Source organism: Sus scrofa, chromosome 17 (assembly GCF_000003025.6).
Source record: "Sus scrofa isolate TJ Tabasco breed Duroc chromosome 17, Sscrofa11.1, whole genome shotgun sequence".
In the NCBI taxonomy this organism is placed as follows: domain Eukaryota; kingdom Metazoa; phylum Chordata; class Mammalia; order Artiodactyla; family Suidae; genus Sus; species Sus scrofa.
The window spans coordinates 40,573,427-40,644,766 of NC_010459.5; the positions used below are offsets into that span (position 1 = coordinate 40,573,427).

Below are 71,340 nucleotides of genomic sequence, written 5' to 3' on the forward strand. Positions count from 1 at the left end.
GCATCTGTGACCTACACCACAGCTCATGGCAAAGCCGGATCCTTAAGCCAATGATTGAGGCCAGGCATCGAACCTTCATCCTCATGGATACTAGTCAGATTCATTTCCACTCTGCCACAACAGGAACACCTGAAATGAATCCATTTTAAGGTGTTTTGTTTGTTGGTTTGTTTTTTGCCTTGCTTGCAGCATTTGGAAGTTTCCAAGTCAGGGACTGAATCCAAGCCACAGCTGTGACCTGTGCCTCAGCTGTGGCAATGCTGGATCCTTAACCCACTGTACCAGGCCAGGGATGGAACCTGTGCCACCCAGATACAAGGCAGGATTTTCTTTTCTTTTTTCTTTTTTGTCTTTTTAGGGTTGCAGGTATTATGCCATATGGAAATTCCCAGGCTAGGGATGGTATCGGAGCTGCAGCTGCCAGTCTATGCCACAGCCACAGCAATGCCAAATCCCAGCTGAGTGTGCAACCTACACTGCAGCTCACAGCAACACTGGATCCCTAACCTACTGAGCGAGGCCAGAGATTGAACCTGTGTTCTCACGGATACTAGCTGAGTTCGTTACCACTGAGTCACAATGGGAACTCCCAAAGGCAGGATTTTTAACCTTCTGAGACACAATGGGAACTCCTTAAGGGTGTATTTTGATGAGTTCTGACAAATATTATAGTGATTTAACCACTACTATAGTCAGATATAGACTTTTCCATCCCCCAGAAATGCCTCTCCATGGTCCTTGACGGTCTCCCACCACTCAGCACTCTAGTATAAACATAGATATGGTTGTATTTCTGACTCTGTATCATGTTGCATTTATCTATAGGCCACTCCCATATTATCTTGCTTACTCTAGGTTTATAGTAAGTCTTGAAATTAGGTAGCACAAGTCCTCCTACTTTGTGTTTGTTTTTGTTTTCAAAATTGTTTAGACTATTCTAGCTTCTTTGCATTTCTCTATCTATTTAAGAATCATTTTGTCAGCTTCTACACAAAGGCTACTAGAATTTTGATTGCAATCATGTTGAATCTATACACCACATTGGCGAGAATTGATAAAAATGTGGACGCACATGCTGTATGACCCTGGACCCAACACATACCTCTGTTTCCTCCTGGCCCCTGGCAGAGAGGTTTTAGTGAGCACGCAAAGCTGAGCTGAGCAGTTCCGGGCACACAAGGGGTGAGCCCTGTGAGTGTCTGGGTTTGGAGGCAGGGAGTTGCATGCGATTGGAAGGTAGCAGGGCCAGGGGTCTGCCCCAAGCTGGGGGGTCCAGGTCCCTGGGCTGGGCCCTAACTTCCTTTCTTGTTGTAACACTTGTTGCACCTTAGTTTTCCCGTCTGTAAATGAGAGGCGGCCAGGGTTGCCGGCTTTAGACGGTGGATGAGCAGGAGCGAAGGAAACCATCTGTTTTCTCCATTCCACCTCTGGGCTGCCAAGTACGGCAGGCGAAAATCACATCACCACACTGATTGGCGCCAGCACAGATTAATTTTCTCCAACCTCAGCTGGGTCTTAAATGCAGCTCAGCAGCCCCTCAAGTGGTCCCCAAACTCCTTCCTTTCCACTCTTGCAACAGCTGTTCTGCCCGAGCCCCCGGTGCCCCTTGTTCCCCCAGGCTCGCCAGACAACCTGGGCTCCTGCTCAGGGGAGACCGTGGAGGCTTTGGGGGGGCACCGGCTCCCACCACTCCCCTCCCGATTGTCTCTGGAGCGACCAGCCAGCACCTTTGTGCGTCTCAGGCCAGCTGCCCCTTGGCCATCTCCTCTAGGGCCTCATGCCCCCTTTTCTTCTTCTTCCTCCCATTTCTCCCTCCCTGCTGGCTCCTTTCTCTCTGCTCATAAAAATTCTCAACGGCTCCCATCCCACCGCCTCTGCCTCCCCCAGCTCCCTCTCCTCTCCTTTGCAGGCAGGTCTCTCCATCCAGCTGCCTCCATCCCTGTCCCCACTCCCGCCCCCGTCACTGTTCCGAAGGGCTCGCAGGGGCCCACTTGCCCACTGGCCCTCTTGGGGGCTTTCAATGTTGGCCACAGTGAATAGGACCACGCCTGGGGGCCCCAGGCAGGATGCCACCCGCCCTCCCCGGGAGCATTCGGGACCCCAAGAGGTTCACCCAGGACACGGGGATAAAGTTACCCGCTGAGGACTTAATTAATTCACCTCAGGCAGCTCAGCCCAACACTGAGGTATTGTCTAAAACTAATCCTGCCACCTGGCCCGGATCCTGTCAACATGGGGCCCCTCGGCCCCTTTCGTCCCTCTTCCCACAGCCTTCCTCTCCCCGCCCCCCTTCTGCCCTCCGCCCCCTCACTCTCAGGCCTGTCTCCCCTGCCCCTGCCGGGCTTCTCCAGGTCTTCCGGGCCATCGCAATCTTCCTGGCCAGTTTCATTAGCCTGTCCCGCGGGATCACAGCCCGCGGCTTTAGCTCGGCTGGCACCGAGCTGGCCGACCACCTTTTCTTCCTCAAACATGTGGCCCTGGGTTTCCTCAGTGTCACCATCTCTCCCTGTCTCCTCCCCCTCATCTCTGGCCACTTGCTCCTCACCCTCTGCAGCTCCTCTTCCCGGAGGCCCCGCAAGCCTCTAGGTCTTCCTCCCCCCCTCCCCTCTCTCCACGCCCACCTCCCAGGCGGGCCCAGCTCTGCGCACCAGACCCTTAGAACGGCCCATTACCCATCGTCAGCTCAGGGTCATCAGGCCACACACCAAACCCCTCGTCTTTCCTCCGGAACCAGCTCTCCTTCCTGAGCAATCCGCCTCAGCCGCTTCTGTCACTCAGTCAGCCAACAGGATTTATTGAGCATCTGCTAGGTGCCCGCCCTGTTCCAGGTGCCGTGGTTCAACGCTGGGAGTGGATTGCGTGGATGCTCTCCACATCCTTTCAGATGCCTTTTGACCAGTTTTTGTGCCTCCCTCTCCCCATCTTTGGGGTATTTGGTTTCCCACAACTACAGCTCTTCTTGGGCATCGGGAGCATTTTTCCCACAGGTATTAAGAACCAGGAGTGCATCCTTCCTCCAACCCCACTATGCACCCCCAATGCCCTTGCTGATGCCTGACTCGTGTGGGAGTGTGCAAGCCTGGCTTCCTTCCTTCCATGAGGGACAGCTCGGGCGTGCGCCAGACCCTCTGGAGACCCCGTGGGATCAGGTCGGGTCCACCCACTGCACGACCTGTCTGAGATGCAGCCTCGCCAGGCCTCCTCCCCTTTCCTGTCCCACATCCCCATTTCCTGACCTGTTTGACTTAGGATCACTTCCTTTAAAAGCCACTTGTCCCTAAATTCTTGTCCTATGTTCTGCTTCTGGGGACCCTGACCTAGGTCAACGGTGACCACAATAGCCAAGGAGTGCCAGTTCCTCCCAAACACCCTTGGAACCCCACTCAGATCTCTCACTCCCTGAATCCTCATGGTCACCCCACACCAGTGTGGCCTCATCACCCAGACAATGCACCAACTCCTCCCAGACCCCAGGGTAAAGTTTTATCCATTCTTTTGGATGAACCTCCAGCCAGCCCTTGAGCACATATCTGACCTCTGATCATGCCCTTTCTCCACTCAAAACCCTCCCAGTCAACCCAACAAAAACACAGGCAAGAAACATGAACCACTACGAACCCAAAGGCATGGCTAAAATGAAAACAACACAGAATAGAGCAAACCCCAACAATATAAAGTGCTGCAGGGATGAGGAGCAGCTGGAACTCTCATCCATTCCTGGGTGAATGCAAAATAGCACAGCCTTTGAAAACTGTTGGACAGTTTCTTGTAAGTTACACATACATTTTACCATATAACACAGCAATCCCCTCCCAGGCATCTACCTGAGAGAAATGAAAACCTTTGTTTACACAAACACCTCTACATAGATGTTCATAGCAATTCTATCCCCAATTGTCCCAAACTGGAAACAACCCCAATGTCCATCAACTGCTAAAAAGATTTAAATACAACAAAAACAAAAAGCTGTGGTACATCCATCCAAATGCAACAGTTCCCAGCAATGAAAAGGAACAAACACCAAAACACACATGGATGAATTTTCCAATGCATTGTAAGTGAAAGAAGCCAGACCCCTGCGATTCCATTTATATGACATTCTGGAAAAAGACAAAAGAATAGAGACAGAGAACAGATCAGGGGTGGCTAGGGGCTGGTAGTGCTTGAGGGAATTTGGGAGGGGAATGAAATATTTTATATCTCAATTATGGTGGGGGTCGTACAACTGCATGCATTTGTTAAAACTATACACACTAGAGTGAATGGTCATGTGACGTTTAAGAACAAGCAAAACCCTTGGGTGATAGAATTCAGGAGAGGAGATCCCATCATGGCTCAGTGGTAATGAACCCGACTAGGATCCACAAGGACGCAGGTTCAATCCCTGGCCTCAACTCAGTGAGTTAAGGATCTGGTGTTGCCATGAGCTGAGGTGTAGGATGCAGACTTGGCTGAGTTGTAGGATGCAGACTTGGCTTAGAGCTGGAGTTGTTGTGGCTGTGGTGTAGGCTGGCAGCTGCAGCTCTGATTCGACCCCTAGCCTGGGAACTTCCATATGCCTCAGGTGTGGCCCTAAAAAGACAAAAAAAAAAAAAAAAAGCAAGAACAATTTCATCCCTTAGAAGTCTCCTAGTTGGTACCCACCATCCAGAAGGAATTACTCTCCTGATTTCTTTCTGTCTCTGTCTCTGTCTCTCTCTCTCTTTTTTTTTTTTTTTTGTCTTTTGAGGGCCATGCCCGAGGCATATGGAAGTTTCCCAGGTTAGGGGCTGAATTGCAACTGCAGCTGCCAACCTACCCCACAGCCACAGCAATGACAGATCTGAGCCACGTCTGTGGCTTAAACACCACAGCTCACGGCAATGCTGGATTCTTAACCCACTGAGTGAGGCCAGGGAGGAACCCGCATCCTCATGGTTACTTGTCAGGTTCGTTACTGCTGAGCCACAGTGGGAACTCCGAAATTGTTCTCGTCTTGATCTAAGTAGTGGTTACATGGATGTGTTCATAATTTCAAAATCATGGAGCCGCGCAATCCAGACTTGCCTGCTGTACTTGTGTACTAGGCTTTAATACAAAACCAAATGCATTTAGCACTCATCGGTGCTACTGACCGTCGCAAGTGGACAAGGGTGATAGAGGGTGGGGAACGCGTGCCCCAGCCATGATGCAGATGGAAATGGTACCTACGTGGGGCCCCGTTGCCATGGAGAGCAGCACAGGAGAGATCAGCCTTTCCAGGAAGAGAGGCAGTTTAATTAGGTCCTGTGCACGTAACACATGTCTGATGATAATCCCCCCGACCTACACCCTTGGCTCCATCTGGTCCCTAGTTGTCACATCCTTACTTGCTCCATATTCCTGACCTGTCTTCTCAAAAAACTGCTATATCAAATGTCACTTTCCAGAGAACAGGTCCCCACTGGCCCCTGCCTCCCCACCTCTCCCTTTCCCGCCTTTCCCTTCCCGGGGCGCCTGCAGGGCAGGGCAGGGTATGGTTCCCAACCAGTTGTCCCCCCAAACCCCTCTCCCGACCAGCTCCTCTGCCTGAGGTCACCCAGAGCTTCCCAGCTGCCGATCCCGGGGGCGCCATTCTCTCCTGGTCTCCCCATCCCAACGTTTCTGCTCCCAGCCCTCGGGGCAGAGCTTCCACCTTCCAGAAATGCCCTCCTCCCTCCCTTGGTAAACCACCTTCTCTGGTCCCCCTGGCCACCATCTAGACCTTCCCCTAGTGGCCTTGCTGGGCTTCTCTTCTCTTCTCAAGGCCCTGGACCCCTCCCTTCAGTGTGTCCTCAGCCCCGTGGACTGTCTCCTCCCTCCCCGCCCGAGTCCCGGGCTAGACCTGGTCTCTGAGCTGTAGATCAGGCCACTGAAGTGCCCCTGGATACCAACCATGCCAGATGCGTCTCTGTCCCCTCCCGGCTTGGGTGCACACAGATGACTCAGATCTCCTTGCCCCTCTCGTCCTTGGTCCCCAGAGCCACTGACTCCAGCAGTTCTATTGGCCTTCGGGCTCCTCCCGCTTCCGTGTGGCACCCGCCCTTGCTGGAAATTTGTCTTGTCTTCCACTGCACCCTCATTAGGGCTCATCAGCACCCCTCTGGAGGAAAGGACGCCCACATCCAGACCCAGTGCAGAGCCAGTCACTCTCCACGGGGCAGCCAGAAGGATCTATACAAACGGGTGTGGTCTCCCAGACCACAGTGCCCCCCACTGCACTTGGAATCGAGGCCATCAACTGCGAGGTGCAGCCCGTCCCTCCCCCGTCCTTGCTCTGTTGCAGCTTTCTGGTGTCTTTGCCATCGTGGGAACACACTAGGCTTGTCCTACTGCAGGCCCTGCTCCAGAGCCTCTCTGTGGTGGGCTGAATTTTGTGTCCCCTAAATCCACCTACTCAAGTGATAACCCCAGCATCTCTGAATATGGAAATAGGGTCACTGCAGATTAAGTCATTAAGAAAAGTTCATACTGGTGGAGAGTGGGGCCCCTAAAGCAGTAGAACTGACGTCCTAGAAAGAAATGTGGACACAGGTATGCAGACAGGAAGAAAACCACGTGCAGAGGAAAGTGGAGACAGAGGTGAAGCGTCTGGACAAGCCAAGGAACACCAAAGCCCACCAGCAAGCCTCCAGAAACCAGGATGAAGGTGTGGGCCAGATCCTCCCTCACAGCCCTCGGAAGGAACCAAGCCTGCCTATGCCTTGATCTGGACTTCTAGCCCCAGAACTGTGAGCCAGTACAGTCCTGTTGTTTAAATTTGTGGTACTTGTTACGGCGGCCCTAGCAAACGGAACACACTCCCTCTGCCTGGCGCCTCCTTCCCCCGATGCCACATGATTACTCCCTTGGGTCATTTAGTCTCTGACTGAAGGCCGCCTCCTCAGAGAGGCTTCCCTGCTTATCCCATCTAAATAGTCTGACCCTTCCGCCACCCCATCAGCCAGGAAAAGGCTCTGGCCACTCTCAGCCTCTTGCCCTCATCCTGCATTTCATCATCACATTTATGATCTCTGAGGGCCAAGGATGTAGTTACCCATGCATCTGCTTCGTGTCTATCTGCTCTTCTTGCTATGAGCTTCACTTGGTCAAGGGCTTTGGGCATCTTCTCCTGTATTTCCTGCATTTCCGCCTGGCACGTTAATATCTCCACGTGGATGAATTTAGCCAACCATTAAATACTACTGAGAATCTCTGTTGGGGAACAGAACAGCCCCAGTCCTGGTCCTCACATCTCATCTGCAGTGAAAACACCCATATTAACAAGAGACCTTTGGAGCTCCCTGGTGGGTTCGTGGATTAAGGACCTGGCATTGTCACTGCTGTGGCTCTGGTTCCTGCTGAGGCTTGGGTTTAATCGCTGGCCCAGGAAATTAAGTATGATGCAGGCACGGCCAAAGGCATGCTCCAGGAGCTGGAGCAGTGTGGGGTCCCAGGAGTGTCTACTGGAGCAGGATGGGGCTGGGGTTCTTTGCTAAGGGAGCAAGGCCTTGGAGGGCCAGGAGGGAGAGGAGACCTGGGGATGGCTGGCTGACAGTGGGTGGAGGGGCAACTCTCCCCGCTTTGGAGGGCAGGGGTTCAGAGGTGAGGTTCCCCCCTGGAGCAGGGGCAGGACCACGTGATGGGAAGGGGGCAGCATTTTGTGGAAAGGGGAGAGTGTATGGAATGGGTGCTGGTTGCTGGGAACATGGAGGGGAAGCTTCTAGAGGGACAGGCAAGGACGATCCATTTGTTCCTGGTGAGACGGGGCCAGTCTGCTGTGCCAGGTGATTTCCTCCATCTGGATTTCATGTCCCTCAGGCCCCCTGAAGCCCAAGATGTCCTACATCAAACCCATCACCTTCCACCAGACTGCTCTTTAGAGATTGCTCTGCAGGGAACATGGCAAACACCCACCAGGTCCCCCAGGCGGGCACCTGAGCACAAGCACCCAGCTGCTCTCCCTCCTGCACCCCTGCATCTGATGGGTCAGCTGGCCCTGTGTACCTCCAGCCCCTCCCCTCCACCCTAACATTAGGCCATGAGGGCCTCAAGGACTCCTAACAGCCAGGTGACAGAGGTGGCCTCTAGGGAGGGAAATGGGGGCCTGACCCCACAGATGTATTAATTTTCAATTCAAAATACTAAAACAGGAATTCCCCTTGTGGCTCAGCAATAATGACCCCGACTAGTATCCACAAGGACACGAGTTCAATCATTGGCCTTGCTCAGTAGGCTGAGGATCTGGTGTTGCTGCGGCTGTGGGGTAGGCCGGTGGTGGCAGCTCTGATTCAACCCCTAGCTTGGGAACTTCCATATGCTGCGGGTGCAGCTCTAAAAAAAAAAGAGAGAGAAAATAAAACAAAACAAAACAGAGTTCCCATTGTGGCTCAGTGTGTTAAGAACCTGACTAGAATCCATAAGGATTCAGGTTCAATCCCTGGCCTCAGTCAGTGGGTTAAGGATCCAGTGTTGTCACAAGCTGCAGCATAGTTCGTGGATATAGCTCAGATCTGGTGCTGCTGTGGCTGTGGTGCAGGCCCGCAGCTGCAGCTCCAATTGGACCCCTAGCCTGGGAACTTCCATGTGCCGTGGGTGTGGCCCTAAAAAGAAAACAAACAAACAAAAACTAAAATGGACATAAAAAATGATTGTTCCTTATAATGGTTTCCCAAGTTCCACCTCAGAGGTCATAGCACTTACTGAGGCTCTCAAAAGTCACCTTCCAAGGCAGCAGGAACGGGGGCTGAGGTCTCATGGGGTGGCAGGGACTGTGCTGGCTGAGCTCCCGTCACGCAGTGAAGCTGTGTAAAGCCCACCTGTGAACTCCTGGCAGGTGGACTCTGCCTGCTCCCCGAGGATGCATCAGGAGGACCCAAGGCCCAGCCCCTATCCCCCAACCTACCAGAAGCCTGTCTTTGGGGTGCCCGCTGACCCCCTGAGCTTCCTGGGTCTGGTTCCATGATATTTGTGTGTACTGGACAGTGGGGTCCCGTGACTTGGGTCCTGAGTGGTCACCCAGGCATCACTCTCCAACAGGAAGGCGGCCCATGGCTCTAAAAGTCTGACATGGTCAGGGCCCCAAACGGTGGCAGGAGGGAGTGGTCACCCAGGGCAAACTCTCCCCAAACCCCACCCACCCTTTCTACAGCCAGAGGGACTGAGCCCAGAGTTGGGGGCCATCTGCCTGGAGTCACAGAATGAGGGGAGGGGAAGGCACTGGGGGCACAGGGACCCCTGCCCAGAGCTCACCTCATAATCCCTTGGGCCTCTTCTCCGTCCAGCCCCTGCATCCCCCAGAGCTGGGGCTGCTGAGGTGAGGGGACAAACGCCACCCCCACGCCAACCACGAGAGGGGCCCGACAGCCGTGGGAGGGATGGCCCTGCTGTTGCAGCTTCCCTTTCTGAGGCTGCAGGCAGGCAGAGATACGGGAACCTTCCTGGTGGGCAGCCTGGCCTCTGCTCTGCCCCCCGCCCCCGCTCCACTGCCTCTGCCTCCCCTCAGCCCTAGAGGTTCCAGTCACGTCCCCTTGACACTCCACTTGGTTCCAGTAATTAAAAAAGTAGATTGAGCTGCATTTCAGACATTTCATTTCATGTCAGAAAACGTTCTTGGAGCAGCTGGCGGGATTAATTCGGCGGCCAGGTGTGGAGAGTTTCAAAGGCAGGGCGGGAGCTCCAGCTGTGGGGCAGGACCGATGCCTGGGAGCGGGAGCTGCCGCCAGGCCCGGACGCCCAGAGGGCCCAGAAGAAGGCCGAGCTCACAGAACTTGGCAGCAGGAGAACGATTTAATTTTGTTCCATTCAATGAAACATGCGTTCTTGTCCAAAACTAATTTCCCTCTGCCCCACGGGACCCCCAGCTCCTGTGTCCCTCTGTTCCATCACTCACTCTGCAAGGCGTCCTGCCCCTAAGAGCTTCAACACTCTGAATTTTCTTTTTTCTGTGTATTTACAGAATTCCAGAATTCTATATGGTGACTTTTAATTTTCTGTCTCTGGAAAGATATGCTGGTTGCCTTTATGGAGGGGACCCTGGGGCAGAGGGGCACAGGGGCCCCAGGGAGACTTTTGACCTGGCATTCTTTTGTAGGTTTTGAATTTTGAACCATATGAGTGCATTTTCTAATTAAAATTTTGAAATTAAAAAACCCGGTTTCCATTGAAAAACAATACTTTTCTGGACTCCGCGTGTCTTCTAGTGCTCCTCGTCCCTCTTTCCCTCATAGCCCGACCTTTGATGGCTTCCTTTTTGGGGTTCCTATGCCTTCCCCTGAGGCTGCCTGGCAAAGGTCCCCAAAGGCCTCCCTACGGCCAAGTCACCTCCCCTCACCTCTGGGGACACGGCCCACTGTCGGCCACTCCACTTTCAGGAGTGACCCTCTTCTTCGCATCCGTCCCCTGGCCCTGCCTTTTCTTTTCTTTTTTTAATGGCTGCACCTGCAGTATATGGAAGTTGCCAGGCTAGGGGTCAAATCGGAGCTGCAGCCTACACCACAACTCACAACAGCACTGGATCCGTAACCCACTGAGCGAGGCCAGGGATCCAACCTGCCTCCTCATGGAGACTAGTCCACTGAGTCACAACGGAACTCCTGACCCTGCCTTTTCAATCTCCCTGGTGGCCCCTCTAAATGGGGGTGTAGTCTGGGCCAGTGTCGCCCATCCCTAAAAGCCCTGACCCCCGTCTGGACCCAGTGACCCCCAGTGTGCATCCCCCACTGGCTTGGGCTTGAGGCAAGTCAGGGCCCTTCCCCACATGTGGCTGCTCTGAGGCCTCCAGCCCCAGCCCCCCCAGCCCCCAAACCTAGAACCACCTGCCTCCTTGATCCCCATTTGTTTAGCTCGGGGTCTCACAACAACTTGTCCAGGTCGCCTGGCTTCAAATCCAGACTCGGTCTCTCCTTGCCATGGGCAACGTTTCAACCTCTTGTGTCAGTTTCTTCAGGTGTAAATGGTGATTAATGAGCTAGTACCTACCTTATAGGATAGTTATAAGCATAAATGAATTAATGCAAGCGAAGCACTGAGAACAGGGTTCGGCACATTGTCAAAGCCCCAATGTGTCTGTGAGATAAAAATGTCCTGATCTGCCTCTAACAGCCTTCCCCACTGCTGTCCCTTCTGAAAGCCAGCATCCTGGGGGTCTTGCTTGACACTGCTGCCCCTGCCCCCACCTCCAGTGAGCCCATCACCACCTCTGGTCCACTTTCCCTCCTAAATCGCTTTCCATCGCCACCCGCTCACTGGCCCACGATCCCCTGAAATTGTTCTTATTAAGCTCATCAATGTCCTACTAATTGCCAAATCAAAAGAAAATTTTCAGCCTTCATCGGTTTGGAATTTTCTGCTACATTTGGTCCTGCTGATCCCTCTCTCCTAGAAATGCTTCACTAGCTCAGTTTCCATGACAACCTGCTCTCGGCTCTGCTCACGTGGCCACGTGGCTCTGACATTTCCTTCTCTCCACTGCTTTTGTAGGCGCCCTGGGCTCTGCCAGCCCCCGAAATGTCGGGTTGGAGGTTCTCAGATCCCGGTGGGCTCTCCTGAGCCCTCAGTCTTCCCAGGTTACAGCCATTGACATGGTGACAGCCTTAGCTCGGTGCCTGCAGGTGAGATGTTCACCTGAGAACCAGACTTCTAGACCTGACCCCTGTTGCTCATCTCCCCCAGGCATCCACAGGTTCCTCAAGGTCAGCTCTGAGCTGTGGCAATGACCCTCCTGGGCCCACCTGCTTTTCCACGTCCCAGTGAGATCTCCACACAACACAAGTCTGTCCATGATACAAGCTGCTCTCAGCTGAATTTTCCAGTTTCCCACCAATCCCCCTCCCATCCCAAACTCCAGAGACACCCAACTGCCTCCAAGCACACACTTCACAGTTCCTGGCTGCTCCCTCTGCCTAGGAAGTTTTGCAGTTGCTTCTCCTCGGGTCCCAGCTCCTTAAGAAATCAACTGAAATGTCACCTTCCCTAGGTATCTTTTTCCTGACCCCTCCACCAATTCTGAGTTCCCCAAGATGAGAATATAGTCCCCTTCTTGTGTTCTCATAACAGTCTAGGCATCATCTCCATGCTATCCAGAACACTTTGGTCGTAAACAACAGAAACCAAGCTTAAAACAGCTTAGGCAAAAGGGGAATTTTATTGACTCAGGAAGGGCAGGGGTGTATCTGGGTTCTAGGGAAACTGAATGTCGAGATGAGAGACTGGGAAAAGACTCTGATACCAAGTTGCACCAATGCAAGTCCCATATTCTTATTTATTTACTTCTGTATTTATTTATTTCATAGCTTTTTTGAGGTATAATTGACATACAAACACCGCACCTATTTAAAGTGTACCGTTCGGAAAGTTTTTACATATGTATATATCCTTGAGACCACCACCAGTCAAGATAATACACATACCCCATCATCACAAAACATTTCTTTTTTTTTTTTTGTCTTCTTTTGTCTTTTGTTGTTGTTGTTGTTGTTATTGTTGCTATTTCTTGGGCCGCTCCCGCGGCATATGGGGTTCCCAGGCTAGGGGTTGAATCGGAGCTGTAGCCACCGGCCTACGCCAGAGCCACAGCAACGCGGGATCCGAGCCGCGTCTGCAACCTACAACACAGCTCACGGCAACGCCGGATCGTTAACACACTGAGCAAGGGCAGGGATCGAACCCGCAACCTCATGGTTCCTAGTCGGATTCGTTAACCACTGCGCCACGACGGGAACTCCACAAAACATTTCTCATGTCACTTTGCAATCTCCTCTTCTCTTCCTACTGAACCCCTTCCCTCCATTCCACAGGCAACCACCGATCAGCTTTCTGTCACCTTATACTAATTTGCAATACCCAGAATCTTCTATAAATGGAAACATATACACTCTTGTTGTCTGGCTTATTTCGCCCAGCATAATTATTTTGAGATTCATCTAATTTGTTGTGTATTGATACTTTATTCCTTTTTACTACTAAAGTGTATTACACTGTGTGGATGTACCACAGCTTGTTTATCCATTCACCTGTCGATGGGTGTTCAGAGTGTTTCCAGTTTGGGGTCTTACAAATAAAACAGCTGTGAACATTCATGTACCAGTGTTTGAATACATGCTTTCATTACTTTGGGTTAAATATCAAGGAGAAGAATGGCTGGATCATATGACAGGTGTGTGTTTAACTTTTTAAGAAACTGCCAAATTATCTTTCAGAGTGGTTGTACAATTTTTACATCCCCACCCACCATGGATGAGACTTCCAGTTGTTCCACATCCTCGCCAGCACTTGGTATGTTTGTCTTTTGACTTTTAGACATTCTAATAGGTATGTGAGTGGCATGCCTTGTGGTTTTAACTTGCATTTTCCCCTAATGGCGGATCATGTTGAGCATCTCTTCGTGTATTTTATTTGTCACCTGTAAATCGTCTTTGGTGAAGTGTCTGTTCAAATCGTTTGCTCATTTTTAATTTTTTAAAATTGATTTTGAGACTTCTTCATATATACAAGACCTTTGTCAGATATGACTTGCAAATATGTTCTTCAGTCTGTGGCTGGTTATTTCATTCTTTTACTGGTGTCTTTCAAAGAACATACGTTTGTAATCTTGATGAAGTCCAACTTATCAGTTTATTCTTTCATGATAATGCTTTTGGCATCATATCTAAGAAAACTTTGCCTAACCTGAGGTCACAAAGGTTTTCTCAGATGTTTTATTCTAAAATTTTTATAGTTTTAGATTTTGCTCTTTTGTTAGTCTTTATTTTTATGCCTGAGATAGGTTTTTTTTTTTTTTTTTGGTCTTTTTAGGGCTGCACCTGGGCCATATGGAGGTTCCCAGGCTAGGGGTCACATAGAGCTGCAGCTGCTGACCTATACCACAGCCACAGCAATGACAGATCTGAGCCGTGTCTGCAACCTACACCACAGCTCACGGCAATGCCAGATCCTTAACCCACTAAAGGCCAGGGATTGAACCTGTGTCCTCATGGTTGCTAGTCAGATTCGTTTCTGTTGAGCCATGACAGGAACACCTGCCTGAGCTAGTTTGAGTTGGGTTTTTGGTATTGCAAAGAAGAGAGTCCCTGAAGACGTAATTTGTCTAGAAGGGAAAGCTTAAAAATCTTCCATGGCTCCATTGTCTTAAGGTAATATCTCCATGCCCTGGTATGGCTCAATGGTGACTTCCCTTTGTCCTTTGCTTTGGATATACTGAACAATGCCAATTTCTTAAGCTCATGACCAATGCAATCCTTTCTTTGAGCTTTAGGGCAGGCTGGACCACAGAACCATGCTGAAGCGAGATTCCAGTCTTCCTCTTCTCCAGATACAAAGTTCTTTGAATTTGAGAAGACAACCAGGATGCTACTCTGGCCTGTTCCAGAGCTTGACAATTTATTTCCCTGTCCTCCATCAAAAGTGTCCCAGTCCTCTGCCCTTGGGCTCAGAGTCCCAGTACTTTTCCGTTTGTTTGTTTGTTTGGTTTTTTTTTTTTTTTGGCCACACTTGTGGCATGCAGAACCTCTGGGACCAGGGATCGAACCTGAGCCACAGCATTGACAATGCCGGATCCTTAACCTGCTAAGCCACCAGGGAATTCCCCTAGCTGTGTTTTTCTGTTTGTTTCCATAGCTGAGATAATATCTGGCACATGTTTTGCACTCTGGTTTCTCATTTGCTGCTCCACTTTGATATCGTAAAGAATTTTCCAGCTCTTTTGGTAAAAACCATGATTAATTGAATAATAGTCCATTTGAGTGGATATTAAATAATTTAACATTTTCCCAATAGTTGATTATTTCAGTTGTTTCAACTTTTTGTTTGTTATAAACAAGGCCACGCTACCTCTCTTTGTACATAAATCTTTGTCAATTTGAGATTATCTTCTTCTGATGGAGCGCCATAAGTGTAATTACTGGGTCAAAGGCTGTAGTAATTTACATTCCCATCAGCAGTATTGTCGGTTTCATCACACCCTAGCCAGCATGGGGTATTCTCATTAAAAATGTTTTTCCCCACTCTGTGATGGGCAAAAAGTGTTATCTCACTGTTGTTTTAATTTACTTTTTAAAAAATAATTAGATATTGGAAAATAGGTTCAACCTATGAGCCATAAAAAATTAATCTTCTGTTAATTGAGTGTTCCTCTCCCTTCACATTTATCCAGCAGTGATGTGAATTTTTAAAACTCAATTTGTATGGATTCTTAAACACCAAGGATATTAACCCACGGCGTGACATCTTAAGAAGTTATTTTCCATGTTCATACAGTTAAGTCTAAAATTTCAAATCTGTTTTCCTTTCTTTTCTTTGTGAATGCTTCCCTTGCTTTTAGGCTTAGAAGGCAGCATTTATCCAGAGTTTTGGAGGAATATTCACTTCGACTTTATTCAAGTGTGATTTTTAATTGAAATCTTTAATCCATCTGAACTTGATGTTGGTGTATAACATGAAGTGAAGAATAAGGTGGATTTGCTTTTCCAAATGGCTTAGCGATCATTCTAGCACCTTTTATTGACTAAGCCCTTCTTTCCTCACTGCTCCAGGGTGCCCTTTTTTTAACTGTCTCATGTATGGTAATAGTTTTCTCTTACACTGTGTACGAGTGGAATTCCTTTTGCCTCACTCTCCATGCCACTGCCCAAGCTTCCCGGGTGCACTGTTCTTGGGGGTCCTGGGTGACATTATATGGGGGGAGTGTGGATGAAATGGTTGGCATTCTTGCCACACTCCCCTTTGGAAAGCTCTCCTAACTCCTCATTCACTCTCCCATGTAGAACTCAGCCGGTGCATGTGTGTGCACACGTTTTTCTGATCGTCCTATTGATCGCAAACTCTTTTTGGCTAAAAGGTTTTTTTGTTTGGTTGGTTGGTTTTGGTCTTTTTAGGGCTGCATATGGACGTTCCCAGGCTAGGGGATGAATTGGCGCTGCAGCTGCGGCCTATGCCACAGCCACGGCAACACAGATCTGAGCCACATCTGCGACCTACACCACAGCTCATGGAAATGCAGAATTCTTAATCCACTGAATGAGGCCAGGGATTGAGCCTGTGTCTTCATGGATACTAGTCAAGTTTGTTTCCAAAGAGCCACCATGGGAACTACAGCCTCCCCTCTTTTAGGGCTGCGCCTACAGCATATGGATATTCCCAGGCCAGGGGTCGAATCAGAGCTGCAGCTGCCAGTCTATACCACAGCCACAGCAACATGAGATCTGAGCTGCATCTGCGAGCTACACCACAGCTCACAACAATGCTGTGTGGGATCCTTAATCCACTGATGGAGGCCAGGGACCGAACCCGCATCCTCATGGACACCGGTGGGTTTGTAACCTGTCGAGCCATAACAGGAACTCCCTTGGCTATAAGATTTTGATCCTCTATTGCAGATTTTTATTTCAAGTCAGACAATAATGTATTCAGCAGCCCCCAGTGGGGATGGTTCTTGAATGAATGCGACAGAGTCCTGGCCATGGTCAGGATGAAATTCCTGCTAATGTGAGACACGGCTAAGTCACAAAAGGTCACATACAAATTCCCTGAAAGAAAGTGGGACATAGGTTACTCGGTAAAAGGCCAAGTATTGACTTGTCTCCCGGGAGCTGGATGCACATCATTGCCTGGGATGGATCCCTCTCGTCCACGTGACCTCATTTCCTTGGAGGCTTCATTTAGCTAATTGCCCCTGCTCTGCAATGGCTCACATCCCACAGGTGCCTTCTGGGAAAATTAACATGCCCAGATATTGCTCTTCTATTAAAACCAAAGCCAAATGAAATACGCTGCACCTTTATCCACCCTCCTCCCCTCACAGGTAGACCATAGATCTTCACCTTTATCTCCCCCCAAAACTGGCAAAGGGCCCCAAAGGCCAAGTCCAGAGTAGCCAATCAGGCTTCACCTCCCCTCCTGCCCATGGCCCCTCTGCAGCCACCTCTGTCCTTTGGGAAACTCTCCTCCCTGGGCTTCTGGAGACTCTCTCCCATCTTGCTTGCCCCTCTGTCCCTCCTTCTCAGTCTCTTTTTTCCGTATCTAGCCCCCTTAATGCTGGTGCCCGTCTGGGCTTAGCCTCTGTCCTCTGTTCATTCCCTCCATACTCTACTCCTTAATTTCACCCACCGCCCGAGTTGCTTCAATACCCCCTACACCCCCACCTGTGCTTGAACCCCCCCCAATCCTCATCTTCAGCCTGAGTTCTTCAAAAATGCCCCTCATACTCAACACATTCGGCAGACAGCTAGCTCTGTCCAAAATCTGGGGCTGCACCAGAGTCCCACATCTCATGGAAAGATACCACCAAACAGACATGGGGGGGGGTCTTTCTCCCCTGCTCACTCGCACCCATCCCCCACCCACAGGCCAGCCTCATGCCTTGGAGTCTTGACCTCCCAGTGGCTCCTGAATCCTCCTGGCTCTCTTCACCTCCACTGCCAACAAGCTAGTCCAAGCCCCCAGCCCTAGTATGGATTGCCCTTGGAGAGTTGCCATCTCCCTGCAGCCCTGCCTGCACCCCTGCATCCTTTTTTCCTCACTAGAAGCCAGAGGGATACCTTCAACCTGCAAGTAGGAACATGTCATCGCTATTTTATTTTTTATTTTATTTTATTTTAATCTTACTTTTAGGGCTGCACCTGTGGCATACGGAAGTTCCCTGGCTAGGGATGGAATTAAAGCTGCAGCTGCCAGCCTATGCCACAGCCACAGCCACATCCGCCAGATCCGAGCCGCATCTATGACCTACACCGCAGCTCACGGCCATGCCGGATCCTTAACCCACTGAGCGAGGCCAGGGATCGAACCTGCATCTTTATGGATACTAGTCGGGTGTGTTACAGCTGCGCCACCACAGGAACTCCCTCATTGCTGTTTTAAGGTTCCTCCAAAGAACCCCCTCCGACTCCTGCTGTCGCCATCATTCTTAGGATCAAGCCCCAAACCTCCCCAGCCTGCTGAATCCTCCAGCTGACTTCTCACCCTGCTCCCCTATCACGGGCCAGCCTTCCTTCCCTTCCCCTCCCGCTGCAGGGCCTTCATTTGGAATGCTCATTCGGATTCCTCTGAGTGGTGGATGACGGCTCATCTTTCAGATTTCTTCTGGGAAACATCAGCAGACCCCCTCCTCCCTGACTTCCGGCCCCGTTGCTGCTCTGGGCACCATACACCTCTCCTTCCATCAGCTCGTGGGGGCAGGCTGTGTCTGTCCTGTTCACAGGTCCCCCTGCGAGAGCTAGCCAGCACGTAGGAAGGAGAGGCTCAAGAACTCTTTGTTGACTTGAGTAGAAAACTTTCTCCCGACTCCACACTTCACTTTCTTAGCTTCCAAACAATCCTTCTTGAAACTTTTCTAATTATCTAAACTTAATTATCTAAACTTCGGCAAAAGGGGAGTCTTTGCTGACTATCTATTATCCTCAGGCGCTGCAGTCAGGGTTCTGCTCCATCTCACCCCTGAAACCGCTCTTGCTGAGGGCTCCGATAACCTCCTAATTACCAACTTCAGTGGGTGTTTTTCCATCCCTGTCTTATTGGAATTCTCTGCAGGGTCTGATATTGTTGATCACCCTCGCCTTCTTGAAACGCTCGGCTCTCTTGGTTTCCATGACAACACCCTCTCCTTGTTTTTAACCCGTCTCTATGACGCCTTTTCCTTCCCAGTCTCATTAATCAGAGCCTCTGACTCAACCACCCTTGAAATGTTAGGGTCCTGAAGACTCGATATTGTGAAGATGTCAATTTTCTCCAAATTAATGTACAAATTCAATGCCTTCCTAATCAAAATCCCACCAGGGTTTTCTAATGGGAACTTAATAAGCTGATTCTAAAGGTCATAAGGGAGAGGAGATGGGCAAGAATAGCCAAGATAATTTGGAGAAAGAAAAACAAGTGGTGGGAGCACAGTAGGAGGAAAAGGATTGAATTTGTCCTACTAGGTCACAAAGGATAAAGCAGAAATGATGAAACAGCATGGCCAGGAAGAGACACACTGATCTATAGAACAGACGAGGTCTTACCATATTCTAGGATGGGCATTTCAAACGAGGGGCATGGGCTGCCAGGAGCACAAAGCTCCCCACTCCTCGGCTCTTTGAAAGGAACCCACCCAGGCAGCCTCCCTCACGCTGGACCATTTTCTTTCCTTTTCTGATCGTCCCTCCTCCTCACCTTCAAAACTTGCCTGATGCAGGTACCATCCCCTTCAGACCTGATGCTCTCTTTTTTCCCTTGATTTTTGTTTTCTTTTTTCTTGGTTCGCCTAGTATAAAAGTAGTATATGATCTTGGATGGCGAGTATATTGTATATTGTGTTCAATACACCATTCTCGTTCTCATCCGTCTTTTTGAAAACTATATTCATAAAACAGTGACACCTGATCATGGCTGAAAATGTGTGCAGTAACGAAAGCATGAAGAAGAACAGAAAAATCTGGAATCCCAGCACCCACAGTTGGGTTCTGTGCAAATGCATCTGAAGAGCAATCTCCTCTTGGTCTTTTTATGCATTTGTTTACAATAAATACTTTTATTATATATATAATTTTGCACCATCCTCTTACACTGATTATATGCTAAGCATTTCTCCGTGTTAGTCAACATTCTTTGTAATTATTATGTTTAATGGCTGCCTAATAATCTATTTAATGAATGAAACATAATTTGGTTAACCATTCCCCAGGGACTGGAGATTTTGATAGCTTCCTTTTTTTCCCTCCCTGTTCCCCCCCCCCCATTTTTTTGGCTTTTATAAATAAAGCCACAGTGCACATCTATCTGCACCCATCTTTCTTTCCTTTAGATCATTTTCTTGGGATGAGCTTCCTGTGAATGGAATTCCTGAGCCAAACAGTATGAACCTTTTTGAGGCTCTTTACACATCTTAAGCAAATTGTCTTCTAGAAAGGTTTTGCCACTTCACAGTCCTGCCAGCTGTGCACAAGAGGTCCTGTACCACTGGGATCGAGCCAGCACTGCCAGCCTCTTGTTTTGTAGTGCGCTTTTGATGGGGTCCCCCAAAAGTAGGTATCTGCTATCTCCTCCCCAATTCCCTAATTTACTACATGGTATTTTACTAATGTATGGACCTAAGTTTCCACGAACATTTTTTTAACTGAATTTGCCTTTTGAACTTCATCTTTCATAAATGGACTCTTACTGCCTTTTATTGCCCCAACAATTCATTACGAAAACTCTTACTGCTCGGTGAATGTTTTATTTATGAGAATTTTCAACACAGAGAAACTTACATTTCCTATAGGCAATTATATTTGTATTTTCCATCATAATTCTCTCTATGGCTCTGAGGGCTGCAATGGCCTCCCTCAATCACAGTTTAGTTAATGAATCATTTCCACTTTTCTTCTAGTTAGTAGTATAATTTTTTTTTTCTTTTTTGCAGTAAACTCTTTAAATCACCTGACACTGATTTTGATGATTAGTCCAAGGGGAGGTGAAACTTGCTTTTGGTTTCCTAAATAGATAAAAATCATTTCCCAGCCCCACTTCATGACAAATCCTTCCACTCGCCATTACTTTGTGTGGTGCCTCTGCTCTTCTCATAAGCTGCAGTGATATTCTGGAGAATCTCCATCTGGGTTTTCTCCTCTATTCCATTGAGACATTCCCCCTCCCTTTTTTTTAGGGCCACACCCAAGGCATATGGAAGTTCCCAGGCTAGGAGTCGAGTCGGAGCTGCAGCTGCCAGCCTACAACACAGCTCATGGCAACGTTGGATCCTTAACCCACTGAGTGGGGCCAAGGATTGAACCTGCATCCTCATGGATGCTAGTCAGGCTTGTTACTACTGAGCCACAACAGGAACTCCTGGTCTTCCCCCTTTTTTTTTGCCAAGAAAAATATCATTCTGTTTTATGTTGTACTGTAGTATCTGTTAGGGCTAGAATCCTGGAAATCTCTACTTCTGATCAGATTGGTTGACCAAACATCCAGCACCCACATTCAACATCCTTTTGGGTATCTCATCATGGGCTTCCCACAGGACCACTTTCCCACACATATGCACGTTTTTTCTTTGTTTGCTTTTTTTTTAGGGCCACACCTGCAGCATATGGAGGTTTGCAGGCTAGGGGTAAAATCAGAGCTATAGCTGCTGGTGTACGCCACAGCCAGAGCAACGCCAGATCCTAAACCCACTGATCGAGGCCAAGGATTGAACTCGCATCTTCATGGATCCTGTTTGGGTTTGTTAACTGCTGAGCCAGGAAGGGAACTCCTATACACATTTTTCTAGCTATTTCTTCTCCCTGGATATCAAATTGCATCACTGCGCTCCGCAGGGGCTCGCTATGGCCCTGAAATCTGGAGACGAGGTCGAGAGATCTGGGCTCAGCACTGCCCCTGCCAGCCACACACTGTCTCTGGAGACCTCAGCTTCCTTTTCTGTAAAATGGGCTTGCCCCCACCAAGTGAGGTGGAGAACATCGGCCAGATTTACTCTCCACGCAGCAACTGTGTGTGTGTGGGGGGGGGCGGGAACACCAGAGTGGGTGGGGGAAATGGTCTCTAAGAAATGGCCTGTGGGGAGCTTTTCTTAGAAGAAGTCAGAGGATGTGCGGGAAACCAACAGAATGTTCAGGAAGGAAGTGGGGCAGGGACCCTGCTCTGGACAGGGGGCCAGGGAGGGCTTTCTCTGAGGGGATGTTTAAGCTGGAAAGGCTGAGAGGAAGAGGTGGGGGAGAGGTTTCCTGGGACGAGGGACAATGTGAGCAAAGGCTGTCGGAGAGGACTTGCCTGGGTGCAATTGAGGAACTGAAAGAATACGCTGGTGGCCAATGGACAGTGAGCGGGGATCGAAGAAACGGGCAGGTCCAGTGAGCCTGGCAGGCCTTGAAACCAGGACAGGAGTTTGTTCTAAGAGCAATGGGAAGTCCCTGAAGGCTGATTATATGGAGGAAAATGATGTGATCATTTTTATTTTATTATTTTATTTCATTGCTTTTTAGGGCCGCACCCGTGACATATGGAAGTTCCCAGGCTAGGGGTTGAACTGGAGCTGTAGCCACTGGCCTATACCACTGGCCAGAATTAATGAATTAAAAAATATAAACAGGAGTTCCCGTCATGGCACAGTGGTTAACGAATCTGACTAGGAACCATGAGGTTACAGGTTCGATCCCTGGCCTTGCTCAGTGGGTTAAGGATCTGGCATTGCTGTGAGCTGTGGTGTAGGTCGCAGACGCGGCTCGGATCCCGAGCTGCTGTGGCTCTGGTGTAGGCTGGCGGCTACAGCTCCAATTCGACCCCTAGCCTGGGAACCTCCATATGCCTTGAGAGCAGCCCTAGAAAAGGCAAAAAGGCCAAAATATATGTGTGTGTGTGTATATATATATATATATATATATTTGTGTGTGTGTATATATATATAAACAGGGAGTTCCCATTGTGGCTCAGCTGAAACGAATCCAACTAGTATCCTTGAGGGCTCAGGTTTGATCCTTGACCTCAGTCAGTGGATCAGGGATCCAGCGTTGCAGTGAGCTGTGGTTTAGGTCGCAGGTGCACCTTGGATCCCACACTGTCACCTGTGAAAAGCTGGGTCCAGCTTGGGAGGAGGAGTCCCAGCCCTTCCTCCTGTGCACATCCTCTGAGCACGCCTCCCAGTGCCCAGCCACGGAACTAAACTGGTGACATTTCCAACCCCCAACCCTCCCATCCCTACCTCTCCCAAAGCTTCTTTTGCCGCCAATCTCCCAGCTTGAGAAGTTCTCACAAGGTCTTTTTGATAAAAAAGAAAAAATTCTGAACCTCCATTTCAGACATTTGATTTCAAGCAGAAAATCATTATTCTACCTCTACCTCACTCACTGCCTGTTGCTAGGTACTGAAAGGTACCAAAAACAAACAAACAAACAAACAAACAAAAAACCCCCAAAACCCCAAAAAACCAAAAAAAGGAATAAAGACATGGCCCCAGACAAGAGGCAGGATGAAATCGCTGCTGATCAGAGCTGTAGTCAGTACTCAGAGGGTAGAGAAACAACCTCCAGAAAAACACGGAGATCAGGTTACTTGGTAAAATGTACATGATTTAATTTGCCCCTTTCCATGAACACAACTAATCCCTTCACCTATACACTTAATCCCCCATTCTGGGGCCCCTTCCGCTACCTGTCCCTGCTTTTCAAACTCACATAGCCCTTCTCCCTCCAAACAACAGCTTGAAAGAAAGAGTACTTTCCAGAACCTTCTGTCCTCCCCTCCCAGGTCCCCCTTTTCCCTCCTGCTTTCTCAATCAGTCTCCACATCATCCTCCACCCAGTTAGCTTTGCCCCCTCCCCTAAAATTGCAGTGGCAGGGGTCCCCAAAGACCAGGTCCAGGGCATGCCCTCACCTCCCTGGATGTCTGCGCACCTGGCTGGCCAGTGGCCACTCTGTCCTGGAAACTCTCCTTCACGGGCTTCTGTGTTCTGTCTTTCCTTATCTTCTCTTTCTCACATGCCACCTCCCTATCTAGACCAGCCCCATTCAGTGTCAGGGTTGTCTGGGGCTTGGTCTTCTCTTTCACTGAGTACCTTTTCCCTCAATCTTATGCATCCCTAGTGCTTTGCCTACCTCCTGGGTGCTGATTCTCCAAACTGATTGTCCAGTCCCAGCCTCCTCTGAGCTTTAGACCAACACATCCATCTTTCTCTTGAATGACCGCCCTTCCAGAGCTCTACCCTGTGCTCCAGAACTGATAGCCAACCATTGGCCAATGTCTCAGACATCTCAGTCTTGTGACTGAAATGAAATTCCTGATCTGCTTTTCTTTTTCATCACTTGATTATCCTTTTTTAGTGCAAATTCCTAATCCTTCTTCCTCTAAATTATCCTCATCTACTGTTTCCTGTTTTGGAGAATGATGCCATTGCTATGGTAGGAGACACTTGGCAGTCACCCTAGAGTCTTCTCCTACTGCACCTGTGACATCCCATCATAAGGCAAGTTGGTCGTACCTCCTAACTCTTTCCATCATCACCACCAATAACTTAGTCCAAGCCATCATCTCTCACTTGCTCCACTGCAGTTACCTGCTAATTGTTCTCCTCAAATTACTCTTCCTTCCAATGATCCAAGCTTCCCAGAATAGCCAGGGTGGTCTTTTAAGTATATACTTCTTTTTAATACCCATCTCCTACTTGAAATCATTCAATGGCTTTTAGAGAAAGATCAACTGATTTCTCCAGCCTCATCATACACCGTGACCACCCCCTCTCCCCACTCTCTACATGGTTCCTACCCCAACAGTCATTTCTATTTGGTTCTTGCTAACAGAAAACACTCCAGGTGACAAAGACTGATCTACGAGAGTCACAATGGGAAGGCCTATTTCTCTTGTCAGTGACTGGTTTCTGAGTGGGCATTTGGGGCAAATCTGATCAATGAGAGTTGGTAGTGGTAGAGGCGTGGGAAAGATCCTCAAAGAGAGGTATAAGGAACAACCACTCTCACCCATCTCTGGACTTTGGTATGGGGAATACAATGCCTGGAGTGCCTGCAGCCATCTTGTGACCATGGGGACAGGAGCTGATATTCAGAGGATGGGAGAACTGAAAGATGGACAGAAACTGGGTCCTTGATGACATTAGAGCTGCCTCCCTTGGAACTCATTATGTGTGATAATAAAGCTCTTATTGTTTAACTGTTTTTGAGTTGGGTTTTCTGTCACTTGGGTCAAAATCATTCTTACTGATAAGTGCCGCAGTTATGAAGTTATGAAGTCCTTCTGGTTTCTGGAATGTACCACCCTCCTACCACAGAGCTCCCCACATGCCATAACCTCATGTGCCATGCTCTTCCCATTTTTGGTTAACTTCCACTCCTCTGATCAAATGTCGCTTCTCTGATCTAGGAAGATTTCTCCATGGCACCTATTAGAGCTTAAAATTAGGGATTTCTTGATTTACTTGATGGCAATCTGGCTCCCTCCCTGGACTGGCAGCCCTAGGCGGGGAGAGATGAGGTCTGTCTTTGCTCAATGTCACATACCTTCCCACGCACCTGTCCCAGTGCTTAGATGAACCAAGTTCACTGATTCCATCAGAATCCTGGCAGGGTGGCGCACTCTAAAGGACTCGACCGAAGTTATTTTAATAAACAGACTACTCACAGAGTGTGGGAGGGCCAAGGGTTCCAGAGATAACAAAGGACCCAGGAATGAGAAACAACTGGAAGTCATCAGTAAGTCTACTCTTAAAGAGATGAGAGGAGGGCATGGGTTTTCAGAACCTGGAGAGAAAGCTGTGGCTTTAAGAAAGGGACCCCACCTGTATCCACGAACAAGGGATTATGGTCAGTGCCAACCTACAGCCCATAGGAAGACAGGCAAGAGAACCTTACTCTCCTTTCCCCTTGACTTTCCCACTGGTTCTTCCATTGGTCAAACTCAGCTAGAAGCCAGAGGGCAGGGAGCATGGGTGGTGGTCAGCCATCCAGGGCACAGAGCAGGATGCAAACAAAGGGAGGATGGCTCTGGAGGGGCCAGTGAAGAATATCCAGCACGGTCACCAAAGGACCTTCTGCTCCTCCACTCAATGCACCTTTACCCTTTCTTACTGGTCCTAAGCACCCTGTGGAATTTGACAGCGGACAAGGACTTGCCTCTAAGCTTTTCAGAATCAGAAAGGGAGTCTTCTCCACCGCTCGCTCTCGAGACATCTGCTCTCGAGACATCTGCCACCCTGTTTCCTTTCAGCCAGGTTCAGAAAATGGATCCAAGCTCACAAATCATTCCTCTTTTCATCCCCTACCTCTCTGCTAATGGCCTTTTTCAAGACGAGAAGATTCTAGGGTCTCTCATTTTCAAAAATCCTCCATTGATCACTCACATTTTTCTCGCTGCCACCCAGCACCTCCCCTAGTCATCCAAACTTTCTCAGGAGAGGCCTGCATCTCCTCTACCCATTTATTCCATTGCCCCTGTTAACTAGCTTTTACCCCTTCGCCCTCCCAAACAGTACTTGCTAAGGTTCATAACAGCCCTCTGATTGCTAAATTCAAAGGACTTTGCTTCTTATTTTTCTGAGATTCGGGCCACATCAGAGTGTTGATTACTTTCTCCTTGGAACTCGTCACTACCTTGGTTGCCTTAGCAACCCCCCCTCCTAGTTGTTTGTCTCTCCCTCTCCTTTGTTGACCTCCCATACCTCAATCAGCCCCTCAAATGTCACTGTAAATCACGATTCTGCCCTGGGGTCCTCTCCCACTCTGGTCATCTCACTCATTCCTGGGGTTCCTGAGCCTGGGGTTGGCCTCTCCAGTCCAATCACTTCCTGGATTGGGATCCAGCTGCCTGCTGAGATCCACCTGGATGTGCCCCCAGCTTCAGAAAGCTCTGTCTGGGACCGAGCCCATTATTGCTCCACTCGAACTGGCCCCATGCTGTGCTTCCCATCCCTAGCACCTCCCCATCACCCCCTGAGGGCCCCACCCAAGACACATGGGAATCACCCTTGGCTCTACAACAATAGAGCCATGCATTTCTGACTTTATTTTCTAAAACTTTCCAGGTTCTGTCCATCCCTCTTGCCACTGCTCTAGGCCAGGCCTCATCCTATCTAACCTGGACCATGATGATGGGCTTTTAATTGAATTCCCTACCTAGTGACCATCACTTTCCACATCTAGTCTTTACACTGGTCACAGAGATTTTCCCATGCCACCAATCTGAATGTGTCACTGGTGTAAAAATAGCACTGATTGCACGATGGTCAAAACGCCCGGAAGGCTCTCATCTCTGTCCACTTCTTCAGTCTACTCTTCATTCCCTCTTCATTCTCTCATATTCCGGGAACTCTAAATGCCCCCAAGCTCACATTTGCTAATTCTCACTTCTGTGCTGCTTCCTTTGCTTGAAATGTCCTTCCAGTCTCTTCTACCTTTCTCATTCCTACTCATCTTTAAGAAGTCAGACCTGTGGTCACCTCCTCTGCAAAGTTCCATGTGTATCTATGCTCCATTTTTTTTTTTTCACTGAATGTTTTTTTTATTAGAGTTGATTTACAGTGTTGTGCCAATTTCTGTTGTACTGCATAGTGACCCCATCATGCATATGTATACACATTTTTTTTTTCATACTGTCTTCCATCATGTTCTATCCCAAGAGAGGACTGGACATAGTCTCTTGGAAATAGTCCAATAGATTGGAAATAGTTCCCTGTGCTGTATAATAGGACCTCATCATTTAGGGGTAGGGTGGTGGAAAGAGTGAACTTGAGTCATGGAGAAATAAAGAAGCTGTATTTTGGGAGTTCCCGTTTTTGGCACAGTGGAAACAAATCCGACTAGTACCCACGAGGATGCGGGTTTGATCTCTGGCCTCGATCAGTGGGTCAGGGATCTGGTGTTGCCGTGAGCTGTGGTGTAGGTCGTAGACACGGATCGGATCCTGCCTTGCTGTGGCTGTGATGTAGGCCGGCAGCTGTAGCTCTGACTCAACTCCTAGCCTGGGAAATTCCGTATGCTGCGGGTATGGCCCTAAAAAGCAAACAAAACAAAACAAAACCAAAAAACAAAAAAAATCACTCCAAAACAAAAAACCAAAAAACAGAGAAGCTGTATTTTTGGCATCACCTCTCACCTGGACAATGGTGATGGCCTCTTAGGTATTCTCCCTTCCTCCAGGCTTGTGGGGTCCCTGGAAACCCTTTCTTGCAGGCAGCCAGAGGGGTGACAGGACACATTGTTTTCTTTACCTAGACTGGTGCCAACTCCAGGGAATCATTCTGCACACTGACGTGATTTGAAGTTAGCTTTCTTATAATACAACCCACCTTATTGGCCATCACTGATTGGCCTCTTTTTTTTTTTTTTTAAATAAATAGTACTATGTTGTGTTAGTTGCAGGCACACAGCAAAGTGAATCAGCTATATATATTCACAGCAAAATATATCAGCAAAGTGAATCTCCATTCTTTTTCAGATTCTTTCCCCATATAGGCTATCACAGGGTATCGAATAGATTTCCCTGAGCTATATAGTAGGCCCTTGTTAAAGATTTGATTTTGTATACAATAGTGTGTATATACCATGTCTCCCTGCAATACTTCCCCTTTGATAACCATAAGTTTGCTTTTGAAATCTGTGGGTCTGTTTCTGTTTTGCGAATAAGTTCTTTTGTATCATTTTTATTAGATTCCACTATTAGTGATCTCATATGGTATCTGTCTTTGTCTTACTTCACTTAGTATGATCATCTATCTCTAGGTTCATCCATGTTGCTACTACCAATGCCATTATTTCATTCTTTTTATGGCTGAGTAATATTCCATTGTATATATGTACCACATCTTCTTCATCCATCCTCTGTCAATGGATGTTTAGGTTGCTTCCATGTCTTGGCTATTGCCAGTAATGCTGCAATGAATGTTGGGATGCAAGGATCCTTTCAAATTATTGTTTTCTTTGGATATATGACCAGGAGTGTGACTGCTGGATTACATGGTAGTTCTTTAGTTTTTTTTTTTAAGGAATCTCCACATGGCTCTCCACTGTGGTTGCACCAACCTGCATTCCCACCAGCAGTGTAGGAGGGTTCCCTTTTCTCCGCACCCTCTCCAGCATTGTTTGTAGACTTTTTGATGATGGCCGTTCTGACGGGTGTGAAGTGATAGCTCATTGTAGTTTTGATTTACATTTCTCTAACAATTAGTGATGTTGAGTATCTTTTCATGTGTTTTTTGGCCATCTAAACAACTGATTGGCCTCTTAATCAAACTCCTGCATTCCCACCTCAGGTTCTTTTGGGTCAGGAACCTGAGGGCTGTGAAACGTTGCTAACTCTGAGAGCCAGTACGTGGAAGCAGCAAGCCTGGGAGAGTGGGGCTGGCATGTGCAAGACGTGGAGATGAGAGGGAGGGGACCTGGATGCCCAATGAGCCTGGCCTATACAGGAACTAATTAAGTTCTCTTTCTGCCTCAGTTGGTTTGAGCTTCTTTCACTGGTAAAGAAACCTGCCTAAATGAAAATGTGATCACCACTGCCTCTCTGCTGAGCACATTCACTGTTCCTCATTACCCTTAGATAAAAGCCAAAACTCCTTGGCATGACATGCAGGTTACTGCTCTCCTGCCTGTTGCATCCACGCCCCAAACCTGTGTGCCCCACACACGCAGGATTCATGGCTGTCCTCGGTGTATCCCGTGAAGGTGGCTGGCCTCATGGGGAGGAGCCAAGAGATGAGATCCAGGGCCACTCCGCTGCTCCAGCAGTGCCCCGCCCCCCATCTCCCATGGCCAAGGCTTTATCTATCTAGGATTTTCACTGGGCAGACTCTTCTAGGCTTTGGGCCCTTCCTTTTTCTATCGTCAAAATTCATCTCTTTTGTGCATCATCTTCTAAGAACTTGGGTCTTTGAATTTTAATTGCAAAAATAATTTGTGGACATCTTAGAAAATTGCTAAGTACCCAAAGTACCCAGAGGCAACCACTGTTCACTTCTTGACATATTGCTTACCAGAAATGGTTTAAAACCAGTCTTCTATTTCTTTCCATGTCATATATACATATAATTAAAAAAAAAATCCGGGAGTTCCCGTCGTGGCGCAGTGGTTAACGAATCCGACTAGGAACCATGAGGTTGCGGGTTCGGTCCCTGCCCTTGCTCAGTGGGTTAACGATCCGGCGTTGCCGTGAGCTGTGGTGTAGGTCGCAGACGCGGCTCGGATCCCGCGTTGCTGTGCCTCTGGTGTAGGCCGGTGGCTGCAGCTCTGATTCAACCCCTAGCCTGGGAACCTCCATATGCCGCGGGAGCGGCCCAAGAAATAGCAACAACAACAACAAAAAGACAAAAGACAAAAAAAAAAAAAAAAAAAAAAAAAAAAAAAAAAAAAAAAAAATCCAAGAGTATAGAAGAGTAGCCTTCTCCCTATCCCCAGAGTATGTGATCTGTTCCTTGAGATCACTTCCTAGCTCTAAGAAACTCTTAGATCCTTCCTTGAAGCTGCCTATTCCCCAACAAGCTCCTAGTCAAAACTGGGTCATGAGCGTTTTCTGAACAGCACCTACTACACCCTATTTCTAGTTCATAAGGACCCACTGATGTCCCATGGCAGATTAGGCCTTGGGTCACTTAGAAACTACTCTCCTCCATCCCTGCTTCCCCCAACACAGTTTAAGAGTACCGCTGTTATCTGTTCAATTTCAAGAAACCTATTTGCCCCTTCACTCCTGGCTCCACTGTGTCCGCAGATGCTCCTGGGCTTCCCACTATCAGCCCTATCGGTCCTTGCCCTCTTCCTGCCACTGCTGCCTCCCACCTTCTGCACCTTTACCTTCACAATGTGATGGGTGGTTAATACTGACTTTCTGTTCTGTAACCATAATAAGATCCAGGTTAATACAAAACTCGAATACCAATGAACAGTGGAAAGGAAAAAACAAAATTCTCATTATTTGAGACTATACCATATCACTTCCCATGGGTACCTATCTACGCATTTACAAGTTTTTAGAAAGTCTAGAAAAGTGTACACTGAGCCCATTTCAGTGGCAACCTCTGGGGAAGAAGGAAATGTGATGGCAGTGGGTGGCCAAGAGGGACTTCAGCGTCATCTGCCATGTTCTATTTTTCAAAAAGAAGAATGTATTCATGTTGTGCTTGTGTCATTAAACTTTAATTTGAAAAAATTCCCATTCATTTTCAGCCAATTATGTCAGCTCTGTGTGTTTGGCAGTGCTCCGTGTTTGTGTCCAGGGAGGAAGAACGTTTACTTTGTGTGTGTCTATGAATGAAGTACAGTGATTAGTAGATTTAGGAAAAAAACAATGTAGCAAGCAAAAGAAAAACAAAATGGGGTGCAGAGGGAATTCAATCACAACAACAATAAAAACTACAGGAATAAACCCACTGAGGAAATGGGTGGGTTCTTTAGGGAGAAAACCATAATGTGGGGCTGAAGGCAGACAAGATGATCAGAGTTTGTACAGGGCTCTACACGTCCATGGAAAGACTCAGTATTGTACTGATGTCAATTTTCCCCAAAATAATCTCTCCCTTTTTCTTTTCTTTTCTTTTTAGGGCCGCACTTGTAGCATATGGAAGTTCCCAGGCTAGGGGCCTAATTGGAGCTACAGCTGCTGGCCTACGCCACAGCCACAGCAACATGGGATCCGAGCCGCATCTGTGACCTACGCCACAGCTCATGGCAACTCTGGATCTTTAACCCACTGACCGAAGCCAGGGATCAAACCCGTAACCTCATGGTTACTAGTCAGATTTGTTTCTGCTGTGCCACGACGGGAACCCTCCAAAACAATTTTTAAATTCACAGAACTTGACAAGCAGGTGGAGGAGTTGATGTACACTAATAGTTAGCTTAGATAATTGAAAAGGAAGCACAATGAACTGGAGCATTTTACTTACTAGATATCAAAAGATGGCATAAAGCAATAGCCGGTAAAATAGTCTGACACAGAGAGAAATACGCAGATTGGTAAAACAGAACAAGGGCCTCAGACCCACCTAGACACTGTAATTCATTATATGAGGGAGTCTGATTTCAGATCAGCAGAGAAAGAACAAATTCGTGTTGCAATTATCAGTGATACATGTTTGGAGAAATGTTAGATAATATCTCATTTCAATCATAAACATACATTCCAGCTGCATAAAGACCCATATAAAAACAAAACTACTAGAAAGGAATTCAGAATGTATTTAAACCTTAGTAGTAAGAAAAGCCTAAACATGATGTATAAATAAAAAGAACAAAGGAACAGATAAATTTGATTATGTCAAAATTGATAACTTCTGTCTAACAAAAGCTCCTACAAAATTTGAAGGCAATAGACCAGCTGGAAGAAAACATTTGCCACACACACACACACACACACACACACACACACACACACACACACACACACACACACGATTGATATCTAGGTTATATTAGGAAACTCATAAATCATTAAGATAGACAAACAACCTAATTTTTAAATGAGCAAAAATAAACAGATTATTCAGAAAATAAAAAACACAAATGCCTAATACACATATGAAAATCTCACTAGCAAACAAGTATGCATAAATTTTTTTAAACGATTCAATTTTTCATCCATCAGATTGGCAAACATTTAAAATAACTGCTTATGGTGTGGGGACTGCAGTCCCCGCACACCCTCTGGCTAGAAGTTTAAATGGTACAGAAATCATGGAGAACACTTTGGTAATGTCTAAAACCAAAAATGTGGAACTTGTGAGAGCCAAAATTCTACTTATCGATGCAGGGGAGGGCACACTCTCGGCATGTGGAAGTTCCTGGAAGCAGCAACTTGAGCCACTACAATGATAATGCCAGATCCTTAACCTGCTCAGCCACATGGGAACTCCCCCAATTCCACTTTTTAAACACTATTCTAAAGAAACATTACAGAGGAGGCATGTATAAGGCTTTTCTGCAGCCTGCTTATGAGGGAGGAAAGAAAAGGATGCAACAAACTATCTATGGATCTTAGGGAAGAAAAAAATGTGGCACATGCATGGGAGTGATTATAACACAGCTATTAAAAGGAACTGGTGAGAACTATTGTATCAATATGAGTATATCTTAGCAATCGAAGACAGTGAAAAAAAAAAACACAGCTTACAGTAAAATCTCTATAAGACGGGAGGAGTCATTCAAAGTATCTACATCGATACATTTCTATGGAAGGAGACACATAAAACTGTGGGGAGGGGAGGCGAGCTAGAACTTCAGAGGATGGCCAAAGGAAACTTTAGTTACATTCATATTGTTCTACTTTTAAAAGGAAAATGTATTCATGCTTTACTTGTTTAATTAAAGTATAATCTGAAAAGATTCTAATTTGTTTTCAGCCAATTATGCCAGCTCTGAGTGTTTGGCTGTGCTCACGTGCGTGAGCCCAGGGAGGAAGAACGTTTACTTTGCGTGTGTGTCCGCAAGTCAAGCTGATCAGTGAACAGGTTGAAACGAAGGATGGAAAAACAAAGGGCACGATATTTGGTGATAATCTATAGGAGAAAAGAATCTGAAAAAGAATGGATGTGTGTATATGTATAACTGAATCACTCTGTCGTACTGCAGAAATTATCACAACATTGTGAATCAACTATACTTCAATGAAACTTAAAAAACAAAACAAACAAAAGCCCCAAGGGTCAAATAAACAAATAAGGGGAGAGGAGATCCTATTCACAACTGGCAACAAAACCTGTAATAAAACGAGGAATAAATTTATCAAGAAATATGCAAGACTTTTAACGAGAGAAAACCACACACCTTCCCTGAAAGACGTGAAAGATGACCGCAACTGAGAGATACAGCAAAGAGCACTGGTTGGCAGATGCAAACATGATAAAGGGGCCAATTTTCCTCAGACTTATCCATAAACTCAATGTGACCCCAATTAAAATCCTAGCAGAATTTTTCTTGAAAGTTGACTGGCTATTTTAAAATTCATGTGGTGGGACAAATATGCAAGGATGACCAAGGCAATTTTACAAAAACAACAAAGAGGGTGGGATTTGTCCCGGCAGTTAGCAAAGCATATTATCCAGCTCAGGAGTAGACAAATAGATCAGTGGACCAGAAAGAGCTCTGACATAGACCCACATTGGAATTTAGTGTCAGGCAGAGGCAGCGATTTTAAATCAGTGGAGAAAGGACAGATTACCCAATAAATGGTACTGAAAATATTGGTTATCAATTTTGAAGTTTACTAAAATTAAGCATCCATAACACACTAAAAATTAGCTTCATATGCAGTAAAGGCTTAAATGTGAGAATAGTAAAATAACATAAAATACATATGCAAGAAAGAAAATCATGAAAGCTTCAGGAAAAATACAGGAAAAATGGTTGTGATCTTAACATAAGCAGGGCCTTCTTATGGCAAGATAATTCTAAATTTGACATAAAAATTAAGAGCTCTGTAATAAAAAGATAATACAGTTAAATGACAAGGGTCAGAATGGTAGATTACATGCAATGCATAGAGTAGACAGGGAATTCATATGAAAAATACGTAAATAAATCCTATAAGTCAAAAAGAAAAAGACAACACAGAAGAGAGGGGGACAAAGGAGATGCATGGATGATTCCAATGGGAGGAAATATAAATGGCCAGGAGACCCAGGAGGAGACCACAATGTGACCGGGAAAACACAAACGAAATCAAGAAACCACTTTTTTCATTCATCAGATCCATAAACTTTAAAAGCTGGCAATGGTTTGGAAAAAGGAAGATTTACAGTTCCTTGTGAAAGGAGTTTAAATTGCACAGCAACTTCAGAAGCCAACTTGGACTGCGACTACTAAAACTGGAACGGTGGACACCACAGGGGCCAGAGTTCCACTCTCACTGCCAACCCTATAGAAACATTTCCAGAGCAGGTGCCAAGATGTCCCTGGCAGCATTCTTCATTACAAGGGGTTAAGGGGAGGAACCCCTCAGACTATGGATGTTAGAGAAGGGGAATCTTGGTACAGTCAGGTGAAGAAGTACTACCCTATACAGCTGCTAAAAAGCATGAACAAGAGCTGCTATATCACTAACATGAGTGTAACTCAAAAGCAAAGATTAAGTGAAAAAATGCAGGATATAGTATAATACCTATGACATGGTGACATTTATTCAAAATACTTCCATCCATACTATCTATATATTTACTATGGAAGGCAATATATCAAATTCTTTTTTTTTTTTTTTTTTTTTTTTTATGGCTGCACCTGTGGCATATGGAAATTCCTGGACGAGGGATTGAACCTGAGTCTCCAAAGTGACCTGAGCCACTGCAGTCAGATTGTTAACTTACTGCACCACAGCAGGAACTCTTAATACATCAAACTCTGAACAGTGGCCACCTCTGCGGAGGGTTGAGGAACCAGGACCTCAAGTGACCAAAGGAAACTTTAATTTCATACTGCTCTCCTTTTAAAAGGAAAATGTATTCGTGCTTTACTTGTTTAATTAAAGTATAATCTGAAAAGATTCTAATTTGTTTTCAGCCAATTATGCCAGCTCTGAGTGTTTGGCTGTGCTCACGTGCGTGAGCCCAGGGAGGAAGAACGTTTACTTTGCGTGTGTGTCCGCAAGTCAAGCTGATCAGTGAACAGGTTGAAACGAAGGATGGAAAAACAAGGGCCAAACATAAGGGGAGAGGAGATCCTATTCACAACTGGCAACAAAACCTGTAATAAAACGAGGAATAAATTTATCAAGAAATATGCAAGACTTTTAACGAGAGAAAACCACACACCTTCCCTGAAAGACGTGAAAGATGACCGCAACTGAGAGATACAGCAAAGAGCACTGGTTGGCAGATGCAAACATGATAAAGGGGCCAATTTTCCTCAGACTTATCCATAAACTCAATGTGACCCCAATTAAAATCCTAGCAGAATTTTTCTTGAAAGTTGACTGGCTATTTTAAAATTCATGTGGTGGGACAAATACGCAAGGATGACCAAGGCAATTTTACAAAAACAACAAAGAGGGTGGGATTTGTCCCGGCAGTTAGCAAAGCATATTATCCAGCTCAGGAGTAGACAAATAGATCAGTGGACCAGAAAGAGCTCTGACATAGACCCACATTGGAATTTAGTGTCAGGCAGAGGCAGCGATTTTAAATCAGTGGAGAAATGATATATTATTCCATAAGTGGTATTGGGACAATTACCTACCCATTTGTGGGAAACAGAGAGGGATTAAAGTTAGTTCCTAAGATTCAGGCATTTGGAATTTGTTCTTTGTATATAGTATAAAGGCTTAAATATGTATTTATACAGAAACTATAAATTTTAGAGAAGGAAATATAGAAAATACTTATGATCTTGATCTAGAAAAGACTTTTTTTTTTTTTTTTTTGCTATTTCTTGGGCCACTCCCTCGGCATATGGAGGTTCCCAGGCTAGGGGTTGAATCGGAGCTGCAGCCACCAGCCTACACCAGAGCCACAGCAACGCTGGATCCGAGCCGAGCTCATGGCAACGCCGGATCGTTAACCCACTGAGCAAGGGCAGGGACCGAACCCGCAACCTCAGGTTCCTCGTCGGATTCGTTAACCACTGCGCCACGACGGGAACTCCTAGAAAAGACTTTTTAAAATAAGACTATAAAAATAGCATAAAAGTGAGATTGACAAATTTGTATCAAAATTAAAATTTCTCTAAGACAAACCCCCCCAAATTAAATGACACAAATCACAGTGTAGAAAACATTAATATACATGACAAAGTATTTATAGTCAAATACATGAAGAAATCCTAAAAATCAATAACAAAAAGACAAAAAAATCACCTTAAAAAAAAAAAAAGAAAAGAAACAGGCAAAGGATATGCACAAGCAATCCAAAGGAGGACATAAAAATGGACAGTAAACACATGAAGACTTCAGTTGTGTAAGCAATTCAGAAAAATGTGAAATGAAGCAACATACTATTTTTCACTCATCAGACTGGTTAAGAATGGAAAACTTGGACGTGGTCTGGGGAAATGGATGCTCTCACACACTGCTGGCAGGTGATTCATCAGATGGGAATTTGGAGAACATTTTAGAAGTTTCTATTAGAATTAAAGCTAGGTATACCCTATGACCCACAAATTGGATATCTGTCCCAAAGAAATACTTGAACACATGCAAAAAGGGCAATTTTAGGAAGCTCTTACAGGTTTGTCTTAATGGAATGACACTGGAAACATTTTAATAGTCAATCAATAGGAAACATGCAAAAGCAGCTACAGCCGCCAGTCGCCAGCTGCAAGGAACACTGTGGCAGGGCACGTCGGCTACACCAGGAGTCCCGTAGGGCGTACTAAACTGAGAGCAACACCTCCAGCGGGTACACACCATGTCTGTGCAAACAAATACACAAAAAGAGAACAGAAGACGTGTTTCAATAGGCACTGGAAAACATTTTGGATAAACAGCAAAAGCCTAAGAGCAGCTACCTCTGCAGGGGGAGAGGGATCGAAGGTGGAGGAGGGGGAGTTCAGTAGAGACTTCTTTATCTGTAACAGCCTAATTTTATTTAAAGGAAAATACATCCATGTATTACTTGTATAATTAAATTTTAATTCAAAAATTCAAATTCATTTCCAGCCAATTAGTTTTACTTTATATGTGTGCTGTGTTCTCATCTGTGTGCCCAGGGACAAAGCACATTTACTCCGAGTGTGTGTCTGTGAATGAAGCATTGTGATTAGTAAACTGATTAAAATTTGGGAAGCAAAAAGAAACAAAGGAAAACCTTTCTCACTCACAAAAGGAACAAAACCGATAAGGTACTCAGGAACAAACCTAATAAGAAATATGAAAAACCTTTATGACAAAAGCGACCAACCTTTATTAAAAGGCATTAAAAATCAAACCAAACAAATAAGACTTCGATTAAACGGAGACAGATACCATGTCTCACAGATGGGAAGAACTGATATCCTAAGGATGTTATTTCTCTCTTCAATGAAATCCCACTCAAAATTCCCACAGGATTTTTTTCATGGAACTTTGACAAGCTGATTGTAAAATATATGTGAAAAAGTAAACATGCAATAGGACGAAGGCAATTTAAAAAAAAAAAAAGAATAAAGCCTCAGGAAGGGAGGGGTGCTTACCTTACTGGAAAGTAAGATAAAGCTTTTTGCTCATTAAAATCTGGTATTGGCCCAGAAGTAGACAAATAGACCAATAGACCTGAACAGAGTGAACGGGGAGAAAAGATGGTGTTGGGACAATACACGGTGCTTCGCAAACTGGTTATCCATTTGGAAAATGATCAAATTAGATCTCTGTGTCACATCATATATTTCAGATATATATGTTAAAGAAAACGGTTTTTAAAAATACCAAAGTCTTCGATGTAAATACAGAATGTACATATCACTCCTGTGGTGGGGAGGTTTCTTAAGAGCGCTACCTGCTGTAGTGCTGGCACTGCAGACGTTGTCACTGCAGTCTGATGTGACGCTTAAATATCCGGTCTGGTCTCCGGTCGGACCTCGGACCGCACCGCCAGCCTCCCGCACGTGCCATGGAGCTTCTCCACCTGCATCTCACACATCTCTCATCCTCTTCCTCGCAGATCAACTTGGTCCTGGGAAGGACTTTGATCCTGGATGGACTGAGGTCTGAATCCAGCTCCTGCCATTCGTGCTCTATATCAGCAAGGCACCTCTCTGTTTTCTGTTGCCTCCTCCATGACACGGGGTGATGCTCTGTGGCTTGGGACTGGAGGGGGTGGGGAGGTGAAGTTCACATGAGATAATGAATGTGAACACGCATAAATGGCACAGAGCTGAAAAGGACAAGGGGCCAACTCCTCTACTTTTTCTCCACCCACTCAAACCCCCGCCACCATGACTTGATGCCCCAATTCCTTCCTGCATCGTACTTGTGGAGAATTGTCAGATTCTTTCTGGTCAGAAAGTTTGAAATGCTGACTTTAGATTTTTCATTCTGAGGCAGGTAATATTGATTCGGCACCCAAAGAACTTGCTGCCTGTTGCTAGGTGCTGAGAAACACAAAAAATAGTAAGACTCGATCCTAGACATGAGACGGGATAAACACAGTGCTAATTAGAACCACGGTTGGTACACAGGTCAGATAAAAGGTCCCCAAAGAACATGGAGATCAAGTTACTCTCTAAAAGGTAAATAATTAAATTTTGCCCCATTCAGTCAAATATACCTTATTGCCCCAAACTAATTTATCCACCACCACTTGATCCCAAACCCTGTGGGAACTCATTCCACTAATTGTCTCCATCCTTAATCACTCCATTACTCAGGCTCCCTTCCCGCAGAACAGTCATAGGGCGGCATTGCTCTTTCCTTGAAGACTAAGATTTAATTTAAAGGCCCTAGACTTTGCTCCCTCTCTCCTTAATCACTTGCCACACAAGCTGCCTCTGTTAAGGTCCCCAGAGGGTCCCCCATGGGCCCTGGGGAGTGTCAGTCGGCAGGAACACCAGGCTGCCCAATTCCAGGGGCTATGGTGATTGCGCAGTTGCACACTGGAGGGGCTTATGCACCTGCCCTTGGCCCCCAACCTTTCTGCACATACCTACTGCTGACCACTTCATCGTCCTACTGAAAGACCTCTCTGGCCCTTTCTTTTTTGGCTCTCCCAGTATCCTATGAGGATTCTTCTTTCTTTTCACGGGCTTCAAAAGGTGGTGCCTGCCCTCTTCTTCCTCAGCCTCCCTCATACTCTCGGAATGCTCCACTCCAGAAACCTGATACCACTTCAATTCATATTTCCACTCAGGCTCCCTCAGGAGTTCTGAATGGGTCTCTAATTTCTCACAGGTCCATACATTCAACCATCTCCTCCCTATCTCCCAGCTTGGATGTCTCAGCCATCTCCCGCCAGACTTGGGGTCGGCCTCACAGAACCTAGTTTCTTTCTAGGGCTCCCCAGTTCTGAGAACAGCACTGCTGTGCCACCAATAAGGCAAGAAAGAACTGGGGGGGTCATCTTGACTACCCCCTCTTCCCCCTGCCCTTCCTCATTCCATTCAGCACCGAAATGGACCTTAATGTATCGTGTCCAAATCCTGGCTGCCATGACAGCAGGGGCTCCCTAGCTGGGCCCCCTAAGTCTACCCGTGCTTCCTCTAGTGATTTCTCCATATACAGCCAGAGTCTCAGATCACAGGAAATACCAGGGCAGTCTCATGCACACTTTCCTTGCTCTCAGCATGCACACAGGAGCCCAGCCCTGACTTCCAAAGCTCTGCCCAGCCAGCACAGGCTGCCTCTCTGGTCTCCCCTCCCCTCCCTCTGCACAGGCTGTCTCCCCCACTACCCCCGGCACAGAAGGCTTTGTTCCAATTTGTTTTGTCTAGTTAACTCTGTCCCCTTCTTAACCACTTGGTTCCAGTGTCACCTCCTGAGGGAAGCTTCCCGGAGCTGGCCTATGGCAGGTTCCCTATTGTACACCCTCTAGCACTTGGTACCTTTCGTTCAGGCTGCCTATCAGTGTTGGAAATTACACATTACGTGTGTGACTATCTGATTCATGTCTTTCTCCCCTACTGCCATACAAGCTCCATATGGAACAGGAAACCTGCCTATTTTAACTCATTCACCCCAGAATCCACAGTGCTAGGCACACTGCCAGGCACAAAATAGGACCTAAACTAGAATATGAAGAATGAATAAACTTTTGTCACTAAACAACACTTACCACATTTGGGAGCTGATGTCTGCTTATGAACTTGCTCCTGTCTTTCCTACGCTCAGCCCTCCACCCCTGTCCTTCAGATGTCCAAGCCTTCCTTCCAGACTCCTCAAAGGACTCTTAGTGATGGATTCGCCTCCCCCTCACATCTCAACATTATTCAAGCTTATGCCCCATCACTCCTCCAAAATGCTCTTATTAAGGTCATCAAAAGCTTACTAATCATCAAATCAAAAAAAAAATCCTGTTTTTATCTTATCGGAATTCTCTGCTGCGTTTGACAGTGTTGATTACTTTCTCCTTGAAACTCTTCACCACCTTGGTTGCCATGGCAACCCACTCTTCTGGTTGTTTGTGGAAAGTCTCAGACCTTTCCTCCTTTGTCGCCTTCCCACACCTTGATTGTTCCTCAGATGTCACTGTGACTCACGATTCTGCCCTGGGCCCTGTCCTGTTCTCCCTTGGTGATCTCACTAACTCTTGGGGCTCCCATTACTTGCATGGCCATAGCCCTGCACCAGTACTTCCAGTCGACTCTCTCCCTGAGCCCCAGACCCTTGATCCCAGTGCCTGTTGGGCTGCACGTGGCAATAACCCGAAGCCTTGCCTGTATCCGAGACCACTGTCTTGCCCCTCAAACTGGCTCCCCATGTGGTGCTGCCCATCCCAGGGACCTCCCCAAAGGCTACCCAAGCAGCCTCTGTCTTCGCCCTCTCTCTTCTGCAAGAGGTCATCATTCACCATTTCTGGTTTTTCTCTCCTACAAGTTTTGGATCGACCTCTCTCCATTTCCACCAGTCTAGCACAGGCCTCTGCCTCTCTATTCTGGACCATGGCCTCCCAACAGGTCTCCCTGCCTCTGCCTGGTTAGTTCTTATAATGGTGGTCTGGGCTCCCTAGCATCCCTTCTTCCTCCCTAACACCCCACATTACTTTAGGGACGTTTCCTGTGTCCTATATCATGTGGCTGCAATGGAACATGGATGCGCTCTCAAAGAGAAGCCACAGAGGCCCCTCTGTCAGGTGCCACCACTCACTATCAGGTCCTGTCAGGGGGCCATCAGGCCATCTAACTGGCTGAGCTAGGGCCCCATGTCATGAGGCCCTAGCTCAGCCAGTCAGACCTGCTCCCTCTTGACTCTGACTTCTATCTAAATACAGAAGAAACAGAATTTCTCAACGTCTAGGAGACACCACCCGGTAGTGGTGGTAAGGACCCTGAATGCAGCATTCTGGACTGTGCTAGTCCCCCTTGACTTTCTTTCCCATCATTCTTCTCCTCTATCCTGCCTCTCTAGGTCTCAGTTTCCTAACCTGTGAAATGGGGCTAACAGTAGCTGTCTGCCTCACTCGGGGCAGCAGGGTGGGTCTGTGATGACCAGATGAGACAGCAGTCGTGACCTCACCATACAAACTCTAAAGAAGAGCTATGCCTGCTCTGGAGGGCAGAGTGCATTTCCTGAGACCCTAGGCAACCTCACATGCAGACAGCTTCAACTTTGACTTTTATTTCCTTGTTTGGTGATTTCTTGGGAATTGCCACAAAATCTACTTGGTATAAAAAGAAAAAAATTCTGAACCTTCATTTCAGACATTCAATTTCAAGCAGAAAATCATTATTCTGCCTCTACCTCGCTTGCTGCCTGTTGCTAGGTACCGAAAGGTACAAAAATGAATAAGACACAGCCCCAGACACGAGGCAGGATGAAACCACTGCTAATTAGGGCTGTAGTCAGTACTCAGAGGGCAGAGAAACAACTTCCAGAAAAACACGGAGATCAGGTTACTTGGTAAAATGTACATGATTTAATTTGCCCCTTTCCATGAACACAACTAATCCCTTCACCTATACACTTAATCCCACCACTCTGGGGCCCCTTCCGCTACCTGTCCCTGCTCTTCTGTCCTCACATAGCCCTCCTCTCTCCAAATGTCAATGTGTAAGAAACAGCACCTTCTAGAAACTTCTGTCCCCCCCAGGTCCCCCTTTTCCCTCCTGCTTTCTCAACCACATCCTCATCCACCCAGTTGGGCTCTGTCCCCCTGCCAGTTGCTATGGCAGGGGTCCTCCAGGAGGCTCTGTGCACCTCCCCTGACTTCTGTGCACCTGGCTCATTAATGGCCACTGACTTCTGGAAACTCTCCTCCTGGGATTCTAGGACCCCTGCTTTCCCAGTCCTCTCCTCTGGCTCCTCCTGCCGTCTCCTCAGTAGGACCCCCTTCCTGCAGCCACCGCTAGCGTGTCGGTCACGGCTCAGTGTCTGACCCTGCTTCATGAGGCATGTGTACCCTCCTCTAGTTCTCCATCTCTCCCCCTTGGGAGACGCCCACAGTTCCTCTGTCAGCTCCAAACTGACATGTATACTTGTGCTTGACAACAGCTCCAGTCAAGGTCATCAATGGCCATTTTTCCTTCTGACCACATATGCCCTTTGGTCTTGCCTCTGATTTATACAGACAAGACCACTTTAGGGGACGCCCTTTCAACCTCTTTTCTATCGTGTCTATACTCATTTCCTCTCAGCCCAGCTCAGAAATTCTCCCTGACCCAAATCATAATGCTAACAGCTTCTCCCCCACATTCCAACTCCCCAGGACAGGTGCCACATTGCCTGCTTTTCTTTCCCCTTTCATTGTGCTCTGCCCACTTTGTGAGGGCTTCTGTCCCATCTCTCACAGTAAGTGCTCCGGTGAGGACCTAGGAAGTCCCTAATTGCTCCATCCAGTGGGCGCTCAATCCCTAACTGGCTTTTCTCTTCTGTCTGCTGATTATTCTCTCTTGAAAATGCTCCACATTTTCATGCCAACACAGGCTCCAGGTGCTCATTCCATCTCTTTTGCCTTGGTGGGCTCTTCCTTCTCTCTGCCCACCCTTAAATGGGGGAGAGGTTCTCTGTCCTAGACCCCCTTTCCCTTCTCAGCTGCCACATTTTCCTAGGGACAGCTCACCAAAGCCTTTAGCTACAATCGCCCTCAGTCACAATCCAAATCTTGTTCAAATCTCTGCTGGAATCCAAGCTCTCTCCTAGCTCTTCACAGGCCATTTCCACCTGGCTGCCTACCTTTCATTTAACTTGTCCAAGACTGAGCTCCACGATCCTCTTCTAGCCCCCAAGCCTGCTCTCCCTCCAGGGTATTCTCCTATCTACCCCGTCACCGAGACAAACACGGAGGCTTCCTTGACTCTGACCCCAGTAACCACTCAGTCAGCGGCTTCTCCTAATTTCACACTCTCTCCATCCTCCTGGCCCCCACCCTAATTCAGGCCTTGCCCTCTCCACCTGGACCAAGGCAATCATCTCCTCACTGGCCCTTGCACCTCCGAACATCTGCAATTAATTGGAGTCACCACCTTGCAACAAAATTCTCACCATGTACCTGCCTTCTCAAAATGCTTCCGTGACTCCCTGTTGAGAAGAAAAAGACCAAATTCTTCAATTAGACAGTCATGGCACTGGGAGATCTGGGCCTACTCTCCATGCCCTGCCTCTTACTTCATACTTTGGCAAACTGTCTCTGGATTCATCTGTGATGCTTCTCACTTCTGTCTCTGCCCTCTCCCTGAATAACTCCTGCTCATCCGGGCACCTCTTCTGGAACCTCCATGGATACTCCCATAAAGCTTCACACTTGTACCACACACCCCAGCTGCTCCATGCTTTATCTGTGTCCCTAACATCTCTGGCCTTCTTCTTACTACCTATCACTTTAGAATCAGTGTCTTTCTACCCCTTTGACTGTATGCCCAAGAGCAGACAATATATCTCATTTATCTTCACATTTTAACACCTAGCACCACGCCTGACACAAAGGAGACATTCCATAAATGTATAAATATATAGGCCATTTGCCCTTTCTTAAAACTTTCATCTCTCTCCTTCTCTTCGACTATCATGCTGCCTTCCAAAAGTTTACACCAATTCACATGCCCCTGAGCACTGAACGGTAGTGCCTATTCCACTGCAGCCTCTTTAACACTGAGTATTCTTTAACTTATCTTTTCTTTCCTAATTTGTGGTGAACAGTAGAGTTTCTTTGTTTTTTTATTAATGATGTTCTGTTATTAGTGAAATTGAATATTTCTTTCAAAAAAATTTTAGTCAATTCTATTTTTTCTTCTGTAAACTGTTTAGGTGAACTGTATACCTATCTGTTACATTTTTACTTTTAAAATTATGTGTGTGATCTTTTACACATTATGATCTGCCAACTGTTTACCTACTCTGCTTTTTGGTTCTGTTTGTGATATTATTTGACTTTGGAAATACTTCGTTTGGATGTAGTCAGATTGGTTGGCCTTTGTCTTCCTGATGCTATTTTGTCGCTTTTTAGCTTAGAGCGGCCTCCCCCTTTCAGGCACTTGTTAAATATTCGCCCTGGTTTTTAATGGATTTTATGTCTCCTTTCTTTCTTTCTTTCTCTTTTCAGGGTTGCACATGCAGCATATGGGAGTTCCCAGAGCTGAACTGGATCTGCAGCTGCAGGCCTACACTACAGCCACGGCACAACCAGACACGCCTTTTCCTTTGTAGCTCTGGCTGATTATGGCATTAGGACCACAACATCTGCAGAGAACATGCTACCTGGACAGGGAACCAAAAGGCTATGGCAAGGAATGATTCCAGGCACAGTGACAATGAAACACAGGGAAGCAAAAAGCCTTTCTGGAAGCCCTGCCAGCACAGTGTGCAGAAAGATGGTCCACCTACTTTGTCAATGTGAATGGCTGATTCTAGCTGGCACCCAACAAAAACAGTCCTGGAAGCTTCTGATTCTACAAGGAAACACTGCTTGGGGACCACAAGGGAGAGCCCAACCCCTCACCTACCTCAACCTACCTGTATAAATTGCCAGGACGTTTCACCATCAGCAGAAAAATCTCTCGGCCAGTTCCTGCCATGTTCATCTTCCAGGGGGCCACAACCATCATCACGACTCTTTCAAGCTCCAAGACGTGGACTTGACCCAGATCCCGGAGTCATCATGCCCCCTGTCCCGTTACTGCTGTAGGTACCAGGACATCTGAGGGCGATGCTAGAGCTAGAAATGAACTCAAGGATTATCTAATCCAACTGCCTCATTTTACGAATGGGGAAACTGAGGGCCAGTAAGGGGCGGTGTCTCATAGCCACCTGTTGCCACGGTTAGGATGCTTGCCTGAAGTGCCTCTTAGGAGGTTCTTCTCATATATCTTTTCTGACATATTAGTGTCTGTGATATCTGTGTGTAAAATATTGGTCTGGAGGCTGGAAAATATTGTCATTTCAGAGTTGTCAAGAGGAGACTTGAGAGGCAAACTGAATTCCTTACTTCTAGGCAAGACTGGGCCACATAATTCCTTAGGGAGTCTTGAGATTGACTGATTGAGCCACCCATCCTTACATCCACCCCCCTGGTCAGCCAACCAGTAGCTTCTATGCCAGGCCTGATCGGGCAGGAACTGTGCCTGGTCAAGGGACAAAGATCAAGCCCCCACGCTCAAGGACTGTGCAGGTCCTCGATGGCCAATCTAAGGAGTTAGGGCCACAGGGAACCACTGAAGGGCTGAGTTTGTCTTTCTCCTCCAGAGACCCTTCCAAGACCGCTTTGACTCTTAAGCTAAGAGTCTTAACATTTCTGCACCCAAGAGATGTAATGTCTATTCTTTCATACAAAAAAATCCTTTAATTAAATGCTTGCTTCACACACTCTGTTTCAACCAACATCTCTGAGACTGAAGTAACAAGGATAAAGTTCACTGATATTTCACAGAAGATGGCTTTGAAAATGTTAAAGACTGCTTGGTCCAGCCCCTCCTTGGTATATAGATGGGGAAAGGGGCCCGGAGAAGAGTGAGCAGAGAGCAAGGTCACATGGGAAGTGGGTGGAGATCAGCCCTAGAGGGCGGTCACTACCAGTGTGTGGTGGGGATTGGCAGTTTAGCTTTGGAAGAAGTGGTGAGGTGTCCAAGGGTAGACTCTCCACAAACTGCCAGGAAAAGAGGTGAGAGGCCAGAACCACCCAGAGGCTTAGTCTTTGGAGAAGGTTCATGTTCACCCGAGTCTGACCAAGCACTCTCAAACCCATGCCCACACTGGCTCTACACGAGGCGGTGGCTTGAACAGGCAGTGCCTTCTCTCTGATGGTGAAAGATCCATGGATGGTTCTGGGCAAGCTGGTGGCCAAGCAGGGAAGCAAAGCCAGGACCCTGGCCCCTCAGGAAAGAGCTACATCTTAGTGTTCCTCTCCTTTTTAGGGGATTGTCATTTCAGGGCTTGTAAGAAATAATTAAGGGAATTCATGCTGAGGTGCTGACATATGGCCTCCCAAATGATGCTCCCTAACTCAGTGCAGCCCTGAAAACATAGCCCTGTAATTACCTGCCTGCAGGACTGCCTCGCTGCCTTCCCTCCTGCCCCGCGGAGCTACACAAGGAGGGCATGGTCTTACCCTGCATCAGGTTCTTGGGGCTTGGCACAGGGCCCGGCCAAGGCTCCTCACAGGAATGAGTGGGAGAGCTGGATGATCAGATGGCCCCTAAGAGGCCTGAGCCCATTAAGGTGGGCACAGAAGAGAAGACGAACATTTGAGAAAACTTGGCCTTAAGCCAGGCTCCAGTGGGTGTTATGATTTCCATTTTACCGGTGAGGAAACTGAGGCTCGGGGAGGTGTGATCAAAGGTGGGAGCACAGAGCTAAGGCTCCCTGAAACCTTGCCTCTCAAGGTTTGTGGATCCTAAACTGTTCCTGAAGTCCACTCCCACCACCGAGTCCTGACACCTCAAAGGGAGACCCTTCTTCAGCTGCTGCTCCTCCTCCCCTTGAGCCGCTCGAGTATCAAAGTTTCCCTCAGGAAATGCAATGCCCTCCTGGAAGCCTGGCAGACCCAACTCTGCCCCCCTCCCAGCTTTCAGTCAGGATCCCTTCCCTCGTGTGTGGAGGAGGGCACTTCTTAGTTCTGGGTGAGGTCCAGACCCTTTCACCCAGTATTGGGGAGTGAGGGCATTGGGGATGAGGGGTGAGCTCCACACTAGATGCCAGGAGACTGGGTTCCCGCTGGGGCAGCCAAATGAACACAAGGAGTGACCCTTCCCCGCCCTGACTTCCTACAGCTATTCCAGGGGAGTTGGCTGGCCGTGTCTCCCCTTTCTCTGTCCTCCCTCCCCAGCCTTTCTCCTGCCTTCTCCTCCTCAGCCACCACGGCTCCTTGGATTTACGCTTCTCCATGCTGATGACCTAGGCAGGGCGATGACCTTCTCGACAGCCATGCTCTTTCTCTGCTCACATGCTCCTGTTCCGAACTGAAAATATCCCACCTTAAATTAAGCGCTCTTTGGATTGTGTCACTCCTTAGTCCCATCAGGCTCTTGTTTGCAATGGTTCCAGTCAGCTGGAAACTGAAGATTTCTCACTCTGGACTGAGTTTGGGGGCCTGCCACCAAGATGTCAACCTTAGATTCCCTCACTATCACCAGATACTGGTGGTCCTTTATTTCTTCCAGCCCAGTCTCTTTAGCTGTAAGCAGAGAGATGCTTGAGTAGATGGTGAGAAATAACATCCCATTTACTATTTCACTGCTCACACAGTTATACTTGTCCTCAGGTCTCAGCCTGAACATCAATCCTCCCTGGCCCACACCAGCTCCCCTCCTAGACTCCTTTAGGGCATGTGCCACAGCCCAGAGTCCTGTGTATCTGTGGGATTATCTGCCCAATCTCATCCCTTTTCCCATGAGCTTGGATGTCAGAGACTGTCCACCCTGTCCATCGTGTCGCCCCAATCCTGAGCAGGATTCTGACAAGTACCTTTGATTTAAATGACAATGCAGGCCCCCTAGGGAGGTGAGGGGTAGCCCAGTCACAGCGGAAGAGGAAATCTGCACTAGCGCTAGCACTCAATAGAGGGCGGAGTGCAGTGATCTAGGCAAGTGGATCTTCAGGGAGAAGGAAGAAATCTGGGAAGGCTTCCTGACAGAGGCCTATCTGGGGTACAATGACTAAAGCATAAAGCATGTGCAGGCTGTCCTGCCAGGGCACTGCCACCTCCCCAGTGCTCAGTCACCTTCCTCAAGTGCATCAAGGAGGACCTGAAGATCCTAGGAGAAAGGAGTCCCAGTATAGTAAGGATAGGAAGACTACGTTTGCTCCAAGGACCACGTTTTACCTGTAAGGAAACTGAGGCCCAGAGCAGGCTGCAGACCCAGGCCTCACGGGATCTTGTGGTTACCAGGTACCATGTGAGCAACCACATCACACTAGGAGCCACAGCGACTGGCAGAATTACAGGATGTGGTTTGCTAAGGCTTAGTGTCCCGCTCTTTTCCAGAAGAGGTACCTACTTCTCATTTTCCTGAAAGGTGATTTAGGAAGAGGGGGCAGAGTGCAGCCAGTGCTGCCCTGGGGAGGAGAAAAGTAGTGTTGGGCAGGCAGAATGCTGATCTGGCAGTCACCTTGGGAGGGGGTGGGCTGTGGGCTCCCTGCTGGAAAGGGTCACAAATCTTTCAGAGGGAGGCCTGTTTGTGACTCCTTAGCGAGCTTGAACTACAACAGAAAGCTGCTTTCTGGGGGAGAACAAAATAAGCAATAATCTTGGCTTCATTTATCATCCAGGTGCCTCCACAGGAGAGCGTGGCCACAAAAACCTTTTTTGTTTGTTTGTTTTGTTTTTGGAATTTGAGGTTGTCTATTTTCTTAAGTCTTCCCACTAGGCTAGAATCATGTGTGCCTGGAGAGTCAGGCCTGTGTCTTGCCCCTGAAATCCCCAGCAGGCCCAGTGCAGGGGCTCAGTGTTTGCCGAGCAAACCACTGTTTCCATGTGTAAGGACTCCTCAGTTTGTCAAGACTTTGCTGAACCACAAAATATATCCTGAAACCCAGAAAAAAAGAAAAAAAATGCAGGATAAAAACAAGAAAGCACCAGACAGGAAACATATCCAGCAGATGTAATCAATAGAGGTTTGGTTCTCTGAAAATACCTTTAAAATGAACAGATCTTTAGCAAGTTTTGACCAAGGAAAGGGAAAGCATTGAGAGGCAAGGGTAGGAGTGAAAAAAGGGATAAACTGACAACGCGGAGACTGAAAGGGCGAGAGAAAACGACATAAAACCGAGAGCAATAAATTAGCAACCGAGCTAAAACAGATAAGCTTCTATGAAGTGACCAAAGCCCTTATAGACTGTTATCTCAATAAACCCTCACAACAGCCCTGGGCCTTGAACAAGGCAAGGTTCCTGTTACGTTTTCTAGAAGAGGTGGAGAGGTGGACACCCAGCACAGGGTCCTGACAAGCCACCGGCTTTGTCTCAAAGGTCACTGCCACAGGAAGCACGTGCACATCGACGGCACAGAACCGCGCACCACTCTCGCACTTCCAGCCATCGCCCGGAGCCCCCTGTGCGGACGGCCAGCATTATTTATTTTTCCACTTGAAATGCCATAAGGGGTTTCACTTTATTTTTACTTCAAAAGCAGCATCATAAAAATCCTTGATGATTAGAGCTCCAGCTGTCTTAAGTTGTTTGTCAAGGGATCGGTTTCTCAAATCTCCTATGGAGGGAAACAGTTTCAGGCGAGAAGCCATGGGAGCTGAGAAACGCAAATGTCTCATCTCTGAAAACTTTCAGACTCCCTCCTGTTCACCGCCTGGCCTGCCCCCTGCTCCCCCCCCCCACCCCCAATCCCACCATCTGCTCTCCAGAGAGCAGATCAAATTTTTGGACTAAGGTACTCTGGCGCCAAGGACTCAGTCCCTCCATGCTGCCCCCTGCCCCCCACCAACTCAGAAATCCAACACCACGACCCAAATGGACTGCAGCCACATAAAACCACAGAGTAAAGTTTATAAAGCTTTATTAAACATTTCAAACAGCTGTGCAACGAACACACCAGATATAAAAGCTCCAGAATAGCAATCCAAATGTTCCACGAGTGTGGCCTCACGGGCCCATTCCCTAGATGGACTGCCTCCAGGTCTGTCCTCTGCCTGGCCCACCTCCCTCCCCCTTCAGGCAAGAGAAAGACGGATGGTTTAGACTGGAAGGACAGTCATGCTGATCCCCAGGGGGCAGGGGCCAGGAGACAGTCTCGTTTGCCAACTCTTTTACTGAAGCGCAGAAAAAGAAAAAAAGCAAGTGACAGTCACAAAGTCTTCCTGTGCATTCTTCACAACGTACAGTCTATACGCGCAGGACTGGAGAAGCTCCTGGCACGAGGACGATGGCCACTGCTCCCCTCTGTTTCGTCTGAACCACCTCGGAGTCCAGCGTGCTGGTCACTCTGCAATCCCCATGCTAAATAAAAACTGGAGCGGCACCTACTATAGCTAGCTATTGCCACACCTCAAAATCAGAACACGCTCGATAAAGCTTCTTTAAAAGGGATATCACACACGTACTTGTACACGTACGTTTACACACACACACGCACGCACGGCACACCACACCAAAAAATATCCAAACACCTATCAAGGGGATCATGGCTGTTATGAAACACACAAGTACTCTCCCATTCACTCGGCTGGGGACTGCTAGATCTACGTAAACACACCACACATCAATCCTGCAGAGCATGCATGGGAGAGAGAACGCACCCCCCCACCTCCCTGACTGCTGAGAAAGGCAGGAGGAGGGCAAAGGAAGCGAAGCTGGGCTGCTGAGCAGGAGCCCAGACCCCCAGGTGAAAGAGCAACATGCATCTGTTACTTCTTTCTTCAAAATGAAGTGGGGCAGGGGAATACTGAAGATCTGTGGACAGCAGTCAAGACACATTTCTGTCCAGTCTGCTGGCCGGGAAAAAGGATGAAAAAGCGAGGCTCTCGGGCGTCAGCAATCTCTTTAAATTCGAGATAAGTGCAAAAAAACGAGCCCTGTCTTGGACAGGTGCTCCCCCAAAAAGGAAAGGGGTAGAAGAAAACTAACAGGAAGCCAAGAGAGGGACGGAGTCAGAAACATTCTGAGAAGGAAGGACCCCCTGACAAGAAAGGGTCACAGAGGTGACAATGAGAATAGCATCTTATCTGCCCGGGTCATGCTGGGGCGGCTGACCAGGATGGGTGCAGACTCCTCGAAGGAATGAGGCGAGGGGGGTGGCCATCCTGCCAGCCAAGGGCCAAGATGGGGACAGAACACACACAACCACAAGACCACCCACGACTACAGGACTCTACAACGAAAGCACTGGTCAGTGCCATTATTCACATTATAAGGATAAAACATCACAGGCCAAAAAGGCGCCGTCAGGAATGTGGCACCCGCAGGGCTGCGGGATTTGAAACTCCAATGCTTTATGACCTAGGTCAGTGCCTCCCCTCCCGTCTTCTGCTTCCTTGGAAAGCTAACTGGGCTGGCTGTTAGGTGCCCACAACGCCGGGGTCATGTGCCGATTCTGGAAGCGGGGAATCGGAGCAGTGGTACAGGAAACAGTTTCCCCAGCAGCTATAGCAGATGAGGAACAGGGCTGCCAGGAAAACCAAGGCACAAATTGTGCAAGGCTTCCGTTCCAGGAGGAAGCTGAGCAGGTAGAAGCCCATGAACATGGAGTGGCTGAACCACAGGGCGGGGTTGAGGGGCTTGGGGATGAGGAGGACGGGCAGCAGCCACTGGAGGCAATACATGATCTCTGCCGGACAGGGCCTTCGCCAAGGCCACCGGGCACCACTGCAGGAACCGACCTAATGGGAGCTGGTGGGCGCAGGCGGCTGCCCACCACTTTCTTCAACCCTCGCGCTCCAGGAGCTGAGCTGCTGTGCTTTCTGGCTGTCAGCCCGGGATCACCAAGGCAGCAGGGATCCTGAAGAGAAAAGTCAACACAACAGACAAACAGACACAAAACAGACAGACAGACAAAAAAAAAAAAAAAAAAAAAAAAAAAACAGGAACAAAATGTATACTTATTTGGGAAAATGGATCATGATTAACAGCAAATGTGAATGCTCTTTCCTCCCAGCCCACCCATGGAAGTCCACTCCTGTCCAAGTCACCCTTTTGGGAAGTTCCTGGGTGTCTCTCCTTCTTGTGGGCTCTAGGGTAGGTCCGGCACAGTGGACTGGCTTTGCCTGGGCCCTGCCCAGCAGAGATCATGTATCGCCTCCTGGGGCTGCGGCCCGTCCTCAAGGGGCCCAGACCTCACAACACCGCCCTGTGGTTGCCACCGGACGGCCATGGGTTCCGTGCTGTGCCCCGCGGAATAAGAAAAGGATTCTGCATCTAGTATCTCTCACAGCAGGTGCTCAGTGGAGAGCTAAAGTAGTTAGCGGCGCACTGCTGGCGGAAGATTGCCGACAACGGCAACAGATCCTTGCAAGCTCCGGAAAGCCGCTGCGGCATCACCACCAAATACTGTGTTTTAAAATGGCAGCTTGGGACGAACTTGGCTTTTTCAAATAGTCCAGGGTCATTTTGCCCAAATTAGCCAACTTCTTCGAAAGTCAACGGAGAGGGGGAAAAAAAAAATCACCCTACTACTTCATCCAAACTGACCTCTCCTGGTTCACTCACGCTCTCCATCTGCTGCCGGCAGTGTACAGAACTTGACCTTTATGAGCTTTTAATCAAAATTAATTTTCTACCCACATAGGGCAAATGCCAGTTGGCCCCTGTGCCAGGCAGTTTGCTGGAGAGAAGTGCTCTTGAGCAGCGGTGCGCCACGGCCGCGCTCGCAGACTGCGTTCCAGTCTTCTCGCCGCGCGCCTGAAATCGGAGCGGCGGCAGCCACGATCCCTCTGGTGGCGGTAGCAAAATCCCGCTCCAAGCACCAGACGCCCAGCACAACGGGCACAAAGAACCTCGCTGGCTGAAGAAGACCTACCAGGGCCTGGGAGGGTAGTGGAGCAGAGACTGAAATGACCCGCCTAACAGAAAACTATCTGAGAACGCATTCCGACCACTTATTTGGAGACCTTATCCCTTTCCTTCGGCGCATACAAAGGCACCAATCCCTCCCACAGGGTAGACACTCGGTGACTATTACTCTTGTGCCTAGGGCTCAGCGCCCTGCTCCGCTCCCTATATTCGCCAGCGGTGTAGATCTAGCAACCGTAAGAAGCGGGATGTGAGGAACGAATCAGAGAAAGGTTCGCGCTCAGGGACGCTCGCAAAACAGAGGATGTGGGTTTAATTAACACATCGAATGTTAGAAAAAGAGTGCTGAGCAGGGGTTCTGTGAAGCCAAGTTTCTGGAAGGGGCACCTGTTTTTGCACCGCGGGACAGATGATCTTTCTCTAAATTAGGTCCCCCTGGTTTTTCCATCCGTGCCCAAGGTGTGATCTGGCGCGGCATAGGACACAGCTTGAATTTGCAGGCCTGGACTTGGAGAGAGGGGTTCCGCTACAAAGAGGCGCGCACCCCTACTCTCACTCTATGCGCTAACTCAGAGTTGCATTTTCCCTCCATTCTACATTAAAATTCAAAAGCGGGCACAGCGGAACCTTCTGGAAAGGGGCTAAGATGAACTCAGGAGGCGGGGGTCGGTATGGAAAGAGCAGATGGATTATTTTTTTCCCTCTCCTGACGAATGAGGAGCACCCCCGGCCACCCCTCCTCATGGACCCCCCCAAGTGCGCATGCGCAGTTGGGCGGCAGGCGGATACTTAAGGCGCAGCTACCGCGGCTGCGGCAGTGCGCCCAACAGCGGACTCCGAGAGACCAGCGGACCTCGGATCCGGCAGCACTCGCTCTCAACCACCAACCCACCACCCTTGGAACCATGGCGGCAGTGGCGGCAGCCTCGGCTGAACTGCTCATCATCGGCTGGTACATTTTCCGCGTGCTGCTGCAGGTAAGTGTGCCCGGGTTCTGGGTGGGAGAGGGTTCCGATGCGCGCCCCTTGAATCGGCAAGCCCGCGTCGCAACTGCCGCATTCCCAACCCGTCCGGTCCTAATTGCCGCGATCCCTGTCTGCCCAAATGCCGCGGCCGGCACCGCACGCCCCGCCCGCCCCCTGCGCCCTCCTCCTTGCGTAGACCCTTCCCAGTGCGCCCGCCCGGGAACAAAGAGTTGGGGCGCGGCGGGCGCCAACCGCGGACGATCGCCGAAGCTCTTAGCGACCAACGGGGTAAGAAAATCCCGCTACACTCAGACTGGACCCCAGGAGGGAGGCGGGGCACTTCTGTTTTGCGAAAAGAGACTTTACGGCTCACATAGCCAAAATTTTCCGCCTTAAAAAAATTGCGCATTGCGGGGAAATTTTCCTTTAAAAAAATTTAGCACTTGCGGGGGTGGGATAAAAAAGAAGTTAGAAAAAGGCACTTCTCAGGAAAAAAAAAAAAAAGCACTTCGCAAAAAACGAACACAACAAATTAAGAGAAAAATTTGCGGGAAAAAAATGAATTAGAAAATGCGCATTGCAGGAAAAATCAGACAAAAGCACTTGGCAGGAAAAATGCATTAGATAAAAAGCGCATTGCAGAAAAAATTAGACAAAGGAACTACCAAAAAATTATGAATCGATAAAGCTCTGAAGAAAACAGAGGAAAAGGTTCTTTGCAGGAAAATAGAAGAGAAAAAAATGCGCTTTCAAAAAAGGACAGTTCGCTTTACTAAAAAAAAAAATCACATATAGGCAAAGCGCTTTGTGTAAAAAAAAAAAAAAAAAAGAGAAAAAAAAATCAGAAGAAAGCGCTTTGCCCATAAAATCACCTACCCTAAAAGCACCCCTTGCAGGAAGAATTCCCTGCTAAAGGAATCCTTTGCCAAGGAATCGCATATTTCCTTCAAGGTGTTCCTGGAATGCTGCATTTACTGGGTAGGATTCGCTTTTCGAAATCCTCCAGGGACACAGCCCATTGCGAGAAGTGAGGTATACCTAAGTTGTGGGTCCAATCAGCTTGCGGCCATGCAGCCTTCAGCACAGTTGGAAAAGCTCCAGCTGCCCTGACTCGTGGACAGACAAGCGCGCCGCACCCGCCTCTCCTCATTGGACAGGCGGGCGGGGCAGGGGTGGGGCGGGGGCGGGCATGGCAGCGCTGCAGACACGCTGCGGGTGCCCGCCTCTAAGGGCAGGTCTTGGGTCTCTATCTCGTCACAGGTGTTCAGGTACTCCCTGCAGAAGCTGGCCTACACCGTGTCGAGAACCGGGCGGCACGTGCTGGGAGAGCGCCGCCAGCGGGCCCCCAACTGAGGCTCCAGCCCCCAACCCTGGGCGGCCGTGTCACCAGGTGCTCCTGTGCAATTCCACCAGCATGGGAGCCAGTGCCGCACAGGAACGGGGCGTCCCCTGTGCCCTCTCGCCAGAGGAGCACTTGCCAAGGTCAGTGAGGGGCTGGTAGGCCCCCAGAGAAGCAGCACCGACAATGACGACAATACCAGATTCCTTCCCCACCCCTTTGCACCCATCCTGCTGCCGGTGGCATAGAGGGAGGAGGGGGGAATGGAGGGAGCAGACCCCTGAGATCTGGGCACAGGCAACACATTCTGATCTGGACCAAGTCGGGACAGCGCCAATCAAGCCCGGCAGCCACGGCCATGCCAGCAGGCCACACCACAGACATCCAGACACCCACACCAGCCAGCAGAATGGACAGTTCAACATCACCAGCTGAAGCCCTGAATCTTGGTGCAGCAGACAAGTGACAACTGCGTGCCTGTGTGGCGGGACTAGAGGGCGAGGGTGAGGGAGGAGGGTTAAGAAGCAGAGAGGGGCCCTCTCACTGTCCCTTGCCTACGGCGCATACATTCCAGCCTTGCTGCCTTTGCTCCTTCAATTCCTCTTTCCCCCCACTCCCACCCAAAAGAAATGCATCACTCAATTTGGACCTACTGAACAAGAAGACAAATCCCATCTTTACCAAAACACCTTCTCCAAGCCCCCAGCCCCTCACTGATCTTGCATCCCCCAGGTCTCACGCAATTGTGGTCAATATTGTGGTAATCGCTAACTGTAATGATTGTATAAGTGTGCATTAGTTGTGTCTCCCCGGCTAGATTGTAAGCTCCTGGAGGACAGGGACCGCCTCTACAAAAAATAAAAAAAGTACCTCCCCCGTCTTGCAATGTCCCAGGACCCTGCGGGGCGGTGGAGGCGCACCAAAAAGTTTGTCTCCTGTGACTTCTTTTGCGGCTTCAATACATCCTTCTAAGACTGGGCTGATGCACCCAGTGTGGAGGGGGCACATTACCTGGGGGAATGAGGAGAGGCAATGAAATGGGAATAAACTGAGACCCTCGCATCCCCAATTTCATCTCAACACCGTCCTGAGATAAAGGACCACATCCTCTCCCATCACTCAAAGAAAAATGGACATCTTCATTTGTGGCCTCGGAATAAGGGACCCCTTTCCCTCCCCAAAGGGGTGGGTGCCTTTACTTGTCCTGGGATAAGGGGCCTGGGCAAGCAATTAGTGGGAAAGATGGGAGGAGGGAAAAGGGGGGAGGAGTCCTCAAAGGGGATACAGGGACTAAAAGAGTCATCAGAATTCAGAACACATCCAGGATCCCCAGAGAAAGAGCACCGGGTAGGGTAGGCCCTACTTTGGACAAAAAGTATGGGATAAAAGTTGTGGTGTGACGCTCCCCCCACATCCCTCCAAGCCCCATAACATCTACCAGGACCACTTCAAGGGCATCCTGCCTGGTCTGCTACTGTCCAGGGTCTCCTCCCCTACCCTGGGGAGCCTCTCTGCCATTCACTCTCCCCTTGGATTCTCTGCTTCTCCCAGCACTAGCCTCCATATTCTTACGGGTGCTTACCAGGTCCCTGGCCCTGGGCTCTCCCCTGCCATCAAGCTAGGGTGGGTGGGTGAGCTGGCTGCAGCTCCAGACTTGTCTCTCCCTTCTCCCACTCCTCAGTGAGTCAGGGCTCCTTTTACGTGGGGTCAGCTGACTGCCTCACCAAATGGCCCAGCCGCCTGTTCAGCCTTGTCTCTGGCTTTATGTGTCCCTGTCACTACACACCTGCTCCTGGGTCAACATCCAGGGAGTGAGTTGGAGGGCCATAAATCTTTCTGCCACTTCCTCAAATCCCTTAGTCACAGTTGTCACAATCACTTGTAGAGCACAAAGTGCCTCACCCCCTCGAGCCAGACATTTCTGGCCCCTAGCATTTCTCAGTCCAACCACTGGGACCTTTAGAGGCACCTGTAACTTCAGTTCCACATCAGAGAATTACTGGGGTAGAGGGTGTAGACCTCAGAACCCAGTCAGGTCACTCCTAACCCTCAGCCTCAGCACCCTTCTGGAAAAGAACTGCTAAGATCCCAGTGAACTCCAACATACTAGAAACATTCTGCCATCAAAGTCACAATCAGGATGCAACAGGATCGGAGTGGAGATGTGTAATCAGAGCCTCACCTTCCTCCAGCTGGGTGGTTCTAGCTCCAGCCATAGCCTGAAGGTGGGGCAAGTCTCCTCTTGCCCCAGGGTGACTCAGCAGGAGGCAATGCACACACACCCCCCTTCTGAAAGCCTGTATCTTGGCAAGCCTCAAGTTTCTGTGGTTTTCCACACTAAACCCAGAGAACCAGGAACATAGTTCCACATGTGTTCTCAATGAAGTGTGCCCCTCCCCGCTTTCAAGGGGTGTGCCTATAGCCCCCCTGCCCCAGATGTTCTAATCTCAGTCTAGATACAATGTAGCTGGGTTCAGGGAGACAGGCCTTAGCAGCATGGAAGTGTCTGGCTGCTCTCAACACAGTAGGAACCCCCTTTTCAAAGGCAAGCAGCAGCCCTAGGGCTTTCCAGATGATCTTGGCAAAGCCCAACTGCAGGGCTTCCTCCATTCATCAGCAGGGCTCTGAGTGCAGCATGGTGAGATGACAGATCTCCAGGCAAGGGCTGCCCTGGTGGGCTGCACTGGCATAGGTGGCTTGAATGTGCAATGTCCACTCCCCTCTTTAAGTCGCCCGTCCAAACCCTCATGTTACAGCAGGAAACACAGTCCACCAGAGAAGATGGAAGGAATGTGTTCATTTTCTATTCCTGTGCAATGCTTAGAAGCCTGGTCTAAACACATCTTGTTTATAAATTTTTTTCCAGAAACGATACCATGAAAACATTTTATTCCGAGAGAGAGCAATGGGAAGAATTGGAAGTGACTATTATACTGCAAAGCCCCCCCCCCAATCCAGAGCACCCCCTCTTTCCTTAAAATGTTTCCACCACCCCCTCAAGACTTTGCCCCCATGAGGCCAAGGATAGAGCAGATGAATTATGAGGGGACTGGAGTGCTTCATGCGACTCTAGCACAGGGGAGTCTCTTGGGACTAATGCCCCCAAAGGATGTTAGTTTCTTAGCTTAATCAGTTGAGGTTAAACCCCAAAGGGATTTGGGTACCATGACTGTGTGGAATGCTACATGACACTGTTACCTCTACCTGTGGAATATTTGGATTGTGACTGAAGGACAAGCTTCTTGAGCTTCGGCAGCAGGACAGCAACAGCTTATTACACGTGGGTTGGATGAGGGAGCAGGTTTGTTGTGAGCCATTTGCTAGACATCTACTTTCAAACTTGTATCTACTCAGGAGCCAGCACCCTAAAGTGAGATTCTGAATTTGCAGTTAGTTTACCCCTAAGGATTTAAACATGCACACACACACAAAACATTAGTCTAACAGCAGTCTTTTTTTCCCTGGTGACCTCTGATTTCCTCTCTATGCCCCAGAGACTTGTCACCATCTTCCCTGGTTATGATCTTGCTCACCCCCACCCCTGCTGCCCTCTCTCCCTCCCACAGGGCCCATTCCCCAGCAGGACCCAGATTCCTGAGCATTCCCAGAACAGGAAGTCAGAGAGCCAGGCAACACATGGTCCTTCGTATATCACACAGTGACAGGCTCGAAATGGAATGCATATGCTTCAAAGATAAGAGAACAACAACAACAAAAGACAGCCAAACCCAGACTTCCAGATTCCTCTTTGAAACAACATATTATAGATAAAAAGTTAAACTGGTTTTGGCAGCAATTCTAACAAGACCAAAGTCAGATATGGAATTGACCTGGTCACTGGAAACCGCCCAGGGCACCACAATCTTTCAACAGATTTGCTTGATATTAATTAGTCTTTGATTTAAAACAAACAAATAAATAAACAAGATCTAACATTTGGCCTTAGCACTTAAGCTGGAACTTTTTCTTTTTTTTTTTTTTTTTTGGTCCTGGCTTTGGTGTTGCCGTCCAGAAGGCTGAGGGGATGGTTGTACCATGTCAGGCAGGGCAAACAGAAGCTGTCCCCAACACACCAGTTCCCTGAAAGGGGTAAAACACGAACCAAACCTATAAACAGAAAGACCATTTCTTTCCTAGGACAGACCTCAGTCTGACCCAACATTTAATGTTGAAAAGGGACACGGAGGCCTGGAAGGAAATTAAAGGCGGTCTGGAAGAGGGAAGAAAAAAAAAATCAACTGTCTCCCATCCCCCATTCTTCTTTTCAGGCCATTACTGTGCCAGGCATTCCATTCCTTCAGCTGCCCTTGAGGGCCACTCCCCATACGTACTGGAGGAAAGGGAACAGGTCGGCAGACCTGATAGAAAATTAGAAGGAGTAAGAAGCACCCGCGACCCAAAGCTGAGAGTCAAGCTATCACCCCGGGCACCAAGGCGGTGGCGTGGGAGCGGGAGACCCCTTTCTCTCCTCTCCACGTCCCTTCTGATTAAAAAAAATGCAATTAAAGTGGCAGGGACAGAGTGACAGGACTCTCAGAAGCTGAGCCCCCTGCCATGTGCCCCGGGGTCTAAGAAAAGGTGGCCGCACCCCTAGCCCCGCGCTCCCTAGCTCTGCCTGCTCCCTCCCGAGAGCAAACAGGCGAGCGCTGACCTTGGAGGCCAGAATCTGAACCTAGGAGTCCGGTGACACGCCCTCGGGCCGGGAAGGGACCCCCCAAGGCCCAGGCTGGGGACGAAACAGGGCAATCACGTGACACCGGACAGGGGCGGCCCAAGGTGCACGGAAGGAAAACCCCTGAAAGGGACCGGACGACGCCTAAGGTGACCCCGAAGGGACAACATGGCGGCGCGGCCGCATTGAGGGCCTCTCATCCCGCCCCCAGGAGGCCAATGCCACAGTACCTGCAAGCCCTGCCATGGCGCCGCCGCCACCGCTGTCGCCCTCGCCGCCGCAGCCTGCCTCCACCTCAGCTCGCCACCGACGCCGCAAGAAGCCGGGGAGACGCCCCCTTGGTCTTCTAGACGAGCCGGCCGAGGACCCCTCCCGGGACCGAGCTGCCTACAGCATACGCCTGATCATACGACCTAAATTGGGGTCACTCTCGCCCACTATCCCCCCAATATTTGCCACATATAGCCTTTTGAAGACGTCCTACCAACGTGTGCAGAACTCCAGGGGCTCTGAACTCTTCAAGTCTAAAGTAGTTTTGATCAGGCGTATGCCGGGCAGCCCCGAATCTCGGCTCCTTTGGTCCCCTTATGCATATGCAGCAGATTGTGATCTTTAACACGCTGAGAGAGAAGGGGGCGTACCCTCGTCTCCGTAGGTGAGCGTTTGTTCACTGCGACCCTCGTGGATGACCCGAGTACTCTGGGAAAAACCTTCTCGTGGCTCAAAGTCCGCCTCCTCCCCGGTCCCTTCACCAAGGCCAAAAGGTCAGGAACGGAACTATTCCGGCTCAGAATTTAGGATTTGTCTTGGGTCAGGATCTGACTCTTCCCCACTTCGGGCGAGCCACTTGCCCACTGCGACTCATCTTCCCCAAATCTGATGAAATGCCTGCTTCACAGGGTGGTTGTAGGGATTAAATGAGTCTGTGTATCCATTTATTAGCTAATGAAGCACATTCTTCGAGGTCTTGCTATGCGTAAGTGCAGTGCTAAAAAGGCAAGAGAATAGAATGGAGAGTGACACAGGCGCTGTTCTAACTCAAGGCTCTGCCAGTCCACTGGGGGAGAGTGACGGAAGGGCTTCTACAATCATCGAAAGAGCACTCTCTGTTAATAATTTTAATCAAATCAACATATAATTATGCACGATGGGAAGTGCTGTGGGTGGAAAATGAAGAATGTTATGAAAAGTTAGTGGAATACTAATGTGGGGTGAAGAGTGAGGGTGGTCTCTCCATGGGAAGCTGGTATTTAGGCGGACACCAAGGACAGTTAGGAGCTGCACAGGGCAAGAGTGAGAGGGGAAATGTTCTAGGCAGAAAGAACCCCTTGTCCTAGATGTGGGGGTGGAAAGGAGTGGGTGAGGGTGAGAAATGAGCAAGTAGGGCAGGTTGTGCTACCTAATGAATTTGGATTTTCTCTTGAGGGTAATGAGAAGCCATTTTCATCGGAGGGCTGATAACCAGATTGCGGTTTCTGAAAGGCTACCCTGACTGCATGACTTAGAAAGCACTTTCCAGTGGGTGTAGGGGGACCAGTTAGAAGGCTGGTTTCAGGTTTCCAGGTGCACCTGGCAGGGTGGTGGCTTGGGGAGGTGGAGAAGTAAAGAATGTAAGATGGGCAGGTGGGTGCTGAGGCATTGGCAGCTTAGATCTTTGCCTTGAGTATGATGGAATGAAAGAGACCTTGACTAAGGTGGGAAGAGGCTGAAGAAGGTTTAGATTGAGGGGGTAGATTGAGAGTTTGGCCTTGAGAAGGTAAATTTGAAAAACCTGGGCTGGAGTTCCTGTGTGTGGCGCAGGGGAAACAAATCTGACTAGGAACCATGAGGTTGCAGGTTCAATCCCTGGCCTTGCTCAGTGGGTTAAAGATCCAGCATTGCCATGATCGCAGTGGCTCGGATCCTGTGTGGCTGTGGCTGTAGCGTAGGCTGGCAGCTGTAGCTCTGATTGGACCCCTAGTCTGGGAATCTCCCTATGCCTCCGGTGTGGCAAGAAGCCTGGGCTGTGTCTAGGCCATTTTGTATGAGACTGGTGCTCAGAAGAGGGGTCTGGGCTGTAGATGCTTAGGTAACATCAGCACCCAGCGCACATGTCATGGTGCTGGATGAGAGTCCAAGGAGAGGGATCTCATCTGCTACTTAAAAATGGTAGCAGAGGAGGAGGAGCCAAGAGGAGCCAAGAGACAAGGCTGAGAAGCAGTGACCCGTGCTGTAGAAAGAGGACCAGTTAGGCGTGGGATCCCAGAGGGAAAGGTTCAGGAAGGTGGAGCTGACTGCTGTGGAGGACAGAAATGGTACTATTGGGTGTGGTTACAATGGGGGGCTTATGAACTCTGTCCTTGGTGATTCAAGTTCCAAAAACAAACATCTAAATCAATTGGCTTAAAATAAAAAGTACCCTGCCACTCCGTGGCAGATTAATTGAGTGGCTTGGCAATGTTATCAAGGACATTCCATCTCTGAGGTTCATTCCATCTCTGCTTTGCTGTCCTCATTGTTGCTTTCATGCTCACGGTCATGAGATGGCCGCCCCAGTTCCTGGGGTCCCATCCACATCAAGGAGGGGACCATTCCTCCTGTAGCTGAGATTCAGGCAAACTGGATGTGGCCTTTATCTTGCTGCTTCTCGGCTCAGGGATCAATGCACTCATGCCAGGCACACCCAGCATGCAGTATGAGGAAAAGAAGAGCCACATAGTGGAAACTCATTTAGAAAAGAGAAAGCCTAAGGCAAGGATGTGGAGCAACTGAAATTCTTGCACACTGCTGGAGAGAGAGGAGATTGGTACAACCACTTCAGAAAACTGGCCATTTCTACTAAATGTAAACAGACACCTATGCCATGACCTAGAATTTCCACTCCTAGTTTCTCATTCCAAGAGAAATGAGTGCCTATGTCTATAAATAGACTTGTGCAAGAATTTTTGTAGCAGATTTAGTCACAGCTCATAGTGGATATAGCCGAGTGTTCATCACCAGAAAAGATGAACAAATCATGGCATGTTCAGCCAAGGGAATCCTATGCTTTACATATAAAAGTACAAAATGCTGGAGTTCCTGTCGTGGCTCGGTGGTTAACGAATCTGACTGGGAACCATGAGGTTGAGGGTTCGATCCCTGGCCACGCTCAGTGGGTTAAGGATCGATCCGGCGTTGCCATGAGCTGTGGGGTAGGTCACAGCCGAGGCTCGGATCCTGAATTGCTGTGGCTATGGTATAGGCTGGCAGTTTACAGCTCCAATTAGACCCCTAGCCGGGGAACTTCTATATGCCGTGGGTGCGGCCCTAAAAAGACAAAAAAAAAACCCCAAAAAGTACAAAATGCTGACACACATGATGCCATAGATTATACTCACATATAGTATGTGGAGGTTAAGACTCCAGACACAAAACAGTGTGTATTGTATGATTCATTCATATACATTCAAGGGCATGCAAAACTAATCTGTGGTTCTAGAAATCAAAATATTATTTGCTTGGTTAGGAGGGGGAAGAGAGATGGGAGAGGAGAAAGAGGGACTTTTCTGGGGTGCTGGGAAAGGTCGATATCTTAGGTTGGTGATAACATGGGCAAAAATTCATCAAGCTGTACCTTAAGATTAGGGGACTTTATGAACTTTGTGTACATTATACTCTGAGAAAAAGAAAATATATTAAGAGACAGGAGCAGGTTCTGCCTATCCACAGCATGTGATGTGTGCTGAGCAAGAATCAGAGGTTTTGGGAGGCTTCACCTTCCAGTAACCTTCATGCCAGGTCTGGGCATTGCCAAGACCCCAGTGGCCAACCCTCTCTCCCCCTCAGGGCCCCAGAAAACAGGAGAAGGTGAGGCAGGGCCTCTGAATCACATGGGGCCGGCTCCCTTCCCATGTACCCACGAGACTGCTTCACACATACACACCCCAGCTCAGTCGCAGGTGGTGGAAATCACACACACACACACACCCAGCTCAGTCCCATGTGGTGGAAATGACACACACACACACACACACCCAGCTCAGTCCCAGGTGGTGGAAATGACACCAAAGCTGGTTTGTGGCTCGAGGGCCCTGGAAAGTCTTTCTGCCCTAAAATTTTTCTCGGCAGACCTTAACTTCCTGCCTGGGCCTCTCCAGCTTGCCCCCTCCCCCAGGCAGCCGAACTCCCCTGTGGTTCCTGCCCTGTGTGCCCCGTGTGTTTTATCTAGCCCTTCAGAATCCCCCTCCAGGACTTTTCTGTCCCCACCACCAAATCCTTGTTCCAGGCCACAGTCCTCTGACTCTTGGACTCTGTATCAGCCTCCTCAACTGGTCTCCCTGCCCATCCCCGCCCCCTCAGCCCTTCTCCACCCAGAACCCTTGTCCTCCAACAACCGGCAGGATCATCTTTCTAATATGACCCTGACTCTTCCTCTGGAGGGAGTGCCCCCTCTTCCATCTTCACCTGTCCATAGCCTATCCAGGGTCAGAGACCCAGATCAAACACCACCTCCTCCGTGAAGCCCTTATGTTCATTCAGCAAACATTTATCAAGCACCTGAAATGTGCCAGGCACTGTGCTAGGCGTGGAGGACAGAGAAGTGAGTAAGACAGATGGGAACTGTCTACAGATGCGCGATGAAGCCATGCCAGTGCGTGTGCACTTCCTGTGTGCGATAACGCTCACGAGGCTGCGAGCTCCTTGAGGGCAGGGCTCATTTTGAGGTCATTCTAGGCTGTAGAGCCCAGTGTGGGGCCTGACAGGGAGAAGGAGGCAGTAGCTGTGGAATGAATGAATGAATGCGTGTGTGAATGAGTGAATCAAAAGCCAAACCAGTCTCTTCTGTTTCTCATTTTCCTCCAAGCTTCCAATTTAACTGATAACAAGACCATGGAATTCAGTTGGAACTGGATGGAAAATCTGGAGCTAAATGATCAAGCATCAGCAAAAGGTTGTTATTTATAGAACAGTGTTTTGTGAAACTGCAGTACCTGCTTTCCTGTATCACCTCTCCATCGGACAATTATGTTTTTTTGAAAATGAACATTATTTTGTTTTACCAAGACAAACTCAGGAAACCTAACTGTTGATAGAACTACAGTTCTTTATTTGTTTATTTGTTTTGGCTGCACCTGCAGCATATGGAAGTTCCTGGGCCAGGGATTGAATTCATGTTAGAGTTGCACCCTAAGCCACAGCTGTGGCAACGCCAGATCCTTAACCCTCTGCGCTGGGCCAGGGATCAAACCCGTGTTGCCGCAGACACAACACAAGACCCTTAACTCACTGTGCCACAGCGCAACTCCAATAGTTATTTGTTAGATCACCAAAGAAGCTACGTAATGGCAAAAGACTTAAAATGTAATAAACAAGCAAATGAATATAATAAAACAGAAGCAGATTCACAGAGAACAAACTAGTGGTTACCAGTAGAGAGAGGGAAGAGAGGAGGGGCAAGACAGGAATGGGGATTAAGAGATACACATTACTGTGTGTAAAACAAAGCAACAAGGATATATTGTACAGCACAGGGAAATGCAGCCATAATTTTATAATGACTTTAAATGGAATATAATCAATAAAAATTGCTACCCTTAAGGAGAGATCACAAGCGGGTTCAAATCCTGGACTTGCTTCCATGACCTAAAGAGGTCCCTGCCTACCTCGTCTTTGCTTTCTCCCAGGTCCTTTTTTGTTCAGGACGTCTTAGGACCTCTGTGTTTGGGAAGCTGTGCTGCTGTTTTAGCCAAGACTGTGGCGACATCTAGTGTTGGTATGGGGAAATGCCTGGCTTTCTTATTTAAAGCGTCCTCAACCTATTAATGATATAAACAATGATGGTGTATTAAGTTCTTCCTGTGCTAGATACTGAGTGTTACCTGAGCTGTCTTAGTTAATTTTCAATGTAATTCTATAAGGAATAGATTGTTCTTATCCTTATTTTACATAAGAGGAAAGGAAGATTCAGGAAATTGGAGTCCGTTGCCTAAGGCTACACAGCTATAGGTAACAGAGCTGGGTTTGAATCCAGGCCATGTGGACCTGAAGTCTGCAGTTTTAATCTCTGTGTGTCAGGCCCTTGCATGAATACTGGAACAACATGAAAGATCATATTCCTGCCTGATACAGAACTATAATCTATAGCTATAATAACTACAGCTATAGCTATAACTATAATCTGTGGTTTATTGTAGTTATTATTATAGTTTATTTATAATAAATAAATCCATTTATTTTGGGGAGAATAAATGAGGCTTAGATTTCCATGCTTGAATAAGCTATAAAACTTAATATTCCCTTTGAGAATATTAGGACCTATGGAGCTTTCCCTTCCTAAGTGGCCAAGTCAATCCCAGAAGATTATGGGATCTTGCCAGGGACTAGCTATGAAGCCTAGGTTCCAGAACCCCAGTGGTCGTTTATTCATTCAACCCTACGGCAAACACTTATTGAGTACCTCGTATAAGCGAGGCGTTATGGTAGGCTCTAGGGATACAGTGGTGAACAAGCAAGAGAGAGTCCCTGACTTCATTGAGCTCATAGGCTGATGGCAGAGGAGCCAGACATGGGACATGAGATCGCAAACATGTCACTGTATGATGGAGAAGAATCATAAACAGGGGGACCTTAGTTTGAGGGTGACCAAGGAAGGCTTCCTGAAGGTGGTAACATCTAACCTGAACCCTGAGGATGAGGAAGGAGTTTTCTGGATCACGAATATGGGTGAAAGCATTATAGGCAAAGAGAACAGAATTTGAGACAGCCTAGAGGCAGATCAGTGTTGCTCAAGAGAACACAAGCAAGTCAGTGTGGCTGGATCTCGAGGATGAGAGGGCAGTGCCCTGGTCATGGTCATATCACACAGGGTCTTATAGGCCAATGAGAGGAGTTTGGACTGATCCTAAGACAATGGAGAGCCATTGGAAGGCTTTAAGCAGAATATTTGTGTCTTCAAAAGATCACTCTGGGTGAAGAAAATGGATTGCAGAGCAAGAAAGGAAGTGGGGAAGTGGTGGGGAGGTTGAGGCAGACATCTGGGTGGTGGTGGTGGCTTCGTGGAGGCTGGAGGTGATACAGGGAGGTGGGCTAGGTTGTTTCTTTGGAGGCAGGACTGTCAGCTCTGGCTGACTGTTTAAATGTGAGGGGATAAGGAAGGGGATTGAGGATTCTTAGGGTTTGGGCTTGGATGGATTTACTGAAGTGGGTAAGACTGAGGGACTAGCAGACTTGGGGAGACTGCTCTGGGGTAGGTCTGACCTCAAGATAGTCTCCCCAAGTCTGCTAGTTGAGTTCAGACCTACCCCAAAGTGTAGAGATTCTTTTTTGTTTTGTTTTGTTTTGTTTGGCTCAGGTTATGCTTCACGATTGCCCCAGAAACAGAGATGGGAAGAGAAAAAGGGTGTCAGAAGTGTTGCTAAGACTGCTGGGCTGCATCCCTAGCATGTATGGGATAGTGCCAGTGACTCCTCCTGAAGAATCAAGGAGAGGAAGAAAAGGAAATCAGAATGCTTTTCAATACTTAGTTGCACAAAAAGATACTCTTTGATTTTTCCTTGGAGAATCCAGATGGGCCCACATATCCATTAGCACAGGAACTTCTTTCTGGCCAATGAGTCTATTGAGGTAAGAATTTATCTGAGAGACTCATGTTGATATGACTCTGAGAAAAAGGTGCAGAGTGTGGCCAAAAAATTCTCATCTAGGAGTTCCCGTTGTGGCGCAGTGGAAGCAAATCTGACTAGGAACCATGAGGTTGCGGGTTCAATCCCTGGTCTTGCTCAGTGGGTTAAGGATCTGATGTTGCTGTGGCTGTGGTGTAGGTCGGCAGCTACAGCTCTGATTGGACCCCTAGCCTGGGAAACTCCATATGCTGCGGTGTGGCCCCCAAAAGACAAAAAGACAAAAAAAAAATTCTCATCTAAAATATGAAGTGAGTGAGTATTCCTTTGGTGGAAAGCAGTGGAATTTCAGCTACTTTAAGTAAAAAGGCAATATATCATCAGAGTCTTGGGGCTCACAGAATTGAGAGACAACTGAAGAAGCAGGCTTGGAAAGCTCTCTTCCTGCTCCAGGGCCTTTGCACATGCCAGCCCTTCTTCTGTGGTCTGTGCATGCGGGTCAGAAGAATTTCTGGACTCATAGCAAGGTGGAAAGAAAGAAGAGTTTATTGAGAATAGAATGCTGCTAGCACAGCCAGCCAACTTCCTGATAATCAGAACGGAGAACTAGCCCGTGGCTAGTCTCTGTTTTTATAACCCAGGGAGAAAGGAGAGGTCTTGCGATACACCTGCTGACCTGCGAATTGGTTGGAGAAAGAGGGGTCTTGTGGGTTGGTTGAAGGCATATATTGCCCCTATAGGGGAGGGGTGAAGAGTGGGCCACATACCTCTCCTAGTAGGGGGCAGGAAGGAGTAGGGCATGTTGCTCAAGATCGGGGAGGGGGCATTACAATGAGATGGATGGGGCAATAAGCGTCTGGTAATTCTTAGCCAGAGGCTTTGAGTTCCAGCTCCTTGAAGGAGGCCTTGAAGTCCCACACCTTCTACCATTCTACTGGAATACCTCACTTCCCCTTCATCTGGCTGACTCAAACTCATTCTTTTTTTTTTTTTTTTTTTTCCTCTTTTTAGGGCTGCACCTGCAGCATATGGAAGTTCAGGCTGGGGTTGACTTGAAGCTGCCACTGCTGGCCTACGCCACAGCCACAGCAGCACGGAATCCGAGCTGTGTCTGCCACCTACACCACAGCTCACAGCAATGCTGATCCTTAACCCACTGAGCGAGGCCAGGGATCCAACCTGTTTCCTCATGGATACTAGTCGGGTTCATTACCTCTGAGCCAGGACAGGAACTTCTCAAACTCATTCTTAAGGTCTTGGTTTTATTGCTCTTTCTTACAGCAGAATGCTGACTAGTAAGTATAGAAGGGATGGTGGGGTTAGGAAAATCACTCTTTTGCAACCGTAATAGCAATCTCTGTGAATACAAATAAGAATCCTCGGTGGATGCCCGACAATTGGGTAAAAGTTTGATGAAGCTATTCATAGTTTCAAAGTGTCACCTTCCAGGAGTTCCCTGGTGGCTCAGTGGGTTAAGAACCCAGTGCTGTCACTGCTGTGGCTCAGGTTGCTGCTGTGGCATGGGTTCTATACTTGGCCTGGGAACTTCTGCATGCCATGGGTGCAGCTCAAGGAAAAAAAAAAAAAAAACCAAAAACAAACAAAAACCCTCTGGTCTTCCAAATGGATTATTTTAATTACAAAGGAAAAAATGACACCAATAGTGGAGAAATCTGACAGACCCCACCTTAGCCCAATGGTCTACGTTAACATCACAGTGATGAATAAACTGACACGGGTGCCCCTTGATGAGAAGCATCAAGAAGGGTATCATTTATGTGGTCTTCCTGCCAAAAGGACAGAACCTGAACCTAATCACGAGAAAACAATAGACACACTAAAACTTGGGACAGTCTGCAATATAACTGGCCTGATTCTCTGAAAATGTCAATGTCAAGAAAGAAAAAATAGGAGTTCCCATCGTGGCGCAGTGGTTAATGAATCCGACTAGGAACCATGAGGTTGCGGGTTCGGTCCCTGCCCTTGCTCAGTGGGTTAACGATCTGGCGTTGCCGTGAGCTGTGGTGTAGGTTGCAGACGCGGCTCGGATCCCACGTTGCTGTGGCTCTGGCATAGGCTGGTGGCTACAGCTCCGATTCAACCCCTAGCCTGGGAACCTCCATATGCTGCGGGAGCGGCCGAAGAAATAGCAACAACAACAACAACAAAAGACAAAAGACAAAAAAAAATAAAAAATAAAAAAAAATAACTTAAAGGAGAATACAGAGATGTAACAACTGATTGCCATATGGAATTCTCTATTGAATTCTGCCCTGGAAAAAAATTGTTATAAAGGATCTTTTTGGGGAAGTTGGTAAAATTTGAATGTGGACTATGAAGTGGATGATGCTATATTCTTCTGTGTTAAATTTTCTAATTTTCATAGTTATATTATGATTATGTAAGAAGATATCATTGTTCTTGGGAGATATTTAGGTTAAAAGAAGCATGATGTCTGCAACTTTCAAATGATTCAAATATATATATATATAGAGAGAGAGAGACAGAGACAGAGACAGAGAGAGAAACAGAGACAGGGACAGACAAAGAGAATGTTATTTTATTTTGCTTTTTTTTTTTTTTTCTAGGGCCGTTCCCGCGGCATATGGAGGTTCCCAGGCTAGGGGTCTAATGGGAAGAAGATATAGCTGCCAGCCTACGCCACAGCCACAGCGATGCCGGATCTGAGCCGCATCTGCAACCTACACCACAGCTCACGGCAACGCCGGATCCTCAACCCACTGAGTGAGGCCAGGATCGAACCTGCAACCTCGTGGTTCCTAGTCGGATTCGTTTCCACTGTGCCACGACAGGAACTACAAGAAAGAGAATTTTAAATGTGGCAAAATGTTAACAACGTGTGATTCCGTATCACGGGTATATGATTGTCCTGGGATTCTTGTGACTTTTTCTGTAAGTTTGAAGTTACTTCAGAATAAAGGTTAAAAATTTTAAAAACATACATTTAAGAGTCATGGCAGAGTTCCTGTCGTGGCTCAGTGGTTAACGAATCCGACTAGGAACCATGAGGTTGCGGGTTCGATCCCTGGCCTCGCTCAGTGGTTTAAGGATCCGGTGTTGCCGTGAGCTGTGGTGTAGGTCGCAGATGCGGCTCAGATCCGGCATCGCTGTGGTGTGACAGGCTGGCAGCTATATCTTCTTCCCATTAGACCCCTAGCCTGGGAACCTCCATATGCCGCGGGAACGGCCCTAGATAAGGCAAGAAAAAAAAAAAAAAGAGAGACCTTGGGGAGTTTCTGCTGTGGCCCAGTGGGGTCCACCAGTGTCTCTGCAGCTCCAGGATGCAGGTTCGATCCCCAGCTCAGCGCAGTGGGTTAAAAGCTCCCATTTAATTCCTGGCCCAGGAACTCTCCATTAAGCCACAGGGCGGCCAACAGAGAGAGAGAGGGAGAGACAGAGAGAGAGTGAGCTGCAGTGAGAGGGCTATCAGGCTTCATCGCTCCTCTGCTTATAACTCTCTGGCCTCTACCCATTGCTCTCAGAGAGTTTCAATTTTAATTCCTCACTGTGACCTTCCTGGCTATATTTTAGCTCGGGTTCCCCTCAAAAAAGACTTGAGACAAGAATATTTGGGTGCAATAACTCTGTATGGGACAAGGTCACAGGAAGCCCGTGTGGGGGTTGGGAAGTGAGATGAGAGCGCCAACAGGGGGTGCTGTGATGAGTGTGTTACCGCTCCCGGCGAGGGGCTCAATCCTACAAGGAGGAATATGTGGAGATAAAGATATCTGAACCAGCAGGGCTCCCTGGACCCACAAGGAATCCAGAGCCCAGACGAGGGTGAAGCCAGTGAGGTATTAGGAGGCCCAGGCTAAGGAGAAACCGTGAGGTATCACTTCACATCCCCTCTAATGCAAAGGATGGACATGGTGAGGATGTGGAGAAATTTGGGGTCCCCA

The 71,340-nt window shown here is 48.1% G+C and overlaps 2 protein-coding genes across 7 annotated transcripts; one reads left to right on the top strand and one right to left on the bottom strand.

The window, feature by feature from the left end:
• BLCAP (bladder cancer associated protein) lies at window positions 30,551–60,187 on the bottom strand. 4 transcript variants are annotated; one of them, XR_001302110.2, is made up of 4 exons: window positions 60,074–60,178; window positions 44,930–45,131; window positions 37,827–38,137; window positions 30,551–36,765 (listed from the first exon to the last, which is right to left on the bottom strand). XR_001302110.2 is itself a non-coding variant. In XM_001928462.4 (2 exons), the coding sequence occupies exon 2, from the start codon at window positions 51,679–51,681 to the stop codon at window positions 51,418–51,420; it is 264 nt and encodes an 87-aa protein (XP_001928497.1). In that variant the 5' UTR covers window positions 51,682–51,857; window positions 60,074–60,176; the 3' UTR covers window positions 49,903–51,417. The 4 variants fall into 4 exon arrangements, 1 of the variants encoding a protein (XP_001928497.1); XR_001302111.2 differs by having other exon boundaries at window positions 44,930–45,113; window positions 60,074–60,177; XR_001302112.2 differs by lacking the exon at window positions 44,930–45,131 and having other exon boundaries at window positions 60,074–60,187.
• On the top strand, window positions 52,564–56,097 carry NNAT (neuronatin). 3 transcript variants are annotated; one of them, XM_021077318.1, is made up of 3 exons: window positions 53,666–53,844; window positions 54,784–54,859; window positions 55,093–55,322. In XM_021077318.1, exons 1-3 carry the CDS (start codon window positions 53,773–53,775, stop codon window positions 55,320–55,322), a joined length of 378 nt encoding a protein of 125 aa, XP_020932977.1. In that variant the 5' UTR covers window positions 53,666–53,772.

Excerpts from the sequence above, each read along its gene's own strand:
- BLCAP (XM_001928462.4), bottom strand. The coding sequence starts at position 51,681 with ATGTATTGCCTCCAGTGGCTGCTGCCCGTCCTCCTCATCCCCAAGCCC.
- NNAT (XM_021077318.1), top strand. The coding sequence starts at position 53,773 with ATGGCGGCAGTGGCGGCAGCCTCGGCTGAACTGCTCATCATCGGCTGG. Across the intron at positions 53,845-54,783 it reads TTTTCCGCGTGCTGCTGCAG|GTGTTCCTGGAATGCTGCAT; the intron begins GTAAGTGTGCCC and ends ATTTCCTTCAAG. Across the intron at positions 54,860-55,092 it reads GACACAGCCCATTGCGAGAA|GTGTTCAGGTACTCCCTGCA; the intron begins GTGAGGTATACC and ends ATCTCGTCACAG.